The sequence below is a fragment of the Cuculus canorus genome, chromosome 4, assembly GCF_017976375.1.
Source record: "Cuculus canorus isolate bCucCan1 chromosome 4, bCucCan1.pri, whole genome shotgun sequence".
Taxonomy (NCBI): Eukaryota; Metazoa; Chordata; class Aves; order Cuculiformes; family Cuculidae; genus Cuculus; species Cuculus canorus.
In genome coordinates this window covers 3,578,724-3,633,511 of record NC_071404.1, presented here as the reverse complement: position 1 = coordinate 3,633,511, position 54,788 = coordinate 3,578,724, and the positions used below count along the sequence as shown (strand labels likewise).

At 45.6% G+C, this 54,788-nt stretch overlaps 1 protein-coding gene across 1 annotated transcript; it reads right to left on the bottom strand.

The window, feature by feature from the left end:
* Positions 1-11,711: 11,711 nt before the first annotated feature.
* On the bottom strand, positions 11,712-53,877 carry DDRGK1 (DDRGK domain containing 1). Its single transcript, XM_009566878.2, has 9 exons — positions 53,723-53,877; positions 46,313-46,471; positions 34,048-34,154; positions 32,037-32,138; positions 21,430-21,552; positions 18,921-18,959; positions 14,306-14,362; positions 13,259-13,307; positions 11,712-11,932 (listed from the first exon to the last, which is right to left on the bottom strand). Exons 1-9 carry the CDS (start codon positions 53,808-53,810, stop codon positions 11,760-11,762), a joined length of 897 nt encoding a protein of 298 aa, XP_009565173.2. The 5' UTR covers positions 53,811-53,877; the 3' UTR covers positions 11,712-11,759.
* Between the last annotated feature and the right edge of the window lie 911 nt (positions 53,878-54,788).

Below are 54,788 nucleotides of genomic sequence, written 5' to 3'. Positions count from 1 at the left end.
AGCAACCTTCTGGCAGAGGATATCAACATGCTTTGCAAACATCGCTTATGCTTTCTGCTGTCTGCATAAGCAGTTTACTTTGTATTCCAGCTTTATGTTTACCCAAAACATCCTGGTATGCTGGTAAGTGGCCGTTCTCAATGACTGCGTATGTGAATAAACTTGCGCTAGTTCAGCGCGAATGCCTCCTGCCAGTGAGGCAAATAATTACAGCAGGGAAAATGAGGGAAGAAAGAAGAACAAAGAGATGCAGCATCTCTGAGGAATGATCAAAGAGGCCAGGAGACCTGGTCTACGCCAAATGCCTGCCGTTTCATGAGGTCTCCGAGATGAGACTTGCTAATGTGGTCGGTGTTTTTCTACAGAGCTGTATCTGCTGCGTCAGACCATAGCTGGGACTTGAAACCACAGCAGTTCATCAGCCAGAGTCAGGGCTGGAACAACACATGAGAAATGCCTGGTTATGCTCTGTCAGGTCCTAGCAGGGTGACAACAGCACTGTCAGCACCTCTTGCTGGAGCTCTGGTACCAAAGAGAATGATCTAGCAGCTCCAGAGCAGCCCTGGGACTGGACCAGCTCTGCTCCTGCAAGTACTTTGGGTTGGAAGGGACCTTTATGGGTCATCCAGTCCATCCCCTTGCAGAAGCAGGGATATCTTTAACCACATTAGGTTGCTCAGAGCCCCATCCAGATTGATCTTGAATGTTTCCAGGAATGGGGTCTCCATTACCTCCCTGGGCAACCTGTGCCGGTGTTTCACCACCCTCATTGTTTGTTGGAAGAAGGAGGACAAGCCCAGCTCCAGGGTCCACCATGGGAGTCTGCAAACAACAGAGAACAAGTTGTGATTGCTCTCTTCTTGTGGTTTGAGCTAAAGCAGAATTAGTTTTCTGACTTCAGCTCAGTCTCGTCTAAGTAACCTCGTTTTCTAAAAGTTCACTGCATGTTTTCCAGATGGGGTTTGTCTCTCGCAGTGATCACACGGGGCACTGGGATTCAGAAAGGACACTGCTTGTCCTTATTCCTACAGAACCCAAGGCCATCCTCAAGCTGGTGGAGCCCTGAGTCAAAGAGGTGAGAAAGGTCACACCTGCAGGAGTGGCGGACAGGACAGGTGACCCAAACTGGCCAAGAGAGGATTCCATCCCATAGATGTCACCCTTGGGATAAACCTGAAAGATCACGAGGGCCTCACCCTCTTCTTTGATGGGCAATGTGAGGACCTTGTCTGCCTGTTTGCTCCTGATCCTGGATCCGTGTGTTCCTGAATCCTGAGCCCAGCTCCCTCCTCACCTCAGACCCTTTCCCTCATGTCTGCTCTGCAGTATCTGTAGTGACACAGAGTCATCGAGGGATGAGGTGGGGGCACAATTTATATGTGTGTACATATCTTATTGTTTTCCTATTAAAAGTATTTTCTTTGTTATTATTTCATAAAACCTGCTTTAGTTTTAGTTTCCAACCCACAAATCTTTTCCTTTCATTTCCCTGGGAGTGGGAGAGAGGAAGGGAATTGGGAGTCCAACTGCTCGGTTTTATTTACCAAATTGGACCGGGCTGGGGCTAAACCATGGCACTCATCCTCACCAGTGCTGAGGGGACTGACTAACTTTTGAAGAGGAGTTTTGAGACCACCAGATCGAGTGGCCAAATGGAAAGTATTAAGACAGCAAAGCAGCCTCAAAACCTTACTACAAATCCCTTTCCAAACACTTCCCCTTCTCTCTGTGAACAACTCTTCAAGCTATGCCCTGACTCCTAGGATTGATGACACATTTATCATAGAATCATAGAATCACCAGGTTGGAAGGGATCATCGAGTCCAACCATTCCTAACACTCCCTAAACCATGCCCCTCAGCACTTCATCCACCTGTTCCTTAAACACCTCCAGGGAAGGCGACTCGACCACCTCCCTGGGCAGCCTCTGCCCTTTCTGTGAAGAATTTTTTTCTGATATCCAGCCTGAACCTCCCCTGGTGGAGCTTGTGGTCATTCCCCCTTGTCCCGTCCTCAATCACTTGGGAGAAGAGCCCAGCTCCCTCCTCTCCACAAGCTCCTTTCAGGTAATTGTAGAGAGCAATAAGGTCTCCCCTCAGCCTCCTCTTCTCCAGGCTAAACAACCCCAGCTCTCTCAGCTGCTCCTCGTCAGACGTTCTCCAGCCCCTCACCAGCTTCGTTGCTCTTCTCTGGACACACTCCAGAGCCTCAACATCCTTCTTGTGGTGAGGGGCCCAGAACTGAACACAGTACTCAAGGTGCGGTCTCACCAGTGCTGAGTACAGAGGGAGAATAACCTCCCTGGACCTGCTGGCCACACTGCTTCTGATCCAAGCCAAGATGCCATTGGCCTTCTTGGCCACCTGGACACACTGCTGGCTTGTGTTCATTCGGCTGTCAACCAGCACCCCCAGGTCCTTCTCCTCCATGCAGCTCTCCAGCCACTCTTCCCCCAGTCTGTAGCGCTGCATAGGGTTGTTGTGCCCCAAGTGCAGGACCCGGCATTTGGCTTTGTTAAACCTCATCCCATTGGTCTCGGCCCAGCAGTCCAGCCTGTTCAGATCCCTTTGCAGAGCCTCCCTACCCTCCAGCAGATCCACACTTCCTCCCAGCTTAGTGTCATCCGCAAACTTGCTGAGGGTGCACTCAATGCCTTCATCCAGGTCATTGATAAAGACATTGAACAGAGCTGGACCCAGTACTGAGCCCTGAGGAACTCCACTTGTGACTGGCCTCCAGCTGGAGTTAACTCCATTGACCACCACTCTCTGCGCCATCCAACCAGTTTTCCACCCAGGAGAGTGTACGCCTGTCCAGGCCAGAGGCTGACAGTTTCTGAAGCAGAATGCTGTGAGAAACTGTGTCAAAGGCTTATGCCCAAAGCCCCTTTCTCGTAGCCTTTCAGAGCAGGTCTGAGCTGGGTCTCAAGAGCTCCGCTGTGTGACTTGCCCATACCTCAGCCCTCGTGTGACTGGAATCAGCCACAGACGGAGGGACAGGTCCCCAGCGGTCACTCAAAATTACATGGTACTAATTGCAACAAATTCAGTGTGCAAATCAACGGCAACAACCGTAATGATTTTCCTGCTGTAGGAGTTAGATTTTGTTAACATGCGTATTAGCGCATGCTAATGAGCTCCCACTGCTGCTCCTGCCACAAGCCTGGAGATGGATTACACCACATGTGCTAAGCAGCTTAGTTTGGGTGGGAGCACACTGCAAAGCCGGGAGCCGAGAGGGAGCAGCCAGCTTTCTAAACACCAAAGATCAACTGTTACGGAGCAGCAGGAAGGGATCTAAGCTCCCGAACGTTTCCCTGCTGCTCTCTGCCAGCGCCAGAGACTCAGTTGATGCTGCTGTGAACATTTTGCTGTCAATGTTGCCGTTTCCTTTCCTCGATACATCCCGGAGCTGTGTGAGTTTTGCAGTAGTTTCTCCCTCCTGCTAAAAGAAGTAGAAGAAAGCTCAGTAACCTTGGCTAATTCGACTGCAGTCCCCTGGATATCTAGTTGTGGAATCCTTAACATAAGAAGGAGGTGAAACTGTTGAAATGGGTCCAGAGGGGACCACAAAGATGATGCGAGGGCTGAAGCACCATCCATACGAGGACAGGCTGAGAGAATTGGGGTTGTTCAGCCTGGAGAAGAGAAGGCTTCAGGGAGAAATGAGAGTAACCTTCCAGTACCTGAAGGGGCTCCAGGAAAGCTGGGGAGGGACTTTTTACAAGGGCCTGGAGTGAGAGGATGAGGGGAATGGCTTTAGATGGGAATGGGGAAGATTTAGATTAGACATTAGGAAGAAAATCTTCACAATGAAGGTGGTGAGGCCCTGGCTCAGGTTTCCCAGAGAAGCTGTGGCTGCCCCATCCCTGGAGGTGTTCAAGGCCAGGTTGGATGGGACCTTGGGCAGCCTGATCCAGTAGGAGGTGTCCCTGCCCATGGCAGGAGGTTGGAACTGGATGTGCTTTAAGGTCCCTTCCCACCCAAACCATTCTATCATTCTATGAACTACTTCACCGCGATGCTGGGCAGGGAGCAAAGCACCAGGCAGCCTCTTCCCACCTTTCCCCACCCTAGGGAAGCTGTTTGCTGAGAAGCAGTGGCTTTCCCTAACCTTGTGGTCGCCCTCCAAGCTCTGAGGGATGCTTCACTCCACAGAAATGCTGCACTGGGGAGGGGGGGAGATGCAAGATCGGCTGCTGCCATCTCCTGGAAGAGGTCTGTATCGCGTGGGGTGCTTTAGGAAGAGCTCAGGCAGCTGGGGAGATGTTTCAGGCAGGGTTCAGCCCAAATCCAGGCATGTCAAGCCCACCTACATTGGTATGGTGCCATTTGGACCAGCAGCACTCACCTGTTGCCACCTCTTATGGTCAGAAGATGCAGAACATCACCCAAAATCAGACACTGCCGAATAAATCATTAACAAGGCAAATGATCCCGACCCTGAATCGTGCCCAAATCCACCCACGTGGTATTTTGGCCCTACATTTGTCCTTGATTACCATCACCCTGGGAAGCTCTGGGCATGTCTTCTGCTGGACTGGGCTTTCTGGAAGGACCTTGAAGGGCTAGAGAGGTCAGCTCAAGGATGGAGAATCAGAGAAGGATTTGGGTTGGAAGGGACCTTAAAAATCATCCGGTTCCAACCCCCTGCCATGGGCAGGGACACCTCCCACTGGACCAGGCTGCTCAAAGCCCCATCCAACCTGGCCTGGAACAATTCATGGGAATGGGGCAGCCACAGCTTCTCTGGGCAACCTGTGCCAGGGATCGCCCACACTCATTGTGAAGAATTTCTTCATAATGTCTGATCTAAATCTTCCTCCTTCCAATTTAAACCCATTCCCACTCATCCTGTCACTCTGGGACCTTGTAAAGTGCCCCTTTCCAGCTTTTCTGGAGCCCCTTCAGGTCCTGGGAGGCTGCTCCAAGGTCTCTGCTGAGTCTTCTCCAGGCTGAACAAGATCACCTCTCTCAGCCTGTCTTCATAGGTGCTCCAGCCCTCGCATCGTCTTTGTGGCCTGCTCTGGACTCTGGAGAAAGGCTTGGAGGTGACTGCTCTTGGAAGAGAAAGCCCTGAACAAATTATTCCCCTCCTTAATGCAATGATGGAAGCGGCAGCGAGAAAAAACATGCAGTAGTAGAGGGTGGTGTGTAAACTGGGCAGATGGGAGGGGATGGGTGTGAGGTTTTGCTGCATGCATGCAGGCAACACAATGAACGTGGGAGATGTTAGAAGCTGCAACTGGTTGTTTCTCAGCTTGATGACCAAGAGCTGGATCTTTTCTGCAGATCGCAATCTACTCTCATCTTTCTCGCGAGCACGCAGCCCACAGGGAGCACAAGCCCCAGCCTGCAAGGCAGAGCAGCTGTTTCCACCCAGATGGAAACCTCTGGCTGTGGGTGGCTTTCTTATAGTGAAGGCAATGTGAGCCAGAGGGTGGGCTCTTCAGTGGCAGGAACCCTTGTGGGTTACGCTGTGGGGCAGCTGATGGGACACCGGTTTCCTGTAGCCAAAATAGCCCAAATCAGTGAGGTATGAAATCACTTGAATTGGGAGAAACCTTACTCTCTGCTGGGTTGCCATCACCCACGGAAAGATGTTCTCAGGAGCTGCTGTACCTGGAACGTCCTTGTCCCTCTGTGGGGTGGTCTTCACACTGGAGCAGGTGAGAGATGCTCAGATCACCCCTACCGGCAGCTAAACTTCAGCTTCACCCTCAGCAGCAGCTCCTGCAGCCCCTTCTGCAGGACCTACCCCACCACAACCTTCCTCCTTGCTTGGAGCCTTCCCTCCACGAGTCCCATTACTCCCACTCCAACCCCTGAATCCTGCCTTCCCAAAAGAGCTCATGCAAAACGTGAGAAGCTCACACGCAACAGCCCCAAGGATTATCCTCCTAGCAGGAAGATGGAGAAAGAAAACAAGTCACACAAACGTTCCCCAGCTCCTCCGGTGTGGGAGACTCTCCAAAGGTACCAGCACAACCAGGACACCCTTGTTGGGCAGTGCAAACGTGACTGCAGTGTCTGTGCTCCGGAATCCGGATTCCCTTGCTGGGCTGAAATGAGGCCGTCGTTCTGTTCCATCCCCTGACCTTAATTTGGTGTTGGCAGGAATTTTCCTTCGAGACACACCAGGAATCTATTATCTATGGTGACCCTGGATCCACCTGACCAGGATGAGATGCCAGTCCTTCCTACAGTTTATGTCCAGTTTGCCTCTGAGCGTGGTCCTCTCTGTGACCATTTTGATCCTGCTTTTCGGTCATCTTAACTAAAGATCATGGCACTAAGATGGTCTGACAGAAAGACCAAAGGGAATTGTGCCTCTCTCTGCTGCCTCCAACTGTGTCCCACAGTGCACGTCTGTGTAGGAATGGGGGTTTTAGAGATAAATCTTACCAGTTGGGTAAATCGCCGTGGTGAAGATGCCCAAAGATTGGGTTATGGCTGTTAGAAGTCCTGCGGTGTCCATTCTCTGGTGTCCAGAGCAGGCTGCCTTGCATCTTGGCTGCCACCTCTGCTTCCAGCCTTCTCCTGAAGAAGGCCCCGAATTCACTCTGCCCCCATTTACACTGGGACAGGCATCAAGGACAGATTGTCCACCTGAACATCAGCTGCCTGGGAGCACAACACGCAGCTGAGCTGGGTGTCCAAGCCCAGAGGGAGGGTTTGGATGCTGTCTTCTGTGCGATTCAGTTGCCCATCTGTCTCCATGGGATGCATCAGGAGACCAGGGCATGGGCCCAGGTGGGTCCAGCCTTTGAAAGGTTGGGAGAAAACTCTTACCCATAGGAAGCCATGCAGCAGAAAGGGTCTGACCCCTGGATCTGCATCATAGAACCATAGAATCATAGAATCACTTGGTTGGAAAAGACCTTGGAGACCATTATGTCCAACCATACCTGTCCATTACTAAACCATATTCTTAAGATCATCTACCTGCTGCTCGGTGGATGTTGGAGGAATTAGATGATTCCTGAAACCACCATGAGCTGCCAGTGAAGGTGCTGGAAGGAAAGCCAAATGCAGCATAAATGGTGAAGAAAGGTTTCGATCACAGGATGAATGCTGCTATCCAAGACCTGCACGAGACCCACCTGTGGTGAGGATAGCTCTGGTTATTCACAGGACTGATGTGTACATCATAAACTCATTCTTAAATCTCAAAGCCCTGGTTCATCTCTCCAGCTGCCCAGCAAAACCCTTTGACCTGAAGAAGACACATGCTTTGGGGACCGAATTATCAAGGCATCTGATGAGGTTTCTGGGCCAGATCCTCAGCTGAGCAGCCCTGAGCACAGTTTAGCTGGCTTCCAAGTCTCCAAACTGACTCTTTCTGGAGCTCCGCTTCTTAGGGGCTGCGTTTCTTTGCAGCCTCCCCTGTTGGTGGGGCAAGGCGAGCCAGTCACTCAACCATTTTCAATGCTTTCAGAAGGAGATAAGCTCCATCAGGGCGGTTATCTGGCTTCAGAAAGGGAAATACAGCTCTTTGACTCAAAAGGGATACTAATTGGGTTACTGGTCAACAAATAAACCTGGAGTTGTTCCTCTATCTCACCTCCAAACCAACCTGCCCCGCAACGAGGTGAGTTCTGGAGGGTGAAGGAGGCAAAGATGACTCTGGACCAGCTGGGCTGAAGAAGGCTGAGGCCACATGGCTGTGGGCCCTCCAGAAAAGGGTTCCAGAAAGCAGCTTTGCTGATGCCACTCTGTTTCACTGCATAAACAGACACAAACGACTTGTCCCCAGGGACAGAAAATGTCACATTTGATGAATAAAGATGTACTGAGAGATCATAAAAAATTCCTTTGTCTTCAGGGCAGGAAGTGGATTCCACCCCCGGTTTACTTGACTTTCACTGAGTTTTTTTATCAGAGAGGATGAACAGGATTAAGGTCACTGCTTTGGGCACAAAACTTTCCTGGATATTAGCTCTTTTGCAGGGATCCCTGCATTCATAAGAGTCATGGAATGGTTTGGGTTGGAAGGGACCTTAAAGCCCACCCAGTTCTATCCCCCTGCCTTGGGCAGGGACACCTCCCACTGGACCAGGTCAGCCAAAGCCCCATCCAACCTGGCCTTGAACACCTCCAGGGATGGGGCAGCCCGGGCCAGGGCCTCCCCACTCTCAAAGGAAAAAATTCCTTCCTAATATCTCATCTCAATCTCCCCTCTTTTAGCTTAAAATTGTTCCCCCTCGTTCTATCCCTGCACTCCCTGATCAAGACCCCCTCCCCAGCTTTCCTGTAGCCCCTTTCAGTACTGGAAGCTGCTCTAAGGTCTCCCCGCAGCCTTCTCTTCTCCAGGCTGAACAACTCCAACTCTCTCAACCCGTCCACTGAGCAGAGGTTCTCCAGCCCTCGGATCATCTCTGTGGCCTCCTCTGGACTTGCTCCAACAGATCCATGTCCTTCCTGTGCTGAGGACTCCAGAACTGAATGCAGGACCCCAGGTGGGGTCTCACCAGAGTGGAGTAGAGGAGCAGAATCCCCTCCCTTTCCCTGCTGGTCACTGCTTTTGGGTTTGGTTTCTGGGTTGTGAGAGCGCATTGCCGGCTCATGTTAAGCTTCTCATCCACCAGCACCCCAAGTCCTTGTCCTCAGGGCTGCTCCCAATCCAATCCCCACCCAGCACAGATTTGTGCTTGGCATTACCCTGACTCAGGAGCAGGACCTTGCTCTTGGCCTTGTTGAACTTCATTCAAGCCACAGATGCTCTCAATTTGCTTCTGGGTTTGGAAAAAAAACAGCAGTTAAACAAAATAGTCCAAAATGGGAATAGAACAGCCCAGCTTCATGATTCACTGCCACTTTGGGCTATTTAGTTTTTTCCTAAAAGGATCAACTATCGATTAAAACAAAACCCGAATGATAAAATCCTCAAATCTGTTCCTAGAGAAAAGCTGGAAACCATGAGGCTGATGGACTCTAAGGTGCCCATCACAAACAAATACCATGAAAAGTTGTGACACTTGTTACTTCTTCTCTTTTATAACCTGTAAATGCTTCACATTGACTTTATTTTCATTGAAAAAGAAGCTGGAGGTTTTTTTCCACCATCAGATGTGTCCTTGGGTAACAGGAAGACAAGGTTTCCAATCTAATATTTTTGGCCTTTGCCTGCGGATGGAATGGCAAAATTAGGACAAGGTCACTCAGATGAGCCAGTAATTGTTATTAATATTCCTTCCATGTACAACCAGAGTACCTGGGAGCTCAGAAAGGAAAAATACAGTGATCAATGCTGCATAATATATGTGAAAGTTTGACAGAAAACAGGGATTTTTTAAATTTTTTTTTTTTCTTAAGCCAGCTTTTAAAAAATGTTAAAAGTAGATTGGACAAAGCAGCAGGAGGAAGCAAAGCACCGAAATGATCCTGCCTCTAGCACAGAATGAGTAGGTGTCCTTGCCCCAGGCTAATTTTGATGAGGGATTTGCATACAGATCATCCCTGCGGGAAGAGCCTGGGCAGAGCACAGAAACGTTAAGGGTGCAAAAGACCTCTGAGATCATCCAGCCAAAACGTCAGCCCACCACCACCGTGCCTACTAAACCATGTCACAAAGTGCCACGGTTACATGCTTTTTGAACACTTCCAGGGATGGTGACTCAATCTCCTCCCTGCGCAGCCTCTTCCAATGCTTCACCACTTTCTCAGGAAGAAATTTTTCCTAACATCCAGTCTAAATCTCCCCTGGTGCAACTTAAGGCCATTTCCTCTTGTCCCGTCACTGGTTGGGAGAAGAGTGACCAACACCCATGTTGCTACAACATCTTTTTAGGGAGCTGTAGAGAGCAATGAGGTCTCTCCTCAGCCTCCTTTTCTCCAGGCTAAACAGCCTCAGACCCCTCAGCCGCCTCTCATAAGACTTATTGTCCAGCCCCTTCACCAGCTCCTCTAGACGGTCTCCAGCCTCAGTGTCCTTCTTGGAGTGAGGAGCCCAAACCTGAACACAGGATTTGAGGTGCAGCCTCACCACTGTCAACCAACACCCCCAGGTCCTTCTCTGCCAGGCAGCTTTCCAGCCACTCTTCCCCAAGCCTGGAGCTGCACGGCGTTCTTGTGTCCCAAGTGCAGGACTCAGCAGTTGGCCTCAGCCCATGGATCCATCCTGTCCAGATCCCTCTGCAGAGCCTCCCTACCCTCAAGCAGATCAACACTTCCTCCCAGCTTAGTGTCATCTGCAAACTGACTGAGGGAGCACTGGTTTCCCTCACCCAGGTCACTGATAAAGGTATCGAACAGAACTGGACTGACTCACTGGAGACTACGGCACTGCTCCTTTATCTCATAAATTTCTTTAATACATAGAAAAAATATTTCTAATACAAATCTTGGCAATTTTTTCAATATTGTTTATTTTATTACAAGAATACTTTAGTAGAGAACAAAAATATCTTGGCAAAATCAAACTTTGAATAGTTAGGAGCCTTTACAAGCCTCAAATCTCAAGCATTCTACCTGCTGGTTATTAGATTATAACACAGTAACGACGTACCGATCTTTCTCACCAACCTGTGGGTCTGCACTGTACCTCAGCACTTGTGTGGGGCATCACACTCAGCTGCAGTGCAGAAAATAAAAAGGAAATACACTTCCTTCTATTGTCTTGTTACTATCTTATTTCACTGATAATGTAGCTTTTAGTCTGCTCAAGTTCTAAGTTTGGCAGAGACAAAGCCAGCCCTTCCTGCCCTCCCCAATCACCCTGCACCTATATCAATCCCATTGATTTCAGAAGAGAATTAAGAAAGCATCAATTAGGTATTAAAAAAATAAATGCTCTTATGCAGGAGATCTACTGACCCCTACAATTAATATATTAATAGTCATTTACTTGTAACATTAACTGCATGACTCATAGTGCCTGAATGTATTTAAAAAGCAAAACTTCCTGAACATGAAGGCCATGGGGCAGGAGTATCTGAGGTTTTCAGACACACTGAGCTGGCTCTTACTTCAAAGGATGAATCATGAAGACCTAGCTGGTGACAGTAGAATTGCCCTGCACAACCCATGAGGCGAGCCAGCCTTTCCCTAGAGCTGGTTCTGTCTCTTGGCTACAGAAAACGAACGCAGGCTGGCTGCGAGCAAACTTTTAACATTATATAAACTGCGCAAAACATATTTATATAGCAAAGGTTTTCTGAGATAACCTCTGGAAGTTCTCACATTTTTAGAGTTTCAGATATTTCAGTAAGAACAGAGGCACCCCAGCAATATTTTCTTTTTACTCCGTCCTGCCAGTGTTGATACAGAAGACAAAATCTGCAATCCTTGCCCCTGCACACCTAACAATCTGAGCTGTGTATCTGTCATTGCAACAAAGTTATGCTGCTCCGTAAGTGCAGATCAAGCCTGGGGAGTTCTGAATGCCATCAAACCTAAACAAATTTGATCCAGGCGTGAGAATCTTGGAATCGTTAACAAGTTTGGGTACAGCCACATGGGACTGACCACCAAGATCAAGTAACCACGTATAACTTGCTGATTTTCCTGGGGTACTGGTGATTCAGAGTGTTTTAGCCCAAAGTTCTCTGCCAGAGAACTCCGTTGTACAAACAACTGTCCAATTTTATACCAGCTCTGACAGAATGAAAAGCAAAGGCTTTGATCAAGTCTTGCACCTGACGCTTAAAAAGAGCATCCTGTCTTCAAGTACCATGAATAGACACGAGGGGTTCTTGTTAAACTATGTGCCTCATTCATTAAAAGGTCAACCCCCTGCTGTATTTTTCTTACAGCATAGTTTCACACCGCAGTTGGAGCAACAGCTCGGCTGTCAGGCTGTAGGTTGATGAGGGAATTACTCGCTTGGGCCAGCTCTGCGATGGAGACTCGTCCTCTTTGTTTGATATAGCGAGCCACGGCAGCCATCTCCTCTGGAGTGATGTAGATGAACTTTCCTCTGTCATCAATCACACCTGCAGGGGAAAGAAAGGACCTTGAAGTCAGCACTTTGGCTCCTCTCACTTCCCGACAGACATCAGTCACTTCTTTTTGGAAGGGACATTCAAACTGCTGAGGCTGCATTTCATATCTAGGGCAGGCAGAACAACGTGCTAGCAGTTGGGCTTTTATCTCCTCTCTGCTGCTGGGTCTTTGAGCTATGGGCTATGACAACGGCCTTGGTAAGACTAATTTTGTTCAAAGGGACACATTCTTTTCATTGTGTGCTGCCAGCTGGGAGGAGGTACTTCAGGTACATCGCTTCTGTGATGATGCTCTGGGCCCAGGCGGCTGGTGGAGAAAAGCAGAGCAACAAGAGGGGCCAGGAGGCGACTCAGAGCCCCTGCAGGGCCCACCTCAGCCACTCCAACTTACCCTCTGAAAGGAAATGAATCTCAATTTCCATATTTCAGTTTCTCCATCAAGAGCAAGAATAGATCCCTCTGTTCTCAACGCATTACAGGATCAAATGTGAGGCAGACCACCTCACGGGCATGTCTTTTAGGCCACAGACACAGCCAGGACAGTACACATCCTTATGCTCTGATTCGGATTCCTTTTAGGTCATTTGAATAGGTATCCACCAAGATAGTTATTTCCTAGCCATGACCACGGCACCAGGTCAATAGATGTTTACACTGGCACCTTCCATACTTCATCCTCGGAATGAAAAAGACTGCCCAGCAATAAATCAGACTTATTCAGACAGGGAACTACCTACATGTCCAGTCTCTGCTTACACTCCAGCTTTGATTGTGTGGGTACATGGCTAGGAACAAGCACTTCACTTAGTACAGCATCCTGGAGTGCTCTGAGATGCTTGCTTCACCCACAGTGTGCTGTACCCTACTGCTGGCTTTAGCACCTTTAAAACTACCCCAAAACATCCAAGTGATTCTTCTTTCAGAAGACATGACTTGCAGCTGGCTGCTCAGCAACCCCTGAAGGCCTTCAGCAGGGCTCAATTGACATACAGAACCTTGTGCTGACTCCTCAACTTCTGAGGACACTCACCTCCTGCCTCTGCATGATGCATCACAGCAGCAATCACATCTCCTAGAGCTTTAAGCAGTAGTTTCAGGGCAGCTGAAGCAGGGATAATAACACTATCTACTCAGCAAGTACTCACTGAACCATAGAACGGTTTACGTTGGAAGGGATCTTAAAGATCATCCAGCTCCTACTAGAATCTTCTACAGTTTAAAACAGCAATTGCTCTGGAAGTCTCTCTACCACAGTGAAGGCATTTTCTGCATTGCCTATGCACTAAAATGCAGTCCCTGTTGTGTTTTAACTGTCACCTGTTAGAGTGCCATCTGCCAGCAGGTCCTGGATTCTGTTAATCGCATCCTGTTCAGAAGGGAAAGAAGAATAACAAAGTGGTCAAGGGAAAGGCAAAAACCATTTCACATCTTCAGATAAACCACACATGGAGGCTTACATTTAATTCCTCAGTGTTAAAATCCTCACTAAAGGATACACATCAGTATTCCCACTAAGACAGATGCAGTAAGCTTCTACATTTTGAGGTATTCAAATCACTTCCCCATCCCCAAACGAGACTAAATTAGCGGTCAGTTTTACGGAAGCGGGGTGGTTCTACACATCTTTCCCAGGGAAAGGCTGTATAGTGCCAATACAACACCAAGTTCCATGAAGGACACCAAAGTACTTCACCAAAAACCTGGCTACACTCAGTTCTAAAGCTTCATTTATCCTTTTCCTGCTCCATTTAAGAGAAGACCTCTTTTAACAAAGAACAACTTTTTGAATTTATTGCTGGGTTAACTCTATAGTTACTCTAAGCATGCAGTCCCAGTACACCTTAAGCTAGTGTCTAAGCCTTGGTTTCCACAGTTCTGCCTCTCTCTCTTTCTTGTATTTATGTGATTACAGAAGCAAATTATAGTTTAGATTTCAACTCGATAAATTCCTTTCACTGGCTCAGTGCATGCTCAAATGAAGGTCTGGTTTAGGAGAGGGGCAGGGGCACGGCAGCCTGGACTTTCAGCAGTGTAAGCTGTGGTGAAGGGGCACCCCAAGACCAGATGAGGTGCTGTACTACTCTGCAAACGCCATAGGATCCATTAGCCAAGAGGCTGCTGCGCGAGAGGCAGGCTGAGCACTTTTCACTGAAACAATCTTGTAAGGCAACAATTCTTCACTGGCTGGATAGTACTTTGACGAATGTTTATGTTTTTAGGAAGAATTTTGACAAACTTCACCAAAATCCCAGCATTATCAGTAATGCTGAGACACTTGCATATATGTTACCCTTATTTACCCACTTTCTCCCCTGTCCTTTTAAACTCATTGCTTGTACATGCACCTCAAAAAGAAGCACTTACCTGTGTTCTTAAACCCAAGTGTGAAGCCAAGTCCTCCAGCTGGATTACCTTTGTTTTCTATGGAAACAAACGAGTTAAACGCAGGTGATGAATTAGAGGGTCAGCATATTTCTCTGTCTTTCAAATAAAATATGCATTTATCAAACAAAGTAGAATCTGCCATTCTAACTTTTCCCAGTAAGCATTTTTGTCTGATGAAGAATTACAACTTAATTTACTTAAACCAGTCTACTCTGTGGAAAGGACAGACTGAGAGAGTTGGGCCTGTTCAGCCTGGAGAAGAGAAGGCTCAGAGGAGATCTTATAGCGACTTTCCAGTATCTGAAGGGGCTACATGAAAGCTGGAGAGGGGCTATTCATAAAGGCTTGCGGGGATAGGACCAGCGGGAATGGGTATAAACTGGAGAGGGGCAGATTTAGACTGGACATTAGGAAGAATTTCTTCACCATGAAAGTGGTGAGACACTGGCACAGGTTGCCCAGCGACGATGTGGCTGCCCTATCCCTGGAGGTGTTCAAGGCCAGGTTGGATGGGCCTTGGGCAGCCTGAACCAGTGGGAGGTGTCCCTGCCCATGGCAGGGGGTTGGAACTAGATGATCTTTAAGGTCCCTTCCAACCCAAACTATACTATGATACTATGAAAGACTGGATGCTCTGACCCACCTTAAGTGAAGACTCAGACATTTTTGCTGGTGTTCATCCTGAACCTTTCCTTGAATTAGGAGCATGAGATGAGCACAGGCATAATAAAGAGCCATGACTCAGCTCACCCTGATGCCCAAGTTTCCTGACTGCTACGTCTAACTTCCAGTATGCTTTAGCATGATCCCTTTTGGGTTTGAGAGATGCTTCAAAGTTGCTACAGGCTGCCCAGAAAAGTTGCGTCTGCCCCATCCATGGAGGTGTTCAAGGTCAGGCTGGATGGGGCTTGCAGCAGCCTGATCCAGTGGGAGGTGTCCCTGCCCATGGCAGGGGTGCGGAACTGGATGAGCTTTTAGGTCCCTTCCAACCCAAACCATTCTATGATTCTATGAAAGCACCTATTAAAGCAACCACATGCATACATAAAAATCCAGACAAGACTGGCAGCATTAAGTGCTTTAGTCTGTTTTACTTATGTTATGTGTATTAATGCCATAATAATCTTCCTGAGCAAGTGAACACCTTATTAAAATTGGCAGCGCTGGAAGCCTGCTGTGAGTGCACTCCTGCGCTGGCCACACGATGATCTCTGAGAGCCAAGGCAGAAGCAGGAATTGCAAATTTTCTCTTTGCTTTTGACAGAGATTCTCGCTGCAGCCTCAGTCAGCATGCAGTCACCACTGCTCACTTCTGGTTTTATGCTGCTCTGGAGCTCCAGAGAAATAGAGGAATCAACCAGGGCACTCGTCTGGAGCTACTCAGTTCCAGTTTTATCTGCAAAGGCTTTAGAAACTCATCTGTTTAGATGCAGGAGAATCATGTGCTATTTGTAGGGAGCTTGGAAAATACACAACTTGAGAACTGTTCAGTGAAAATTCTGGACTACGTTCCTAAGAAGCATTTGGCCACAAGGGCTGCATTTACATTATCACAAACGATAAATGCATTTGTTTCCGATTAGGAGAGTACACTGGAGGGACACTGAAGAAAGAGAGCAGCTGAAACAGATTAATCTTTTTCATTAATAAAATCAGACAAAAAAAGCCACAAACTCAGTAGTTGTGAAGTTCGAAGCAGCCAAGCTAGAGAACTGAATACCATGGACTGAACGCATGGAATTGGAAACAGTCCATGGAATTCAGTTCTCAGAGCTGGGAACTGCCAAGATTCGTCACATCTTCTTTTAAGAGGATGGGGTGGGGGGCGATGTAAAGCCACATAAACAAGAAAAACAGGATTTAAACCTTCACTTAACGATATTCACCCTCAACGATCACATTTATTGGAAGCCTTTTGAGATAGATCCTGCTGGGAATAAGCACCCAGAGGGTGGGGTGGAATTAGGATGCACTTTCCCCATGCGCTCTGAAATATAATGACATTGTGAGGTACCAAGCCAGCAAAACACTTCACCACATGCTTCATATTTTTGAGACAGGCTTAACTTTCATAGACTGACGTATGCACATCTACACTTTGCTGAGTTCATTTACTCCTAGGTGTGATTCTGCTGTTGTCCTCAGCAAGAGAAGAAACAGAGTGAGAGCTCCCAGGATTAAAATGACTTTTTTAACTTATGCTGTAAGCATCATCATTTTCCTTAAAGGATAAAACAGGAAGGGGTAAAGCGTCTGAGTCCTTTGCTATGCCTTCCGAATGCAGTTCGCTGTTTCAATTCACTGGCTGTGATTCAGATATATTCAATGACACTGTCAAGCTGAGTGAGAACAGTGCGATGAACAAAAGTGCAGGCTCATGTTTCCCTGGGCCAAAAGAGCTGGAGGTCCATGGCAAGGGAATCGCTCATCCACTCATTAACCTCTGCCCATTTCACTATTAATTTTTTCCTGAAGTGCTCAGAGAGCCCCTGAGCTGGTTTGTGGGGAGGGTCGTACATCAACAGCACTACTATGTTAAACAATAACAGTTGGTTATTCTGCTCCTCTGAGAGCTCAGCAGTCAAGTCTGTAACTCAAGGACTGGCCACTGTAAGAAGCAAACACACAGCATGGCTCTTGCAGCAGAGACAATGCCACAGCTGGAGGTGTAAAGTGGTGACATTGCAGAGAGTGGGTTAAACTGGCTGTGGGGCTGCTATGAAACCCCCAAAGGAAGGGAGATGCTCAGCTTTCAGAAAAGCAGAACTGTTGGAGGGGGGCATCAACCCTTTTGATACCTTCAAGAAAAATCTCATTTAAAACAACCCCACGAGGCAGTGCTGGAGAAAAGAGGCTGCATTTTATTTCAAACACCCTTAGGAATGAAGCATGGGGTGAGCTATCTCCAGTCAGTTATACCAGTAACACAAGTAACTCAACAGAGGAGCTAAATTAAATGTTATTCTTTCAAAATGCCAATTCTCTTTTCATTTTTACGTATTTCAGACAGCTACTGGCAGCTTAGCACTGCTTCTTGCTATAACCCAATGGTTGCTGTAAACAGAAGATGAGGGTACTACATAATCTATATATTAAACATACTTTCAAGATTAAATGAAGATACTAAAACCTGTAAAAGAAAGCAATGCCCCAGTTCTGCAGCTCATCTCTACACAGGAAATCAGGTGTCAAAGCGCTTCTGAATTAGTTTTCAGCCTGTGCTTAACTTCCCTGACATCAAGTAGAAGTGACTAATGTAAAACCGTACATGTGTGCTTAAACACCAAACTGAGAGTTCGTGACTAATCTGTTGTTCCACAACCATCAGGGCAATGTGCAGAATCAAACTCTACTGTGTTATCTTTGGAAACCCTCCTGTATGCTGAAATATCCTATTGTGCTACCTACTGTTATCCCAGGGCAGCTCGTTTATCAATAAAGAACAGCACGTCCTCCTCAATCCACAGCTTGGCAGTATCTTTAAAGCCTTAGAAGGGAAGAGGTGAACTGCAATCACACCGTACCATGGAGTCCAGTGACACAGGAGGCAGCGAACAGCACAGCAGAAGAGGCCTGCATCACAGCGACTCCAGAACAAGAGTTGCTGCTCAGACTTCTATGGCAATCACTCAAATTAACTTCTTGAGGAGAGTTATCCATGAGACAAATCTGTTTGTAACTCAGGAATAATGGATATGTAAAACTGGCCCAGAGTGCAAGATTCTGAATTAACAAAATGATTTGGCTTCACCAAGCATATAAGTGATTTGCTTACGAAGGAAGCCTTTCACACACATGCCAGATAAGAATTCAGTTCCCAGTAAAGGAGGAAAAGAATTCATTAGTACAAAAGATTTGCATGACATTGTTAGAGTAGGGTAGAAAAATGCATTTGACCTTTGATACACCGATAGTGGAGAAAGACGCGTTTGTTCTGGGACATCAAAAGTGGAAATCCTCAAGAACGCACCACAGGATTTAAATAACCAACCATACAATGATGAGAGGGAGACACACCTTGTTAAAACCATGATCTTCTTCAATGCTCCTTTCAAACATTAAGACAACATTGCAAATCACACGGATAAAACCACAAAAAGAAACAGCATGAAAAGTCGGATTGACCTTTACAACGCCAGCGTTTCAGGCACAAACACATCCAGGCTACATGCTGGTACAGCAACTCTCATTCTTGCTAAGCTGAGCTGCAGAGACTCTTTTCTAAATCAGTAGCTGATGTTCACAAACAAAAAGCCTGAATGTCCCAAATCCCCATCAGCAGCAAACATCACTGTTCATAACTCTGAGGTGACCCACCAGGTGCAGAGTTTATCACTCCATCCTTGAAGGTCAGACCTACAATCCTGCCCCCCAAAAACGATGTCGCACCTATAGCCACAAACCATTTTAATGATGATGGACATGCTCAGTAAGTAAATAATACAGACTAAGGTGTCACTTTTGTTACTTGTTGAATATTTAAGCAAATCAAAGAGGAAGGAGAGATTTCCCTTCTTTCTGCAACTCAGCTCTTTGACAAAGATATTTTACACAGCCTAAGAAGGATGGAAGAGAAAGACCAATGGTAGCTTACCTTAATGTATTCCAGAAATTCCATTAGAAAGCTGCGAGACTGGATACAGCAAAGAAAACAATCATTATTTTAAACTCATGAACATTAAACGCACCACAAACTTGCTGAGTACTAACCTTACAAAAGTGTTCAGCTTATGCAAATCTGAAGTTTTAAACATAGACAGTGAAGGAGAGGACAGGCTGAGAAAGTTGGGGCTGTTGGGAAAAGAGAAGGCTGCAAGGAGACCTTAGAGTGGCCTTCCAGTACCTGAAGGGGCTACAGGAAAGCTGGGGAGGGACTTATAACAACGGCATAGAGTGATAGGACAAGGGGGAATGGCTTTAAATTGGAAGGGGGGGAGATTTAGGTTAGAAACTAGGAGGAAATTCTTCATAATGAGAGTGGTGAGGCACTGACACAAGTTGCCCAGGGAAGTTATGGCTGCCCCATCCCTGGAGATGTTCAAGGCCAGGTTGGATGGGACCTTGAGCAGCCTGATCCAGTGGGAGGTGTCCCAGCTCATGGCAGGGAGGTTGGAACTGGATGATGCTTAAGGTGCCTTCTAACCCAAACCATTCTATGATTCTATATATACATATATTTGATCTCAACTAGGAATTTATGAGAGGTATTTTCTAAGAATATGGCTCAAGTACAATTGGTGTTTAAGCGTTTTCTGAAGGGGAATCTTTGAATCTTTTATTCTTCACATCATACGTGTGAAATCACCACATCTGGGTGAGTGCGCACATCAAGTATTAGGTTACACACACTCTTCATATACAGGTAAAGCACCGAGTGGTTATTCAGAAGGCAGCTCACGCAGATGGTCAAGTATTGCACACAGCTGTGCAACACATGTGGAAGCTCAAGCCATTTTCAAAGCTATTCACCTGAAATCTGGCATTTTAATTCAAGCGGCTCAGTTTTCAAAGGCAATGCAAACAACATGCATTTAACAGGAGATGAAGTTACTCTGCAACCCTAGAAATCAATCAGCTTTAATTAATGGCTTAGTTCTGAACTCAGGACTTTAATTTTCAGCATGAGTTTCAGCCCGCCAGGCTCAACAACAAGGCAGAGTCAGCTGTTGTAACAGGATACTAAAATGCTTCAGTACATGATCTGCCACGAGGCAAGAGGGTGGCTTGCCATTTCTGCAAGACTGGCATCTCCAAATAACCATGTACCTGGCATTGCTTCTGTTTGAAGGCGACATTCAAACCACCTATCATTAAAGTACTACCTCCTCATCCCCACTAGAGACATCTTACATTGAGATTCAGGCATCACCAACTGCCTGCCAGGCTTCTTGAATGAGGAACACCCTTGTTTGTTTCCACATATAGGAAGATTAATTTCTCCTTGGCAGGCAGTTGTAGGAACTACAACGAAATAAAGAGATTCTAGCTTTAAAGGGCAGCTAGAGTAGAACAATTTAATATTTTAGCTATAATGTGATCTTCTAATAGGATAGGCACATGCATTTCGCTGTTCCCTGCATCTTAGGAAATAACCCATCACCAAATACAACTTCTCTTGGTGTTAATCCCAGCGTGAGGGAGGAATTTCTTTCTAAGGAAAGAGGTCCACAGTGAGAACCTGTGACTAATGTCAAGAACTACTGACTCCTCAGCCCAAAGCCACTCTCAGTCACGCTAAGGGCAAATCCATTCAATTCAACACAGTTGCTTTAGCAGAGGAGCAAACACACATGTGGCCCTGAAAAACACACTTACGAAATGCACTGGACAGGTCAAATTTGGCAGCTACAACCCAAGAGCAACTTCAGCATCTGATAGCTATTAAAATCAGTCACATAGGTTTTCAGCAGACAGAATAATGATGCTGCCTCCTACAGCAGTGGAACTTTTTCAGGTTTGCTGTGATATTCTGTCAAGTATTACGTTTCAACCACCAGCCCCAGCAGCACATTTGCAGGCACACACAGCAGCCTGCTAGCGCAGAGTCTGAAATGCTATCAACCATAAAGATCGTTTGTGACACTGAATTCAGTGGCTGTGTCTTCTCAATTCTCTTAATAGAAGCCTTTTAAAACAAGAACTTGTTTTTTCCTTTGATTTCACAGCAGCTCTGTTGGTCTAGAAATTAAAACCAAACTCAAGCAGTTCCCCTCGAGATATGGGCACTACCAAACTCCAGATTTAAACTTGTTTTCACCTGGCCCACTGTACCTGGGTAGAGCTGATGACAGTAAAAGATTATCTGAATTCCAGAAGGAGTTTTATTTCAGTTCTCAGATGAAAGGAGGAGAGAACTCATTTCCAGCAACAAGCAATTGCCTTAGTGCTCTAAACTAACCCATAAGAGTCTGGTAGGAAAGACTGTGGCATTCCCCAGGTTAACCTGTACCATATACACAACTGAGCTTTTTAAAGCAGAAACATTTGGCTGACTCCTGCTTTCAAGTTCGTTTTACACAAGACAGAACAGAGTAAGGGCAGCTGGAGTCTAACAAAGACAAAGGCAACAAATTCTAACACAGATAACAGCTCAGCATACATACCTCTTCCTCTGTCATTGATTCTTCAACTCCTTCCTCTTCAACTACAAAACTCTCCTTCAGCTTCAGGTACTCTTCATACTCTCTCTTCTCCTCTTCTTCCTTTGCCTTCCTTTTTTCCTCTTCCTGAACAGAAAAGATGACAAGCAGTCAGTTTGCTCCTTCCCAAATCGGATTTACTTTAAAGTAGCATCTTCTTTATCTGCAGTCTAGTTTTACTAGGACAGACAGAGGATAAAGATTTTCTAACATGAGTCCAAGCTCTCCCTCGATGGCATCATTCACTTCACAAGCCATCCTTAAGGCAGCAATCATCTGACACAGCAGTGTAAGCTTGCCCACAGTGCATCTACGCTGGTTCTTAACAGATCTGACACAGGGGAGAAATCCACTCTTATATAGCAACCTGTCTTCCTAATTTGCATGAATAAGTTTCTCCTGCAGATCTCGTGACAGGAAGTCCCTGCCCTGACTGTACTTTGATGCAACATCCACATTTTCAGAGACTGGCCCCAGTTCTGCTCTGACATGCACTGGTATACATTGGGAACGATCACAAGCAACTGCGGAGTCGCCCTGGTGCTCATCTGTGTGGGAGAAAAAGCTGGCCTGTAAAAGAGGTCAAGTTAAAGGTCTTTCTTATGACACACAAACAATGTTTACATGGAATATAAAGAACTGTATAAAGTATTCTAGGCACAGGAGACAAGGTATGAATGTGTCAAGGTTTTTTACACGTTTTCTCTGCTTTGAGCAGAATCAGTTTCTGATTCAGCTCAGTTTTGTTGAAGTAAGCTCAGGTTTTGAAATTTCACTGCATGTTTTTCAGATGGGGTTTGTCTCTTGCAGTGATCACACAGAGCACTGGGATAGAAAAAGGACTTATTTGTCCTTATTCCTACAGAAACCAAGCCCATCCTCAAGCTGATGGAGCTCTGAGTCAAAGAGGTGAAAAAGGTGTACCTGCAGGAGGGGCGGACAGGACAGGTGACCCCAAACTGACCAACAGAGGATTCCATCCCATAGACATCACACTCAGGATAAAACTGAAAAATCATGAGGGTCTTGCTCTCTTGATGGCCAATGTCCAGTGAGGACCTTGTCTGTCTGTTTGCCCCCAATCCCAGATCTGCGTGTTCCTGAATCCTGTTCCTAGGTCAAACTATCTCCTGCTGCTGACACCTTCCCTGACTTGCTCTGCAGCAGCTGTGGTAACGTAGGGTCATTGAGTGGTAGGCCATGATTTCGTATATTTGTGTATATGTTATTATTTTCTTATTGTCTAACTATTTTCTTTACTGTTATTATTATTACCACTATTTTATTAAAGCTGTTTTAGTTTAGTTTCCAGCCTACAAATCTTTTTGCTCTCATTTCAGCATGTTGAGAGAGGTGATTCTCCCCTTCTACTCCACTCTCAGGAGACCCCACCTGGAGTCCTGTGTCCAGTTCTGGAACCCCCAACATAAGAAGGAAATTGAACTGTTGGAGCAGGTACAGAGGAGGCCACAAAGATGATGCGAGGGCTGCAGCACCTCTGCTATGAGGACAGGCTGAGAGAGTTGGGCTTGTTCAGCCTGGAGAAGAGAAGGCTCCGTGGAGACCTTAGAGCAGCTTCCAGTACCTGAAGAGGTTCCAGGAAAGCTGGGGAGGGACTTTTTACAAGGACCTGGAGTGATAGGATGAGGGTGAATGGCTTTAAATTGGAAGGGGGAAGATTTAGATTAGACATTAGGAAGAAATTCTTCACTATGAGGGTGGTGAAGTCCTGGCCCAGGTTGCCCAGAGAAATTGTGGCTGCCCCATCCCTGGAGGTGTTCAAAGCCAGGTTGGATGGGGCTTTGAGCAAACTGGGGTCCAGTGGGAGGTATCCCTGTCCATGGCAGGGGGATGGAATTGGATGATCTTTAAGGTCCCTTCCAACCCAAACCACTCTATGATTCTGTGATTCACAAGATGGAATGCTACCAAGATGCAAGCCTGACAAACACAGGTCTGAAAGGATCTTACTGTATGGGCAAAGTCAAACTCCTTTTTTTTAACTGCTGTCATGTGAAAAAAAAACTCTACAGATCTGAGGATACTCTTGAGACAAAACAAGACCATATGCTGGGTCATTCATCAGCGTAACAACCATTAGCAAAAGCCCAACAGAACATTTTTTTTCCTTATAAGCGCTACAGGTGTGAAGAACAGCATATTCATATTTCATTGGGCAACAACAGCAATTCTTTTTCCTTGTAAGTGCATTAAATTTAATCTTCAACTTGGAAATAAAAGAACAAGGTTCTTCCCCTTCCTTACAGAGGCTGTAATTCATCAGGATTTGAAATGAAGAAAAAAAGTAATCGCAAAAGCTGAAAATTGCTTTGGCAAGTAATTTCCAGGTGGTTCTTAAAAGAATAAATCAGACGACAGTGTCCCATTTACAACTGAGCGCAACAACAAATGAGAAATAATTGCCTGTTTCTGAAAGGTCTAACAACAAATGAACCAAACTCATTCTTGTCTTCCTTACCTATCTGAAACCAGTACCTTCGATTTTATTAAAGCAGTGGGAGGGGTGCTTTATCAGGGAGTGTAGAGATAGGATGCGGGGCAACGGTCTTAAGCCAAAAGAGGGGAGATTTAGATGTCAGGAAGAAATTTTTTGCTCTAAGTGTGGTGAGGCACTGGCCCAGGTTACCCAAAGAAGTCATAGATGCCCCATCTCTGGAGATGTTCAAGGCCAGGCTGGATGAGGCTTTGAGCAACCTCATGGAGTGGGAGGTGTCTCTGCTTATAGCAGAGGGGATGGAACTGGATGAGCTTTAAGATCCCTTCCAACTCAAACCATTCTATGATTCTATACCAGCATGTAAACATGAGTACTTACATTTCCAATACACAGAGAAAAGCATCTCTGCTGTGAGTCTGGCAAAAGCACTGTTTACCAGATCCTAAATTCTAATGCTACCACCAGCAGAGCATTTCCAGGTGGACTTAGCCACTGCTTTGGTAGCTAAAAAGTATGTCAAAGCCTCGTGTTTCCTGGTGGTTGCAGCCTCCTCCATAACACTAAGTATTTCCAGAAGCTTTTTGATCTAATAACTAAAAATCCCAGCCACTTCCTGCAGTCTTATACGCTTTACCACCTAAATTTACCTACGATTCATTCTGTAGAAAAAGCAGCATTGAGCTAAACTGTAAACTGGATCAGAGCCAAGAGGAGAGAGATGACTTTGCATAATTGCACTGGGAGAAGCAGCCAGCAGCAGCAGTAGAAGCTGAGCAGGGGAACCCTCGCGCAGCCAGGCTGTCTGCTAACACTTAACTCCGAGCTATTTTCTTCCCCATCATGCCAGTCTTCTTTCCCATGCCCAAGTTATGCAGCAGCTGCATGGAAGGTGCAGGGTTGAATTTAGGCAGGTTGCATTCCCACAAAAAACAGTCTCTCCGCATGCATAACCCACACACAGAAACACTCTCGGCACCCACAGAGGCTGCGAATGAAACAGAGCCCAGTGCTTGCTTTGTGCAAGTCAGACAGCAAGCACCCAGCTCAGATACAAATTTAAAAGCCCCACATCTTTGTTAGTCAGGTTTCTTTGCCCCTCCCCATTCTGATCTCAACTGCTGTGGAATTAAGTGGCAAAGCATGTGGCTCAGAGAAGAGATAATAGCTGGGCCACCTCCCTGCAGCGATGGGTGTGGTGGTGGGGAAATCCCAGCATCATGGAAATTTGGTAACTGCAGATGCTCACCTTCAGCTGCACCCTCGGGGTTTTTTTTTGAAGCAGGTCTGCTTCTCTCCTCACATCTCAATGTTACGCAAACTGGGGGCTTGCTTTCTTTTAGCTCAGTTTGCACTGCAGGTGAAGAATAAGCTCTCCGACTCTGATCAGGTCTTTATTGAAAAATATACAATTATTGCTCAAAACTTTATTCCTTCTCTCCTTTTTCTGACAAACTGTCCACATTATCCCTGCAGGACTGACTCTACCTCTGCACGTGTGCTATGCACCTCATGTGCCACCTGCACAGCAGAGACCCATGAGCTTCCAGAGCTCCATGCAGTTTGTGGACCTCCAGAACCCTGGAAGAAACTTCCCAACACCCTTGTCCCTTCCTATACTGGATCTGATCAGCACCAACTTTTCCTTGCACTCAGTCCTTCCACTGCTCTCCAAGCTTCCTCCATTCTACCCATCCACTGAGAACCTGGATTTGCTGCAAGGCGCCCTTCAGATGATTCCCTGCTGCTTGCCTCTTATCTTGATCACAATGATTATTTCCATGACATCAAAAACATTAATTGTGACAACTGCACAAGAGCCCCAGCTTCTACCAGGTGAAACCCATAGTGACTTAACTCTTTTAGACTTACAGCTGGAAGCAGACCTTGACTTTCAGGATCATAAATCCTTCTGGAGTCCCGGGATGCTGCTTGAGTGACCGCACTGTTGTGGCTGGTTGACACACTGCAGCCGTTGAAGGTTTATCAGTACTTTCAGCAATGGGTGAGGACCTTACAGTACTGTCCAAGAAGATACTGACCCACTGTTTCCAGCTTTTGTTGCTGTAACCCATTTAAGATGACACAGAATACACAATATTGGCCTACAGAGTAAGTAGCTTTTCTGAAAGCTTTGCCTAAGCAGCTTTCCCGGCAAGGAAACTGCTTGTTGTGTGCTGTGCCAACTCTCCTCCAAATCAGATAAAGGACCAACTTGCTGATAAATAAATCATTTAGAGGCAGCTTATTCAATTGTTAAGTAGAGGAGATCTCATTCCTAATGAGAAAGGTAGAGGAAACAATGGATTCTCTTCAACTACCCACTATCGATCGTTCCTTGTTTGCAGCTGTTTCCTTAACATGCAGAATGAGGAAAAACATACTGGTTCCTATGCCAATGCTTTGAGGTTCGTGTACCAAAAGAAACCCTCTTTTTCTAACATTCAACTTTCATGCTGTTAGTGCAGATTCTGCAGGAAGTGAAAAGGGACTTTACAACTAAATAATTTGGCATAGAGCAGATGGATCGCTAGGATTCCCCACCTGATTTAGACACAAAGTGAAAAAAATACCTTTAGTAAGACAGAATAAGTATCCTTACCAGCTCTCACTCACTCAAAATCAGAGTAGAATGACTTTTCTGCAAGCTTTTCAATTTGTATGTCCTTTGGAGAAATTAGTTTTCAGGAAAATACACACATTTGAAAGCTGATGCTTAAAGTGAAACTACACAGTGCTCTCCTTCAGCCTCCAGAAAGGCACTGTTTATGTAGGAATAGTAGATATAAATGCCAAAAGGCTCTGCTGACTAGCACACAAGTCTTGATGTTTGCATAATGCTACACATAATATAACTCAACAATCAACTCTTTAAAACATGGTGGCTATTCTTTCATGATCAAATATCAAATCAAAGAGCCAAAATTCAGGGTCTCGGTTCTCAAAAGCTTCAACATCCCTTGGGATCGCTAGACAATCCTCTATAGCTCTGAAAATCCAGACTATTTTTATTTAGGCACTTAAAAGCAAAACTGAGAGCCTAAATGAAGTTGCCTTAGTCTGCAAACTTTGGGCACAGCCGTGCTTGAGCAATACCAATCTCGTTTTAATGTAACAGTGAACATCAGTTTCCACTCCTGCTGTGGCCTATTATTTCACAACAGTTAGAAGTTTGCTTGCTGGAAGAGTGGCAGTTTCTCTGCCATATCAAGCTGTGTTTCCAGACCAGTTTGCTCTGCAGTGGATTTACAGGCAACGCGCTCTGTTCAACACCACATTTCAGTACAGAAGACAGATAGTGGTGAGCCCTGCATCTGCAAGAGAAGTTTCCTTTGCACAGCAAAGCCAAGCCAGGAACAGTATTTACAAAAATCCCTGTGCACAGGGCGAATAAGGGGCTCTTATGTGAGCAATCTGCAAGCCTTTGTATGAAGACACTGTTTTGCAACATCAGAGGAAGTGCGCTCTCATTGATAAGGTGTCGGTTGGTAAACCATTTCACCACTAAAAAACTCCAAGAGTGAAAGGGAAATCCCCAGGGCAAAGAACAGCTGAAACAAATGCCAATTATAAAGGAGCTTCCTCACTTGCACAGCCAATCAGGACATTGGTATGCTGGAAAGGAAACTTCAATTTAAAAATATATCAGATGGTTTGCAACACTGGAGCTGAGGGGCAACCACGTTATTTATATGTGCATACAAATATATTTAAACAGAAGCAGGGGGTATTTTTCTCAAGAATTCACAAGATTTTAGCCCCTATAACTCCCTTGCAGGTACCATTCCCACTTGCAGTACAGCACTGTGTAGAGTGGCCCAAAAATAATTGGAGAGAGATCTCAGCTTGCCCACAAAACAAAATGGGTTTCATCTGACTCAAGAACTCATTACTTCCATGAAACTCCACATCTCAAACTACTTGACTGGGGGGTATGTATGAAAGGGTTTACAGTCCCAGTGACTTTATCAAAGATCAGCACTGGGGATTTCTAGAAGGTCTGCATGCTGCAACATGATTTTCTCCTCAATCTGCCTGGCTTCCCTCATCATCTGATGAACTCTTAGGCAGTATTTGTATGTCACACCAGCAGGATGAGATGTCATCCAGAGGGACCTGGACAAGCTTGAGAAGTGGGCCTCTGAGCCTCATGAGGCTCAGAGGCCAAGGACAAGGCACTGCACCCCAGTCAGGGCAATCTGCGGTTTCAATCCAGGCTGGAGGATGATATGCTTGAGAGCAGGCCTGAGAAGGACTTGGGGTGTGGGTCAAAATGAGGTGGCAAAGTGCACTTGCAGCCCAGAAGGCCAACTGTGTCCAGGGTTGCATCAAAAGAAGTGTGGTCAGCAGGGCAAGGGAGGGGATTCTGCCCCTCTACTCTGTTCTCATGAGACCCCACTTGAAGTCCAGTGTCCAGTTCTGGAACCCCCAACAGCAGAAGGATACAGAACTGTTGGAACAGGTACAGAGGAGGCCACAAAGATAGTGTGAGGGCTGAAGCACCTCTGCTATGAGGACAGGCTGAGAGAGTTGGGCTTGTTCAGCCTGGAGAAGAGAAGGCTCCGAGGAGACCTTAGAGTGGCCTTGCAGTACCTGAAGGGGCTCCAGGAAAGCGGAGGAGGGATTTTTTAGAAGGACCTGGAGTGATAGGACAAGGGGGAATGTCTTTAAATTGGAAGGAGGAAGATTTAGATTAGACATTAGGAAGAAATTCTTCCTAATGAAAGCGGTCAGAGGCCCTGGCACAGGCTGCTCAGAGAAGTGGTGGATGATCTATCCCTGGAGGTGTTCAAGGCCAGGTTGGATGGGGCTTTGAGTAGCCGGGTCCAGTGGGAGTCTTGGAACTGACTGGATGATCTTGAAGGTTTCTTCCAACACAAAGCGTTCTACGATTTAACAGCCCAGGAGTCATCTATTGTTAGTGACAAGGACTGATCTATTAGTTCAAGACTGTAGCTGAAACACTGAAAGGAAATCCTTTACAGAGAGCCAATCTCAGTGCTCACTTAAGTCAGCATGATTTTGGTAGCACTTCGGGAGAGAGAGTGAAAAAAAAGTTTTAACTGAAATTTAACTAAAAAGAGGTGGTTACACTTGTTTGGAGACTTACTATTCATCACTGAAGTTCTCTGGTAAATACACAAATTAAATGAATTCGAAATTAAATTAAATAAAGCACAGTTACCAAATTTAGGAGTTCAAATTTCTGAATGTGCAGCAAGCAAAACAATAAACAATTCATGCAGTTCTGTCACTACTTTCCCTGAAGGCAGGAAGCCTTCATCAGTGTCTTAATGCCTTTCCTGCACTGCAGAAGACAGAAATATGACAGATCTGCCACTGCCACTATACCTGCAGGAAGACTCTGATGTACTGTAAAGGAAGGGAAAAAATGAAGCTATATGACAACCGTAACATTTTTCAGGCAGACTTTAGTGACCAATTCTAAATTTCTCGTGCCTTTTGAGATGATATAAACTATCTACATGTCTGTAATCAAACTGCCTCCAGAACTGGTGAAGCACTGGCACATGTTGCTCAGGGAAGCTGTGGCTGGCCCATGCCTGGAGGTGTTCAAGGCCAGGCTGGACAGAGCTTTGATCAACCTGATCCAGTGGGACGTGTCCTTGCCCATGCCAGGGGGTTTGGAACTAGATGATATTCAAGGTCCCTTCCAACAGCTCCCCTCTGTTTTTTATCTCATAGTTATTGATCATTTCCTGAGCTATCTTATATAATTTTACCTTTCCATCTCCTACCTTATTCAGGGGAACAGCATCACCACACATGTAGACTACAAGAGCTGACTCTTCACGAACTGTAACTTGCGGAAAAAAAAAATTCCTTTCTCTGATGGAATACTTAGATGACAATTTATCCTATGTACTCTATAATAAAGCCAAATGATCCCTTTATCGCTTATAGCAGCCTAGAAGAGAGAGGCAGGATCTTTTACATCATACAATCAGTGTGTGACGGGACTTGAAGGATGTCTTGATCATGAAGACACACCATGCTTAGATGCACAGAAATCAAGTATTTGTTCATTCAATTTATTTCCCCTCCTTTCCAAGCTAGACTAAAACACTGAAGTCTCGTTGTTACCATGCTCCCTGTAATTCTCTGTTGACGGAAGCAGTAACCCAAGCAATACAACCTAACCGTGGTTAAGTCCTGAATTGTTCTGTTTCCTGTTAAAGACCTGGATAAAGAGAGAGACTTAAAATCACCAGAAAACAGTTGAGGGTGGTCGTTAAATATTGTCAGACACATTCTCTCTGATGCATGCTTGACGTGTCCAATGGTTACGGGATTATCAACCTGTCTCAGACTCAAGCAAATAAATAGAATATTGAAAACACTCTCCCCTGAGCAGCAGAACAATATTAAGTGCAGTGGCTTGGTGCCCTGTTAAAGACTACCAGGAAAAATAAACAAATGTACCAAATTAAAAAAAAAAGGTTAAAATTACCAATTTAAGTGAACAGCAAGGTAGATTCAGGCATCTGAGCAGTTTTCAAACTTCTAGTAAGTGCTCCTTGGGGCTGCTGAACACAAAGGTTAAAACAACAGAATAGGAAACCCAAAGCTTTAGTTTATATTCCTCTTTTTCACTGAGCCTTTCAAAATGGAGGTGGAAGCGTTTTAGAACAACCTCTACTAAGAATACTGAAAAGTAAAATAAAAACAAATAAGATTTTTCCTCATTCCAACAAAATAAATTATTCAGTCCTAAACTGAAGAGAGGTGGATTGGAAAATGTGAAATATGTAAATAAGCTCTTTCAGCGTGAAGAGATCCCTAGTTAGAATTTCACCCTTATTTTCTACTCAGCTTTTTAATCATGCCTAACTGGTCTCAATTATCCAGCAGCACTGCTAAACCCCAGGTCACACATGCAGGCAATGAACAGGATAATGTCTTTGTCCTGGGCTACAGCTTCTTTTGAGCAGATTGGTCAAGCTCAACTGCAATTTGCTTAGCAGCTCACCTGTCACAGTGGCTACCACTCTGGAGGGAACTGAAGTTCTGTTCATTAGACTCCTTTACAGATATTTCATAGAATCGAAGAAGAGTTGGAAGTGACCTTAAAGCCCATTCAGTTCCAACCCCTTGCCATAGGCAGGGATATCTCCTACTGGGTCAGGTGGCACCAAGCCCCATCCAACCTGGCTTTGAATGCCTCCAGGGATAGGGAATCCACGATTTCTCTGGGCAACCTGTGCCAGCATCTCACCAGCCTTGCAGGAAAACCTCTCTTTCTAATATCCTGCTAACACACATCTTTGTATGCACGGTTTAGAAACCTTTAATTGTGAAGCACACATAATTAGAATAAAATGATACGATTTTACACAACATTTGCGAAGTCGGTTGCTGATGTCTTTCGCTTTCTGCCTCGCTGGCTACAGCTGTCAGGAACATGAACAGCATGAACGAGCTGGAACAGGGGCCCCATGAGGCTGAGAAATCTCCGTTAAGACATGCTCACAGTTTGGCTGGGCAAGGTCCTGAGCAACCTGCTCTAACTGGAGACGGCTGGAGCAGGAGGCCAGACCAGATGGTCTCCAGAGGTCCCTTCTAACCTAAGTTACTCTATGATTCTGAGATAAGCAAACTTCTGTCAGACACCAAGCTGGCAACCCCAAAAATGTCTCCTGCAATGAGGTACAACTCCTTCCTTAATATATACTTGCGCTTAAAGAGCTCCCAGACGAAATTAACAGCCAACTTTATCAGCTACGATCATCAGCATAACAAACTGACCAAACAATCTGTCGTTATGGCATACAGCAGTAGCAGGTTTGCTGCCAGGAGTCTGGGTTTCGTTTCGCCCTAGACTCAACCGTGGGTGGGTGGTTGCTGCTACGTGCATGCATTGATGTCTGGAGTAGTTTTCACTCCTGCCAAGTACGTAGGGGAACAAAGCCAGGATCTGCAGCTAAAATAACTGCAATTCAAATGAAATGGAGTTAAAAAAACCCAAACCAAACAGAAGATGTATGTAATAGTAAAGCAAGCCAAAGGGAGTTCTGCTGATCGCCGAACTTACATAGAAGCAATCAAAAGACAAACCTGGTTCAAAATTTCCATTTATAAATACAACTAATCCCACCTGTCGCTCTTCCTCGAGACGTATTCTCTCCTCTTCTTTCCGCCTTTCCTCCTCTCTTTTTGACTCAAGTTTTTTCCGTTCTTCTCGCTCTGCTTCTTCAGCCTAAAAAAGCATTAAGCAAGCCAAGCCTTACTCTTCCTAAATACACATTTTTAATTCCATATTGTGATACCATGGGGGGCTTATTACTATCTTCCTAGATATCCATTCAGAAAGAAGCAGTAAAGAGAATACAAAAAAGAGTCATTTTCATTTAACTCCCCCTCAAATCTGCAGCCTATTTAGGATAATTTTAGAAATTACCCTTCTCACTCTCATTATCTGTACCTCAATAAAGGTTTAAGTTTGGTAAATGCACACGAGCTTACTACTACAGTGGTATTAAGCAATACTGTGTCATGGCATTCCATTTCTCCTCACTTAACATTTAGTTAGACTCTAAGGAGGGAGCGAAAAAAGGAGAGGCAAATAGGAACTCTATAAAACCATGCACATCAAATTTATCATTAAGCTGGGCAGGATCTCTTAAAGAAAAAGCTGTGCTGGTCTCTTCAAATGATTTTATTATTTGTTTTTAAACCAAGCCCAACAAAGAGACTGTTGCAAAATAAGTAAAAAATAAAGAGGGCATTTAGTGCATTGTTTAGAGATCTTTTAAGCTGTTCTTCAGAACACTTAAATTTGAAAATATAATAAAGAGAAGAGGCAGAAGACATTCAAACAGAGTATTTGTGGCTTTGAATGTTTCAGAAAAAAAGCCCTGAGGAATTTATCTGTCTACACATGGGAAAATAAAAATCAGCATGTTTTAAAATGAAACAAAAGATTCCTCACTCCACCAACCGATGCTTATCTACCTTCATTCAGCTTTGCTCAGATTTTCCACAAAAAAAGAGGCCAATTATGTAGAATGAATGCGGAAAGTAATGAAAAAATGGTCAGAGCACACAGTGAGAAAAGGATCGTAATGGAAGTTTATACATCAACAAAATAATCAGGGTCATTAGCAACCACCCTATCTATGGCACATGCCAGTGTAAAGCAGGAACTGGATTTAAACCTCATGTGACGCTGAAAGTCTCAAGAGGGGATTTCACTGGCTTTGTTTGGACACAAACACATCAGAAATGTCAGTAGTTTCCATAAACCCTGCCTTTTTGTAAAATGTGAAGCCCACCATGTGCTCCAGCCTCCGTTACACAAAGGCTGTTTAGGTTTTATCTGCTTCTTGTAAGTGAAAGTTACAGAAAAATACAAAGTTTGCAAAATCATATACAGAACAACTGAAAAGAATTAACACAGAACCTGCTGCCACCCATGAGCAACTTCAGAATTTAGGTTTCAAAAAGCCTGTTGCTGGAATTAACAGCAACATACTGGACAACACTGACAAAATGCAATGGTATTTAAGTCCCTTTGCACACAGATTTAAGAAAGAACAACTAAAAAGCTACCATGTCTTCGCTCCTTGCATACTTGGCCTCCATTTAAGGGTCAAACTTCAACCAACATCTGACTGCGTCATAGATTTCAGTGGATTACAAGGTCTGGTTTTTGTTTCCTCCAATCCATAAAAACAATAAACATGGCTAAACGTAGATAAAAAGTTTGCCCTCTATGACAGCACATGGAACACCACTCAGAACTGCCCACAGACGCAGTGTTACAACAATACTATGGGGGCTGAAACATGTTTTTAAGGGGAGACAGCACTGACATTAAGCCGCAAGCCACTGGAATGCTCAATGAAGAACATTCCAGACTTTAACTTGTCTCTTCTCCCCAAGAGAATTTGAGAAAATCTAATGGAAAGAAAATGAGACAACGTTTTCCATGGCCCTCTTGGGATATGACATAAAAAGCTGAATTTACATTTTTAAAACAAAAGCAGAGCTGTTGCATTGATGACAGCTCTTCTGCCTTTCAGAGGGTGCCTGTCATCACCAGTTCTTTGCTGAGCGCTGCTATTCAGGCTCTGCTCTGGGCTTCATACGTGGCAGGAAACGCTTACCTCTCTCTGTGCTTTTCTGGCTTGTTTCTCTTCTAATTTCCTCTGCTTCTTTGCTCCAATTTTCCCAGACACCTGAAATTCTGGCACCTCCTCAGCATCATCATCTTCTGCAACGTCAAAAAAAAGAAAAATTTTAAATCACCTGTAAACAATCCCTTTAGGAAACTTCACAGCTTCCTAGGAAAGAGCAGGAGATGAAAAAGAGCCACACATACATTTCGGACAAGACCTATTACACTGAAAAAGGCAAAAAAAATAACACAAGACTGCCAAAGCCACAGAGTAAAAGTAACAAGACAAACACAAAAGTGAAGTTAGAAGTAAAAATCTATTTGGTCTTTTTATTAATGTTTCCTGCACAATCATAGAATGGTTTGGGTCAGAAGGGATCTTAAAGCTCATCCAGTTCCAACCCCCCTGCCATGGGCAGGGAAACCTCCCACCAGATCAGGTTGCTCAAAGCATCATCCAATCTGGCCTTGAACACCTAAATTAACATTTCCTGCACAACTAAAAGATACAGTTTTGCTTACACATAAAACATGCTAATGGCTGTCATTGTGTAACAGCTTACCACCCAGCTGCAGAGAATTTCTTCGCAGGTATCTTTAAGTTTAGCACAACAGATATCCATTCAAAAAGTGAGATTCAGGGGCACGTTCCTAGTTCTAGCCTGCTATAACTAACTTTGAAGGGAAAAGGAAAAAAAAGTCCTGCAATGCAAATCTTGGGTGTGACTGCAACAAAATTACACGTAAGCATTAACTGGTTGTTTATAAAGATGATTTCTGCAACTGTGGAATATAGAATCACAGAATGGTTTGGGTTGGGAGGCACCATGAAGGTCATCCAGCCCACGCAACAAGCAGGGATATCTTTACCAGATAAGGTTGCTCACAGCCCCATCCAACCTGACCTTGAACGTTTCCAGGAATGAGGCACTACCACCTCTCTGGGAAAACTGGGCCAGTGTTTCACTGCCCTCAGCGCAAAAAAATTCTTCCTACTATCTAGTCTAAACTTCTTTTCTCCTAGTTTAAAACCATTCACCCTCATCCTATTGCTATAGGCAATAGTAGAAAGTTTTTCCTCATCTTTCTTATAAGCACCCTGGCAGTAAGAAGGAAAAACACATCACATTTCATAGAATCACTAGGTTGGAAAAGATCTTTGAGACCATAAAGCCCAACCGTACCCGTCCACTACTAACCCATATCCCTAATCACCTCACCTACCTGTCTTTTAAATCCCACCAGGGATGGGGACTCCACCACCTCCCTGGGCAGCCTCTGCCAGTGCCTGAGAACCCCTTCAGTGAAGAGCTTTTTCCCTAACATCCAATCTGAACCTCCCCTGGCACAACTTGAGGCCATTTCCTCTTGCTGTCACTTGGGAGAAGAGACCAACACTCATCTCGCTACAACAAGGAGTTGTATACAGTAACAAAATCTGTAGACAGATTGTTTTCTTCCAAATGACAGGTGATAGGACAAGACGGAATGGCCTCCAGTTGCTCCAGGGGAGGTTTAGATTGGATACTAGGAAAAATTTCTTTACTGAAAGAGTGGTGAAGGACTGGAAGAGGCTGCCCAGGGAAGCGGTGGGGTCTCCATCCTTGGAGGTGTTCAAAAACCATGTAGATGTGGTACTTTGGAACATGGTTTAGTAGGCACCATGGGGCTGGGCTGACAGTTGGACAGGATGATCTTCGAAGTCTTTTCCAACCTTCATGATTCTAACCAGTTCCGGGACAGCTTGCAGCAGGGGCACTGAAAGCTGACTGTACCGTGACAATCACCTGAACTGTTTTTGGCAGGGCTGGTGCTGGGATGTTTTCGGTTGGGATCTCTCTCCCGAGCACGTGGTCCCATCTTTTTTGAGAACCCTAAAAGATGCTGTTAACAGAGTGTATGGATGAGCAAGACTCGCCCTTCTTTTATATGCAGAATTAGGTTTGAAACATTCTTGTTTTACTAATTCCAATACACAGTACAGTACTATGGTTAAGCCGCTGACACACATCAACAGAAACAAATGTAACTAAGAGCTGTGTAGGTGGCTCTCAAACAACTTTGCTGTTTTCAGGATATGGAAGTTAACACAAGGCAGCCTTGCTGAACTGGGCTTCAGAGAATTACTTGTATCTGATTACTGAGATGATCAAAAGGGTTCCCCCTTTCTACATCACAATCAGACAGCGCAACAGAGGATGCTCAGACTTGACATAGTTACATCTACAATTTCGCTGAAGCTTAAAATAACCTTTATTTATAGTTTAAATACATTAGAAACAGTGTGGCCAGTAGGACCAGGGAAGTGATTGTGCACCCATGCTTGTCGTTGGTCAGGCTGCACCTTGAATCCTGCGTTCCAATTTGGACCTTTAAGGACAAGAAGGACATTGAAGGGCTGGAGTGTGTCCGGAGGAGGTGAACAGAGCTGGGGAAGGGGCTGGAGAAGAAGGGTTATGAGAAGCAGCTGAGGGACCTGGGGTTGTTTAGCCTGGAGAAAAGGAGGCTGAGGGGAGACCTTATTGCTGTCTACAACTGCCTGAAAGGAGGTTGTGGTGAGGTGGCTGTTGGTTTCCCAAGTGACAGGCGACAGGATGAGAGGAAATGCCCTCAAGCTGTGCCAGGGCAGGTACAGATTGGATATTAAGAAAATTTTCTTCACTGAAAGGGTTCTCAGGCACTGGCAGAGGCTGCCCAGGGAGGCAGTGGAGTCCTCATCCCTGGAGGTATTTAAAACATGGGAAGATGAGGTGCTCAAGGATCTGGTTTAGTAGTGGACAGATACAGTTGGACTTGTTAATCACAAAGGTCTTCTCCAACCAAGTGATTCTTGGTTTGGATCAGAAGGGATATTAGCAGTTATTAGTCCAAAAATTAACAGCTCAATATTAGTATTATTCTTTTGAATATTATTCCTGAAGAACAGCAGAAGTATGAAACACCACCCATGACACTATTCAAACTGAGGCTCTGAGCACCTCTCGTATTTCATCTCCAGTAGAGTACCTGAGCCAGAGGTCAGGCAGAAGTCTAGAAAGGCTTTTAAAGCCTTTTTCCAGTCCTGGATCAAAGAGGCCTTCGTTCAGTAGCGTCTGCTTTCCTCTCATTTGAAGCATCTGATGTGATCTCTTAAGCACCACTTCCTCCAAGCTTTTTCTAGCGCTCAGAGCTAGATCCAACAAAAGACAGAAACAGCAATGCAGACAGCCCATGATTCAGCAGAGCTTTAAAGGTCAACAATGTGCTAAACCTGGGAGCAATTAATACGTGCTAAATAAACCTGAACATGCTGACAAGAACATAAACAGATGGTAAAAGCATTTGCTGAATCAATCAGTTATTGCAGCAGAATAACCGCACCAAACGCAGAGTGGATGCTGCGCATAGCAGCTTTTAACAACCACTTTTCACATACTCATAGTTGCCAACACTATTAGACCTGCTGGGGAGGTCGGTCCATGAGAAATGTGCTCCATCTGCCCCAAACTTCAGATGTGATGCAAAATGTTCAGTTAACTGTGCTCACTTGCTGTGAAAGCAGTTTACCATTACCTGATGCACTAGGTTTAGCCAGCCTGCAAACAGACCCTGTTGGGGAACCAAGCAACTTCAGACATTGTCCTACAGTTGGAACTGAAAATGCAGTCAGTCTTGTTTCATGGAATCACAGAATCACTGAGGTTGGAAAAGACCTCTAAGACCATTAAGTCCAACTACCAGCCCAACACTACTGTGCTGACTAAACCATGTCCCAAAGTGCTACATCTACACGGTTTTTGAACACCTCTAGGGACGGAGACTCCACCACTGCCCTGGGCAGCCTCTTCCAAGGCTTCAACACTCTTTCAGAAAAGAAATTTTTCCTAATACCCAATCTAAACCTCCCCTGGTGCAACTTGAGGCCATTTACTCTCGTCCTATCACTTGCTAGAAGAGATCAACACCCTCCTTACTGCAACCTCCTTTCGGGGAGTTGCAAAGGGCCACGAGGTCTCCCCTCAACCTCCTTTCCTCCAGCCTAAATCACCCCAGTTCTCTCAGCTGCTCCTCTTAAAACCTGAGCTCCAGACCTGTAATAGTTACACAGGTGTTTGAATCTCTTGAAATGTAGAGCACTTTTTAAAAATAATTTAAAAATACAGTCATAGACTGGTTTGGGTTGGAAGGGATCTGAAAACTCATCCAGTTGTAACCCCTTGCCATGGGCAGGGACACCTCCCACTGGATCTGTTTGCTTAAAGCCTCATCCAACCTGGCCGTGAACACCTCCAGGGATGGGGCAGCCACAACTTCTGTGGGCAACCTGACACATCTGACCTGTCAAAGGGTTTGTGTGGCCTTCTGTTAAGTTTTGGAAATGAAGCAAATAGATTCCCATACACAAAAAAGGATGCAAGCTGCACATGTGGGTCCCTCAGGCATCGCTTGCTGCTTTATTTACCATTTACACAGCACCTAACAAAAGGACTAAGAGAAAAAAAGGGAAGATGCCAGGCAAAACAAGCAGTTATCCTGCAGGCAGAAGATGTATGCACATTACTAACATTGAACAGATGTGTGACAGCAGCCACTGGAAAGGAACTGGTCCACCATATGGAAAAATGTGGGCATTCATGAGTAGCACAGCCCTGCCGTGGTACAGTCATAACAATGTTTAATGTGTTTTTCTTGAAATTGGGTAGCTATACCAGTTTAGGAACCAAATGAGACATTGTTCTTATTAATTAAGTCACCAAACTGGCCTACACTTAATACAGAACAAGGACAGCAAACAAAGGACCTGAGCCTTTTTGAGCTGTAGTCAAACAGCTTCAAGTTTTCTCTTGGTGTAATCGAGAAACCACACACCCACCTCTTCCACACAGCGTCAGTGCTTGAAATGCCTCAAGGACAGGCATACATTGTGGACACTATGACAACACTGAAGTCACTTTCTATATGAATAGTAGCAAGTCAAAATTAACTTTTGATTCACTAACTAGGATATTAGTAGTCAAGGTTTAACTGCTAGAAAGGTTTTCCTACTGATTAAGCATTAAAGTCCTTTCAACTACTGCATCAATTAATAGAGCTTTGTTACCAGCCGCTTCACGAGAACAGGAAGGGACAACATCAGCATTTAAGTTTACACATTTTCCAGATCTTTCAGCACATCAGAGAACAGGGAGGTGCAAGGTTACAGGAGAGGGAGATGGCCTACTCTGAAAAAAACGCTGCTTAATATGGGAAGTTTCAGCACAAACACATTCTTCTCTAAGTTGTGCACAGCATCCATCACTGAAAGGGGAACAGAAAATAATTATTTTTAATAGGAGTTTTCCCTAGAACTATCAGAAAACACCCTTCCCAAATTTTTTTAGATGCAAGATTTGAATGCTGGACCTGGAAGCTACACAAAGCAATAATGGGCATTTTAAAATGCCTGAATATTACATTGTTATTAACTTATAAACCCCTTTTTTTGTTTTGTGCTTTCTTCCTCAACAATGATGAACACGTGAGATTCTGATCTTTTGCTTGGCAAGACTTAGAGAAGAGAGGAACTTGCAATTTAATTTATGTTAGAACTGTTACCTTCTTGTTATCTCTGTCATGAGACTCCCCACCTGGAGTCCTGCATCCAGTTCTGGAATCCCCAATATAAGTAGGAGATGGAACTGTTGGAGCAGGTCTTGAGGAGGCTACAAAGATGATGTGAGGGCTGAAGCATCTCTGCTGTGAGAACAGGCTGAGAGAGTTGGGGTTGTTCAGCCTGGAGAAGAGAAGGCTCCAGGGAGACCTTAGAGCAGCTTCCAGTGCCTGAACGGGCACCAGAAAAGCTGGGGAGGGACTTTTTACAAGGCCATGGAGTGACAGGACAATAGGGGCAGCTTTAAATTGGAAGGCGGAAGATTTAGATTAGACATTAGGGAGTAATTCTTCTGGATGAGAGGGGTGAGGCACTGGCACAGGTTGCCCAGAGGAGCTGTGGCTGACCCCTCCCTGGAGGTGTCAAGACCAGGTTGGACAGGGCTTTGAGTAGCTTGGTCCAGTGGGAGGTGTCCCTGCCCATGGCAGGGGGTTGGAACTCGATGGGCTTTATGGTCTCTTCAAACCCAAGCCACTCTATGATAATTTTTTATTTTACAAGCCAGAGAACTCAAACTGTCAAAAGCTGTTGGCTTTGTCATTATCAGTTCTCTAGAAGTAAAGTAAATTTACCTAATGTTCACCGTACTGGATGTTCCTACACCTGTGCTCAGCGAGACAGGGCTAAAAGCTCAGGGAAAAGGCAGGCAGATGTTGGAACACTTAACCTTTTGGAGTGCTGCTGTCAGAAGCAGAGAGCCTGTAGTTTATTCCAGTTAGGAATAAAGGCTGTTGAGAAAAATAGATTATTTCTTTGAAGCTGGCCTCACTTTCTGTTTAAGAAAAGAAAACAAAACGTAATAATCCACACAAAATCTCATTTTCTGCCAGCACTTTTCACAACAAGTCAGAGAGGTCAGTTCTGTGTAGGATGTGGGCATGTTTCAGATTTAAACACTTGAAAATGTTCCCTGGAAATGTACTGGGCTGCTCAGGCTCTCCTGGCATGTCCTTCTTTCTCTAGCTTGGCCTCACCCACAACACCCGCCAAAGGCTTTCACCCAGAAGGCTGTTCAGTGGGCTCTGTTTTGCTTGGTGGTTTGGAGCTTGCTATCATTTCTTAGAGAAGTAGGTACATTTCTTTGTACCTACCCTAAATACTGGCGTGGTGACTCCCAACAGTTTCGGCCACCACAAATATCGCACCCCTAAAAACAAGCAGTAAGATTTGGTCCAAGACACAACTCCAAGTCACAGAAAACTTGGATTGTAAACTCTGTGTCCAACTCACCAATTGAATGAGCAACCTTGGAAAGGCCACTTTGCCTGTGCTCGCGATTGTCTCTCTGCAAATTTTTTATCACGTGCTAAAGGCAGACAGGTTTTCTCACTACGTGTTTGTACAAATTCACTTAATGAAACAGTGCGTAACAGCCCTTCAAGAACGTATCTGCCTCAGATCATCATCCTCCTTATTTTTATCACAGTGGAATCAAGATGACCAGATCCTACTTGCCGTTCCAAGTTCATAGAATCACAGAATGATTTGGGTTGGAAGGGACCTTAAAAATCATCCAGTTCCAATCCCTCTTCCACTGGATCAAGCTGCTCAAAGCCTCATCCAGCCTGGCCTTGAGCACCTCCAGCGATGGGGCAGACACAACTTCTCTAGGCAACTGGGGTCAGTGCCTCACCACCATCACAGGAAAACATTTCTTCCTATAATATCTCATCTTAATCTCCCCTCTTTCAGCTTAAAACCATTTCCCCTCACCCTGATAAAGACCCCTCTCCCCAGCTTTCCTGTAGCCCCCTTTTAGTACTGGAAGGCTCCTATGCAGTCTCCTTGAAGCCTTCTTTCCTTCAGGCAGAGCAAACTCAACTCTCTCAGCCTGTTCTCATATGGGAGGTGCTCCAGCCCCTGGATCATCTCCGTGGCCTCCTCTGGACTCGCTCCAACAGATCCCTGTCCTTTCTGTGCTGAGGGCTCCAGAATGAAGGTCAGGACTCCAGGTGAGGTCATCCCCTCAAGTTTCTTGTCACTTGATAGGAAACTGGAGTCCTAAAACCTTTATGCTTACATCAGATCTGCCAGTTAACTTTCTGCTTCAAGCTGCAACAAAAATGTTGTGTCAAGAGAATTGCCTATTTCCTGTCTACAACTACCTAAAAGGAGGTCGTAGAGAGCTGGGTCTCTTCTTCCAAGCGACAAGGGAAAGGATGAGAGGAAATGGCTGTGCTAGGGGAGGTTTGGATTGGAGATTAGGAAATACTCCTCAGAAAGGTTTATCAAGCACTGGAAGAGGCTGCCCAGGGAGCTGATGGAGTCCCCATCCCTGGAGGTATTTAAGACAGGTAGATGAAGAGCGTAGTGATATGATTTAGTAGTGGACAGGTACAGTTGGATGTGATGATCTCAAAGGTCTTTCCCAATCTAGTGATTCTATGTTTCTGTGATTCCCTGCAGAGCTCTTTGCCCAATGAGCAGGTCTGGGAGCAGAAGCATAACTGGAGAATAACTTGAGAACTGGAGAACTGTTTTTTCTGCACGCAACCAGGAACCAAATAACAGTCCTCGACAAAATAGCATTACACACCCCCAAAGGTGAGTGAAGTCCAAGTGGAAGCACTCAAAAGCATCAGCCAGGCAAAAAGAGCCAAAGACACCCTCCTCAATCAATAAATAAATGGGAGCTGAAACTGGAAAAGGGCTAATGCTGTTTATTCACAGTACCCCATGACCTAAACGACCCTCAACCAGACTCCAAATTTATCCCCTTTCCAGCGCTTCCTTCCACTGCTTAGCTTGGCCTCCCCTGCCCTCCATGATTAATGCCAGAAGTACACACACATTTATGCCTTGCAGTGAGTTTATTTTCATTTTGGCTGTAGCCAGTCCCACAAAGCCACTTCTGTCTGAATCCAATTTAAATTAAAATAGAACAGAGCCAATTAAGTCTGCTAGCTGGGATATCAGAAGCAACCTAAACACAGGAATACAGAACTTTCCTTTCCAGACTCGTTTTCCATGAGGGAAAGGCACAGGCACCCTACTACAATGTGCAGAGCAGATGTTCTCTGAGGCACACGAACTTTAACAGTTGGCTAGATTGCACCGTACTGCACTGAACAGTAGTGTTATGACTAGAACTAAGAACTAAGAACTAGGCAATCGAAGCCAACCAAATCCATTTTTCTGAAGACAGGGTGGAAGTCAGTGGCGGAACACAGCTCATGGGTCTCAGTCATTTTGAGAATCACTTTGTCACCAATGAAAAACATCTCCCCAGCAATATCTGGTCATCAGAGGATATTAATAGCTGTTGATACTCTCATGTCAGATGACCTCCTTTGAGTATTCAACCACTGAAAAATATTACTCAGGCAAACGGAGCCAGCGTAGGCACCTGGCCGGCAGATTTGCCCCTGCAGCACAGCGCAACCCACACGGAATCCGTGAATAAGGAACCCATGTACGTCATGTGGGTTGCAATTCTGGTAGGAAAGCCAAGGCATTTAGTGCTTCACTATTTATTTTCTCTCCGTCACAAACTGCAAGTAATTTAGGTGTCCTACCCCACCCCAATAAGATAAAGGAAGAACTATAACTTGGTTTGGCTCCACTGGCAATGAATTTAGATTTGAGTATTCAAAACAGTTTTCTTTTGTCTGTGTTAGACCCCTTATCCAGACTTGCAAATAAATAAGATTTCAACTTCAGAAGGGACAATTAGAAGTTAAAGGTTCTCATCCTACTGCTACAATTTATTTTGGTCTTCTCTGCCTCATTACTCTGCCAGAGATTTGAGTACTGGCACAATGCAACTTTGCACAGGCAGCAGAAACCGTGCGCTACTGCTGTACCCTTGATGCTTTCTTTCTCATTCTGGAATTGAAAGCTGACTGTTAGATGGAAAACAGAAAACCCTCACACTAACCACAACTCCAAAGTCTGTGAGGGTTGCTTTGAGACCGTTTCCTAGAGTCAGCAGAACTGGCTCTCAGGAGGCAGAGCACTTCGAGAACAGCAGTTCCTACCTGACTCCTCTTCTAGGTCTGTAACAGTAAAATAGGTATGGTCTGGGCATCTCGCACCCCTCCTGAGTTTAGTGCTAGAAATCCTGCAGCGCTGGGGTTTTTTTATGCCTGCACAGACCTGGCAGGAGGCAAAGTGACACAGAGCAGGATTAGGTAGCTTTGTCCAAAGCCAAACACAGGCATAGAGTGGAAAGTCCACACTCAGAACAAATTTACTAGTAGAACATTTTAGCAAATTTAACAATATTTAAACAACGAAAACCAATTCTACTTGAGTTGCTGATGTTCTAAAGCAACAAGAACATTTACAGGTCAAGACTGAAGAAACCAGACTGGCTTGTTTTCAGTGTTTCTGTCTATACTGCCAAATAACTTCAGCCCCAGGTGTCCTAACTGGTCCTGCACTGCCTGGGACTGTGTGTCATTGCAGGCGTTCTGGGCTTTCTTTCCATGTGAGCCAACTGGTTTTTATAACACAGAACCCTGCTGTGGGGATAATGTGCTATTTCAACAGGTTCAAATGAAGGCAGTAATTAGACAAAACTGCTCTATATTTCAATGACAGAAGGAAAACGCACACGGACAACACACAAAGGAGGCAAAGCCAAGAGGTGATTCCAGGCCTATGCTCAATGCCCACAGACTGGGCTTCAAAACCTGTAATACAGCCATTTCTAAGGGGAAAAAAACCACCAAATTCCACACTAATACAGGAAAGTCTGGGCCAAGCTGAAGACTTTGCATCACAGTCACAGACAGTCCATGAGAAAAGGGCTGGTGAGGGACTAATCTCAAGGACTAAGGGCCACTAATCATTCTGGTAGGCAGCAGTGCTTGGGCATTGGAAAAGAAGATGAGGAAAAATCCTACAAAGAAGCAAAAAACCCAGAAGCAAAGAGCAAGAACTTGGTTTAATTTGGAAAAAGAAATTAAAAAGCAAATAAAATGGGGGTGTCATTTCAAAGAAAACTTCATGCAAGAGCTGCAGCACCTGCAGCTGATGTATAGTAAGCTGCAAAAGAATTATTTAAAAGCCCAACGACACAGATTCTTCCATTGCTAAAGTGACAAAGTAAGATAAAGCCGTTTGCTTTGACAGCTTCACTGTCAGCCTTCGGTGTTCAAACTTTTGATGTCTGAAGTTCAAGGCGGAAGATTTTTAAATTCCATCTTCTTTTCAGGATGTTATCAGATGAAAAGAAATAACCAGAGTTGAAAAGTTCAGACCTGTCAATTTTCCATTTGTGAAACTGCTGGAGATAATTAGCTTGAATAGCACGTTTACTTGCCAACATGAGTGTGAGATGCTTTCTACACCCTGCAACACATGAAGAAAGTGCACCTACCCCCTAATCAAGGCACCACACTGATGAGTGCTCACTGTTTCTCACCTACTGCAGCCCCAAAAGACACACAGAATTCCACGGCAAACTCAAGTGAAGCAAAGCCCGCTTTCATCAACACTTGAGCACAAACCCTGAACACTGAACCATTTGAAATGAGAAGGAATCCCATTAGGTGAATCATGGTGACAGCAGCTCTTTAGTAATAAAGATAATAATGTGTGAAATTTCACCAGAAAAGGGAGCAAGGCTTGTAGGGTGTAGAAAGATGTTAATTATCACCATATTCTTGTCTACAGCCACACCACAGTAGTATAGCTACTAATTGTAGACCCAGCACAGGACCAGAGGACTCACTGTCAACAAAATGCTGTTGTTTGTGGTGATCCCCAGCTAATCTGCTTGGTTCTGATACAATCAAAAGACACATTAAGGTTGGAAAAGACCTCCTCCGAGATCATAAACCACCAACATCAGCCCAACACCACCATGCCTACTAAACCATGTCCCAAAGTGCCACATCTACATGTTTTTTTAACACCTCTAGCGATGGTGACTTCCTTGGCAGCCACTTACAATGCTTCACCACTCTTTCAGTGAAGAAATTTTTCCTGATCTCTAATCTAAACCTGCCCTGGCACAGCTTGAAGCCATCTCCTCTCATCGTGTCGCTTCTACTTGGGAAAAGAGACCAGCACCCACCTCACTACAACCCCCTTTGAGGGAGCTGTAGAAAGTGATAAGGTCTCCTCTCAGCCTACTTTTCTCTGGGTGAAACAACTCAGTTCCCTCAATCGCTCCTCATAACACTTGTTCTCAAGAGCTGTCACCAGCTTCATTGCCCTCCTCTGGAAGCCACCTGGATGGCTTCTGAAAGAAAACTCCAGATTTCGTAGAGATTACATCGGGGAATTAATGCTTCCCCTTCATTTGCAAGAAACCAATGCTTTACTACAGCTGGTTACTCTACAGAAGGTGCAGATTCCGTTTAATCAAATCAAATCCACCTGGCTAAGCAGGAAATACAAAAGAGTTTTGAGGAACTGAGTGAAGAACTTGTGATGCCATAACTAAGCACAGAAGGAGGTAGGCACTTCAGTTAAAGTTAAGTCGTGTCTAGAGACAAGTGATGAAGTGTAGAGAGAAGCTGGACTCTCAAGCACATTACAGTCACGTTGTACATAATTCACTGCCAGCAAAACTGAAAAAGTTTCTTCAGGAGGCAACCACACTCCTCCACCAACCTTAACATCTGCTGTTAAGGTCCATTTCAATATTTACAACATGAACAGAACCAAACATTACCTTCCACCCAGTCCTCGGCCTGCTGTGCTCTCCTCTGGGCCATCAGCCGGTTTCCCATGTTCCTCCGGCGCCTTGGCATCCCATCTCCCCGCTCTTCAGCGTGGGGCCGAGGCCTGGCTGCTGCTGCTGCGACCACATTTTGCTGAGGTTCCTCATCAGCTGCAAAAGGGAAACAGAACTGATGAGAGATTTGCCATCTCTGCTTGCCACCTCATCCTTTTGCTGGCCAACTTTTTCAATACCGGTGGTGTTTTCCAAATGAGAGAATGCCTCCCCGCTCTCATCTGTTTTTTCCCTGCATGGCAGCAGTTATGTGCAAGTTCCTTTCCCGTGATTAAGCGGCATCATGCACTGGAACCTTCTTATTTGAGCACAGTGCTCTGCGCAATGGGAATTTTATCCTGGCAGCAGTCTCTTTTGCAATAGCATTTGGATCATGGTAAAGGAAAAGCTACAGCTATGTGCTGCTCACCTCACTTATCTGACAGAGCCCACACTGTTTAAAAACCCCACAAATCACCACACCACAAAACCAAAGACCCTCCTCAAGTGCTCAAAAAATATTCCTATTTAATCTAAACTGATAATCCATTTTTTCACCTGGTGCCAGAAAACAACTCCCTTTATCTGCTAGGTCTAGCAGTTAAATCACTTCTGAGTTACCTCTGGGCAGCCTGTGCCAGCACCTCACCACCCTCAGTGTGAAGAATTTCTTCCTAATGTCTAATGTAATCCTTCCCCCTTCCAATTTAAAGCCATTTCCCCTCATCCTATCACTCCACGCCCCTGTAAAAACTCCCTCCCCAGCTTTCCTGCAGCCCTTTCAGGTACTGGGAGGCTGCTCTAAGGTCTCCCCAAAGCCTTCCCTTCTCCAGTCTCCAACTCTCTCAGCCAGTCCTCAGAGCAAAGGTGTTCCAGCCTTTGGATCATCTTTGTGGCCTCCTCTGAACCCATTCCAAAGGGGTAACATACAGGGTAAGATTTATTCCATCATGCTGATTTAAACTGCAAGTCTCCCAACAAACACATGTAGGGAAGACAGAACAGCAAAGGTCACTGCTGCTCTCACTGCTACCCTCTCAGCACAAGCTGCAGTTACTAATTAAGGTCTGACATGTAAAGATTATCCTGACAGAGGAGCAGCTGGGAGACAGCATGGGAGCGAACAGCTAACCAAGGATAGGCTCATTCAGAAGTTCTCCACAGGAAACCCTCCCCCACATTTTTCTTTGAGACCTCCACGTTCCTGTTGCTATCAACTATGAGAGTCACACAACCAGATAATGGTAAAACATCATCCTTAATACCCACTTTGCATATTCCATTGGTAACTATAACAGATATTTGTGTACGTTATTACTTGCTCAATCCCACAAAGTATTAACCACTATGCCTTAATTCAGCTAAATATTCAAATGGTCTCGTGCAAAGCTACAGAATGACTCATTTACTTCAACTCAGCACACATTTTTGTGCTTTGCTGGATTATATTGTGTCCCAGCAGAAGTACAAAATGCCTTCCAGACACAGCATCCTCTGATCCAAACAACACCTTCCAAAAATCCCCTACTATTAGCATACCTACAACCAGAAAATAAGATTCATTATGACTACATGTATGTGATAATCAAAAAGGTGTGCTTGCAGCTCATCCTGGTGTATCTCAATCAGCTTCAAAGTGGCTACTGATAACATAGCTGCAGCAGTATGGACCTCAGCACTGGCTGCAAAGCAGAGTATTTGGCCAGCAGAGCCTTCAGTAGTTCAGGATCGCTGCAACAATGTTCACAGTCCTCAGCAAACTCCAGCACCCTGAGGGTTTGAACTGAGTCACTGCACCACTACGCTGCTGTCACCCTCTTGTTCTCATCCAATCCTTTATCCGTAGACCAAAACAGGTCTATAATAGATTACAGAGTGCATGCTCCAGGGATGCGGTTTATTTTGCTTCAAGACTTGCTCAGTCCTATTTATAGCACAATAATGCTTGTTTAGAAAGCTATAGGAACATGCTATAGGAAAGCGCTGTACTGGCAGAGAATCACTTACTGGGACACTACTCCATGCCAGAAATACTTTGTCTGCAAAAAAAGACCCTCTATACAAATGCAATATTTCTCTCAAGCTCTTGAGATACACCGCAGCTCAAACCTCAGCATTTTTTCACTTGAAAGCTTCTGTGTACCTATCTTAGTACCTTCCGAAGAGGGTCCTGCACAGCCTATCAGCTGTGTGTTCCAGCACTCGTTCATTCTGGGGCTTTTGGTTCCCACTGTCCTGTGAAAGAGTGTTTCACATTTTGTGAAAGACAAATCTATTTAGAAGCTATGTATTCACTACAAACCAAGGTGCTTAACCCTCACAGAGACAAATGCATGAATCAAGCCATCCTGTTTTCCCAATTTAATTCTCTAGAGGAGACACAGTAATTCCTCAAAGCTGACCAGTGTTAACAGGGCTCAGAAAGCAGCAAAAACCCCACCAAATCTGATCCGTATCAAACACACAAGGTGGCTGTTGGACAATGCTTTGGTCAGGTCTTCAAAACATTCAGATAAACAACAAAACCCACTATGGATTATCATTTAATAGGAAAAGATACACTTTAATACAGCTTTTTTCTTCCTCCTCTCCTACAGATTTTGTTTGCAAGGCACTAAGCTGGACAGTCATTTGAAAAACAGGCATGTTAGTCCTTGAAATTCCTCCCTTGAAATTCTTCATGAGGGGGACAAGAAACAACTTGTTTACTCTGCCTGCAACACTTCTACCTGGCTGGTTCTCCAAGAGTCAAGGATTTGCCTGCGTGGTTCAGGACACATCACTTGTTCCAGTATCTAGGAAGTCACGTGTGCTCTCTCCCTTGGAACTGGAAGTATCACAGATTAACCAGTGCTGCACAGGAAAGGGTGTGACTGGTGGTTTCAAAGAATACAAGGGACGCACTTAAAAACCTTGCTCTTATTCTTGAAACTGGATCGACTGTCAGATTTGAAGGCAAGGACAATTTTCTTTGAGGTCCGGTCCTGTATTTCCTTCACCTCCTCCTGCAGCACAGGGCACTTAACCGAGTACATCTCTTCATCTACAGGAGTAGCTGCAGAGGTCTCAGACATCAGTGGCACTCCAGCCAAGGCAGTTCTGGCAGAGATGAGTCACACAAGCACTAATGGGACTGGATGTAGAAACACTGCAGTGAAATCTGTCGGAACGGGTCCAGAAGAGCGCTACAAAGACAACCTGAGGGCTGGAACACCTCTGCTATGAGGACAGGCTGAAAGACTTGGGTTATTCAGCATGGAGAAGAGAAAGCTCCAAAGAGACCTTATAGCAGCCTCCCAGTACCTGAAGGGGCTCCAGGAAAGCTGGGGAAGGACTTTTTATGAGGGCCTGGAGTGATAGGATGAGGGGGAATGGCTTTAAAGTGGAAGGGGGAAGATTTAGATTAGACATTAGGAAGAAAATCTTAACAACGAAGATGGTGAGGTACTGTCCCAGATTGCCTGGGGAAGCTGTAGATGCCCCATCCCTGAAGTGTTCAAGGCAGGTTGGTTGGGGTTTGAGCAGCCCGGTCCCTTACAACCCAAATCATTCTATGAGTCTCTATGAAATTTTATTATATTATATTGGTGAGACAAGTGATCCATGACTTGCTTAGTGGTTTGCAGAACGGCAGGCCAGAAGAAATTAATCAGGTAAAGCCCCCACATTAACGGCAATACAAATAAAAAAATTAAACAGATGTCTGGGAAACAGACAAAGGTTTAGTTTGTATTTTAAGCAGTATGTTCTCAGGTTTCTGACTCAGCCTTTCTAACACCAGGCAATACCTCTTTTCTGGGGACAGCAGGTTCACTGCCCTGCTGAGAGAGCAGCTCTGCCTCTGCGTTTTCAGAAGCATCAGCACAGTGCAGAGGCCATAACAGAGGTTATTTCATTGAAATTGTCGGTCTGCACACAGCAGCAACTGCGTGACCCTGGCTGTACTGTCAAAAGCTCCTTCCACAACAGAAACGGAGCAGAACTCTGTTCTGAAAGAGAGAGCTTTCTCCTAAATTGGATATGAAGCACCACTGTTATATCATTACAAAGAATACTACGAAATCTTACAGAACTCAGATTTCTTAGGACCTAATTTTACATCCCCAGGTAGAAATCTGCTCCTTTACAAAGCTTTGCTAATTTTCACTCACTCAGAGCAAAGACATCTCTTCCTGAGAAGCAATCCTTTACCTATCACCGCACATTATCATAGGGCCATAGAATGGTTTGGGTTGGAAGGGACTTTAAAGATCATCTAGTTCCACCCCCCTGCCATGGGCAGGGACACCTCCCACTGGATCAGGTTGCTCAAAGCCTCATCCAACCTGGCCTTAAACAACTTCAGGGATGGGGCAGCCATGACTTCCCTGGGCAACCTGTGCCAGTGCCTCACCACCCTCACAAGAAAACATTTCTTCCTAAAATCTAATCCAAATCTCCTCTCCATCACCTGAAAACTGTTCCGGCTTGTCCTACCCCTGCACTCCCCAATAAAGACCCCAGCTTCCCTGTAGGCCCCCTTGAAGTACTAGAAAGCTGCTATAAAGTCTCCATTCACATCAGATAAGCAAGCCCATCAGGGTAACACCTGGGCCAGCAAGTTTCTAGGCAGTCCAAGACACAGCTACTAGTTCATAAGCTCCCTGGTTCTGCATCGACGCAGCGAGAGCTCCACCTGCTGCACTTTCACACTTCAGTGCCACGTCACAGCATCCAGCACCTTCCACCTCCCTGTTAACCTAACCTGTGAAATCAATCAGAAATCTACTCAAAATGGAACAGGGTGAAGCATTCTTGGCTTCCCAAGAAGGTGCTTTTGCCTTGTACAGCTTATCACACCAGGTCTTGCTCACAGAGATGCCAACCATGTATAAAAGCCAGCAGCCCTACAGGTTTTTCTATTCTCAGCAGAACAAGTCCAGACATGACCTTGCCAGAAAGACAGTGCTGCTCCAAGTGACCTTTCAAAGGAAATACAAAATTAAGGGATTTACCTCTCGTGATCCTTAGTTCTCTTCATTATCTACAGTGCACAAGTCTGGAATGTTTTAAAAGGACAATTCCGCAACAGAGAGCACAAAGAGAAGCTGCTGTCTCTACCTCCAGACATTAAAAAGTGAGAGCTACCCACCAGTTCTTTAGGTCAGGAGTCCCTGATTTCAAATTCTTTCCATGAGACAACACAGTTTTATGAGCAGAATTGTAGCAGCTTCAATCTCCCGTGTAAGAAAAATGGAAAGCAATTTGCTGTTTAAGATTGAATTTTGAATATAATAAATACACCACAGCCCCGATGGTCCTGAAAAAGAACTTCTTTTGCGTAAGAACAAAGTCATCCTCACAGCTTGAAATTCTGAAAAGGATTTCTAACGACAGAAATCAGAATATTAAAGTAGAAATCATCTTAAAAACCAGAATAAAATAAAAAGCAGACCAATGTGGAAACGTCAAAACAAAGTCACCAAAAAAAACCACTTCAAAATGAATCCTGAATGTAAACTAACTTCAACCAAACGGCTCAAAACCAAGCTCTTTGGTGCTTCGGACTATTTAAAACAAATGCTTGGGCTTCAATTTAGTTAGAACTTCGCATGCTTAGAAAGAAGAGAGACATAAATCCAAGCGCAACAGCCCCCAATTTCCCTAAGTCATGATAAAAGCAAGCTCAGGAATAATGTTTTTCCAGGAGTCTTGTCTCTCTGGGACGTGCAGCACTCCCTTGTACCAAAATCTCAGACCTAAGTCACTAGGAATGTGAGGAAATGTTAACAGCTTCCAAGATTTAGACCAGGTCTATGCAAGGAAAAGTGAAAGATTGCTTTGGAAAACTTAATTATCAGAAAAACCTACTTTTAACACAACATCCTTACCAGCACAAGATCTCTCACAGGCCTGACTGTGTTTATACTAAAACTGTTTCATTTTTTTCCCTCTTAAAAAAAGTTATCAAAGCTACCCCTCCCTAAAAGGAAAACAAAACAGAACACGCAAAACACCCCAAATCCTGGAACCTGGTGTTATACTGGCAACGGCTTCAGTGTTTCTCCTGCCTAAGTATGTGAATCTGAGAGCTCACAGCTAAATAACCTCCCTTCTTCCACTTCGAAAACACAGCAGAGAAAAGGAATTCATAGCCGCATCTGACTTCTTCCAGTAACATCCAACTCACACCCGCACAGGGTTACTTCCACCACGGTTTCATGCTGCTGCAGTGGATTCAATGATCTTAAAGGTCTTTTCCAACCTCAATGACTCTATGATTGCAACTGCTGGTCAGCAATAAAACAGTGACTGTCCACGGGAGGTTTGGAAGTGCTGTATCATCTCCCTGTTCCCGAGGGAAAAGGAGGGGGAGGAACACCGTGATCTCGGGGGGCAGATGGAAAGGGGTACTGAATTATGGGATCTTGTGTGAAGGGGGAAAAACACCAAGACCTCGCGTCAGGGAGAAGAAACGAGGGGAGAACACCGAGATCCGGGAAGGGGGGGCGGGGGGAAGGAAAAAAGGAGGAGGAACACTGGGGAACCGGAGAAGAGGAAAGGGGTGGGGCGGGAGAAACACTGGGAGGGAAAGAGGAAAGGAAGCGAGGGGGAACACCGGGATCTCGGGGCGGGGAAGAGGAAAGGAGGGAGAAAGGGAGAACACCGGGGAGAAGAGAAAGAAGGGATGAACTCCGGAATCCCGGGGGGAAGAGGGAAAGGGGGGCTGAACTCCGGGATCCAAGGGGCAAAAGGGAAAGGGGGAGGAACACCGTGCAAGAGGATGCGGGGCGGAGGAAAACGGAAACACCGGGATCCCGAGAGAGTGGAAAGGGGAAAGGGGAGGAGAAACACTGGGATTCCGGCGCGGGGGGAAGGGAGGGAGAACACCGGGATCCCGGGGTGCGGAAAGGGGAAGAAGGGGAACAGCGGGATCTCGGAGGGGAAGGGGAGACGGAGAACAGCGGGATCTCGGGGGTAAGGAGGATCTGAGAATGGGAAGACCGGGATCTCGAGGGGGGAAGAAGAACGGTGAAAGTAGGAACACCGAGATCACGCAAAAGTGTGTGTTGGGAGGGGGGAGGAGGGGAGACGGGGAACATCAGGATCCAGGGGGGGCGAAGGGGAGACGAGGAACACCAAGACCCGAGGAGCGGGGGGGTCACGACGACACCGGGATCCCGAGAGAAGGGGAAAAGGGGGGGAGGAACACCGGGATCCCAGCGAGAAGAGAAGAAAGGGGGGAAACACCGGCGCTCCCTCCCTCCTCCGCCATGGCGGCTGCCCCTCGGCGAAGTACAACCGCCCTGCGAGGCCTCAGGGAAAGCAGGTCCTGGCTGATGGCGGCGGTTGCGGGGGGAGAGGAGGCCCAGCCGAACCGTGACCCACCTGCCCTGGCCTGGCTGCGGCGGCGGGTGGCGAAGAAGAGGAGGACGGCGAGCAGCACAGCCAGGACAGCGAGCAGAGCGGCCGCCATCGCCGGCGCCGCCCACACGGGCTACGGGTGAGGGGAGGAATGGGAGGGGGCGGTGCTTGGTACGTCCCACACTGCAAGGCCCACACAGCGCGGGCTGCCCACAGGCTGCCTGAAGCAGGCTGGCGCTGAGGTGCGCATGGCACGGGCGGGCAGGCGCGAGGTAGGCAGCCCAAAGGGGAAAAGGGGGGGTCCTGGTAGCGGGGTGGTGGTGTATGGCGTTAGGGGCGGGGCCTGACAGAGGGAGGGCGGGGGTCGTGCGATGGGGGCGTGGGTCATCACGTGGGGGCGTGGCTTCGCAATGGGAGCGTGGCCATTCAATGGGGCGCAGTCCAGCACAGAGGGGGCGTGGCCTGCATCGAAGAGGGCGTGGCCTAACACGGAGGGGGCGTGGCTGAGCGGGTCTGGTGTTGGAGGGGCAATATCATAGGATGGTTTGGTTTGGAGGGGACCTCAAAGCCCATCCGGTTCCACCCCCCTGCAGGGATACCTGCCGTCGGATCAAGCTGCTCAAAGCCCCATCCAACCTGGCCTTGAACACCTCCCGGGATGGGGCAGCCACCACTTCCCTGGGCCCGTGGCTCAGCAGCCTCACAGGAAAACATTTCTTCCAATAATATCTCATCTCAATCTCCCTGCTTTCAGCTTAAAACCACTCCCCCTCGTCCTTTCCCTGCAATTCCTGATCAAGAGCTCCTACCCAGCATTCCTGGAGCCCCTTCAGGTCTAAGGTCTTCCCAGAGCCTTCTCTTCTCCAGGCTGAACAATCACAACTCTCTCAGCCAATCCTTGTATGGGAGGTTCTCCAGCCCTTGGATCGTCTTTGTAGCCTCCTCTGGATCCACTACAACAGCTCCATGTCCTGTCTTTCCCACAATTCATCTACCACCTCTCTCGGCAACCTGTTGCCATGTTTAAAATTTCTTCCTAGTATCTGATCTAAACGTTTCCTCTTTTAGTTTAAAATCATTACCCTTTATC

What these genes read in the sequence shown, in the direction of transcription:
- DDRGK1 (XM_009566878.2), bottom strand. Translation starts at nt 53,810, where the DNA reads ATGGCGGCCGCTCTGCTCGCTGTCCTGGCTGTGCTGCTCGCCGTCCTC. An exon ending in CCAGAAAAGCACAGAGAGAG is followed by an intron (nt 32,139 to 34,047) that starts GTAAGCGTTTCC and finishes ATGCTTTTTTAG; the next exon opens with GCTGAAGAAGCAGAGCGAGA. An exon ending in ACTTGGGTTTAAGAACACAG is followed by an intron (nt 13,308 to 14,305) that starts GTAAGTGCTTCT and finishes CCTTCTGAACAG; the next exon opens with GATGCGATTAACAGAATCCA.